Here is a 70,006-nt window from a genome sequence, read left to right as displayed (position 1 = left end):
AGATGGGCTCAAACTTAACATGAAGCATCGGTTCGGAGAGTAGCTAAACTTACTATACTGTTTACGAGATTAAGTTTAGACGTTTACAACCTTTATTTTTATCTACCTTATCGGACGTTATTTGACCGGACATTTTGTGAACGGACATAATTTTGAACGGACATTAAAATGAACGCTCAAAGGCATTCATTTAATATATTTAATTTAACTACCTTGTCGGACTTTAATTTAACGGACATTAGAATGATCGCTAGGGCCTCAAGCGTCCAATTAATGTCCGTTCAAATAAAGTCCGATAAGGTATTCATAACTTTTGGCTTTGTCAGAATGCCATGTTAAACTTTAGATGAATTTTTTTCGAATTTGATAACCTTTTCCGCATTTTCTTTATTTTCTGAGATACCATCAACTCACAGTGATGCAATGCTTATTTTTTCATCGTTTGTCGTTAGCTTAGTACTTAAGTATAATAATGAACCCAGGATAAGACCGTTTATAATACAAACCAATAATGCTCCGAAATTTCTTGGTTACATGAACAAACATTCTTTGAAAGCTTGTTTCGTCCTATTCTCTAGCTTAGTATGATTCTACAGCCATGAAAAGCGTATACACATGTATATATTGCTATAAAATGTGTGTAATATTTTATGCCGAAACCGGCCGAAAGCATTATAAAATATAAACAGGGTATATTGTAAACGCTCTAATACATAATAATATGTTATAAAAAATATGTATTTTTATTAGTTTGCGGTTTTATTTAGTTTTCGAGCAACTACTTATTGCTTTACAGAAACTGTTTTAAAAAAACTGTATTTCAACAGCCCATCACTTCTTTGCTTAATTCATAAAATTAAAATAAAAGGGCAGTGACCCTGCCCATTTTCCCACGGTTTGTCGACTATTGTCAGATATTGTCAAACTTGTCATATCTCGTCATCTCTTGTCATATCTCGTCATCTCTTGTCATATATTGTCACATATTGTCAAATCTTGTCGTAAAATTGACACTCTCGGTTCCTGCCCATAAAACTTCGTCTGTAGGTTTGATTTTGCAATTATTTACACAGAAATGACAAATGGTACACACGGAATAATTATACAATAATACAGCTACAGTACTCGGTATTCTGTAATCACATCATGATAGTGCTGAGTGCAGTAGCAGGTGTTACTTACTCTTGGAACAGATACAATATTATATTACCGCACCGGGTGCCTGGTGCAAAGTGAAGCTCAAAGTTATCGTGTACCTTTAGTTTGGAGAGCAGTTCTAGTTATTGTTTACAAGATTGGATATAATAGTGATATACAGTTTACACTTTTAGAAAGAGCTTTTGCTGGTTCCTTATTTTCGGTATTATCAGAATACCATGCTAAATTTTGAACTAAGCTTTATCAAATTTCGTAACCTTCTCCGCAGCTTTTTCCCATTAAAATTTTATTTCTAGTGACGATTCAGTAGTTATATGGAGCAACAGAATAAACTAGAGTTTGAAGATAAGATGAAGATTAAAGAAGACCGTATTCCACCTGAGTTGATAAAGTCAGAGATCAAGGAGGAGGAACATGATTTTTTTATTAAATCGAATCCTGCTGCTCAGCTTTATTGTCCCATCCAAAAATCACAAATAGTACACCATCAGCTAAGTCATACTGGTGAAAAGCCTTACACATGCTCTAAATGTTCCTACAGTGCAAGTCTAAAACAAAACTTAGTACGCCATCAGCTGAGTCATACCGGTGAAAAACCGTATATTTGCTCTGAATGTTCCTTCAGTGCAAGTCTTAAACAAAACTTAGTACGCCATCAGCGAATTCATACCGGTGAAAAACCTTACAAATGCTCTGGATGTTCTATCAGTTTCAGTCGAAAATCATCCTTGGTTTTTCATCAGAGGACTCATATCGGCCCAAATCTATTTAAATGTTCTGATTGTGCCTACAGTGCAAGCCGAAAGGCACACTTAGTTCGTCATCAGTTGAGTCATACCGGTGAAAAGCCTTATAAATGTTCCTTATGCTCCTACAGTGCAAGTCTAAAACAAAACTTAGTACGCCATCAGCTGAGTCATACCGGTGAAAAACCGTATAAATGCTCTGAATGTTTCTACAGTGCACGCCAAAAAGCGGCTTTGGATTTTCATCAGAGGACTCATTCACACCAGAAGAAGCATGGCATTGAAAACTTCAATCAATTATCTGAGTGTTCTTTTAAAACTAGTCGTAAATCTTTGGTGACTAATCAGCGTAGTGATATTGAAGTATACTCGCTCTCTTTTCATGAGAGCAGCCAGGTTTCAAATGCTCGACCGAATGATAGTGTTAAAGGACCCATTTTTGTTAAGCCTCTACCATTAGTAAAGCCTCTGACCTTAGACGACTACCTTCTTTTCAGTTCAAGCCTACTTTCCAGTTGCTTCTCCAGTTACCAACGAGAACCCGACATGTCCCACTCTGCAGCTCCTTTCACCTTCTCACCTGGTGAGTCTGTCTTCACACCTCCTCCCACTGTCTCACCTACCTACTCTACAACAAATCCTCCCCCTCTCATATTTCCAGTCAGTACAGTGGTTACGGGGATTAAGTAACTAGGGTGTGTTGCTATTAAGATTTATGTAATATCTGATGTTGGGACTGGACGAAGTATCAAGCCCAAATCAAATCATCAAGAATAACTCCAACGTTAAATAATAAAAGGTCTAACATGCTAATAAAGTTGAGTAATACATATTTCATTTCATTTCATCATCGGGGAATATTGTGAAAGATTTATATTTATGTTATAACTTATAACAAGTGAGTATTTTACTTTATTTGTTAATGTATTGGTTTTATTATAATTAAGTTTTCGAGGAACTATTAAACGCTTGAGGTAACCTCTGTCTTATTTGTATCCCAATGACATTCCACCTCCTGAGCTTCACTATTGAACTTTGATTTAAATTTCTTTCAATTTAATTTTTCTTGGAAATTGGATAGACAAATTAGTATTACTCAATCGCACATCACACATGATACAAACGGACTAGTTTCACACTATCACACCTACACTCCTAGCTATTAATATCCTGGTATAATCAGTATCACTTGATCGTCGTCACGGGTCTTACTTTATATCCACATCAATGGACTCATACCGGTGAAAACTGAAAATTGAAAAACCGTATAAATGTTCTGAATGTTCTTATAGTTATATGTAGTACTACTACTAGTAGTAAACCCGCGATGAGGTGGTTTATTACTATAACGGTAAGAGTTACTCTGGTTTTATTGGTGGTCGTTGCTTTATATAAAAGCGGCACCTCGATTCGATCTAAAATATATAGAAGGTCTAATTTGATCACGACCTAATAGGAGAAATTCGGAAGTTAATTCTACTTATAATTTCGACGGTATCATACGTATTTTTTTAATTGAAAAGTAAAGTCCGAAAAATGCGTGTCAAACCTGTGATTGAGTATATACTATATCTATATAGTTACAAACGACTTAGTATGAACGTCGATCGTTAATTAATTTTTATTTTCTGAATTTTTCGGGCAAATTTTGGAATTAGGCCTAAATCAAAAATCGTCTCCCAAAATAATGATAAATGCAATTTTGGATCGATTCCGAAAATTTCATGCAAATATTTTCAAGCTATAAAATTTGGGTTCTAGTTTGTCGGTACGTCGACTGCTATCTCGAAAACCATTTAAAAAAAATTTTATGACATCTCATATGTCATAGCAACCAGCGATCCCTAGACCGATAATCGGGTCCTAGTCGTATGTGATTATATCAAATGTGGTAAATTGTGGTCAATATATTTATATAGCGAACTAAACATCGTTTTATAGCTCAAGATTGTATACAGATACTGTCCATAAACACAACAGCATCATGGTAAAACGTGTTACCTTGGTTTAATTCTCATACAATCTTACTATATATAAAGCGAGACGATATATATATATTTATTTATCCGTGCCATTTTACTGACACCACAGCATCAACTTTAACGCGAATTTCTGCAAAAACTGAAAAAGATATACAACTGAAACTTTTTTGACTGGGTCAAAAGCTTTAATGGCCTCCAAATCAGCATGAAAAAATAAAAAATTGGCCAAGAAATAGGAGTTTTACTTTTAGGGCCCAAAATTTGGTACCCCAAGTGGTGTCAAAAACGCGAATTATAGGTAATATATAAATAGGTAATATATAAATAGGTAATATTGTTTTAAATTTAGTCTTGACACCATTTTAGGGTTAGACGGGTTCCTGCTAGTAATATTAATGCTCGTGCCGTTTACTCAAAGTTATCATCGAACCTTAGTTTGTATAGTGCACTTCTAGTGTCCACTGACTAATTTTCGGCATTATAAGAATACCAATGGTTGACCATGATAAACTGTAGATGGATTTGTTTTGATTTTGGTAACCTTTTCCCTTTAAGTCCAGAACGTAAATCAAATTCTCTCTCTAGTGGAAAGTTGTACATGTACATTTTTATACAATCGTTAGCTTTTCAGTGAAATGGAGCAGCAAAATGTACTGAAATGTAAAAATGAGATGAAGACGGAAAATGATTGTATTCCACCACACACCAGAATTAATTAAGACAGAGATCAAGAAGGAGGATCAAAATGATTTTATTATCAAATCAGAGACGTATTCCTGTTTCTCAGATGCAGTATCTCATCCAAGAATCATCAACGGAAAATCGTTTACATTATGATTCTACGATAGCTGGAGCATGGAGACACAGATCAAGGCCGAACATTTTCGCTTAATGTACAAATAAAACTACAAATGCTGATTCAGAACTTAACCAAACTTTAATTCACGATGTCTGCACTCTGCAGTCCTTCACACATCACAGCTCGGCGAGGCTTGCAGTCAAGCGTGCTAAATCACTTAACTTGCTACTGTCGATCTTCGAGATTTTTTTTAAAAGGGTCTCCGATTGATGAAACCTACCCGACTCGGGTAGGTTTTATGTAATATGTATCTTCGGACGTTGTATGACCCGAGTGCGCGGCTCCCCTGTATCGTAAAAACGATAGTGAAACGACTGTGGGCCGGGGGTTACAACCTAATACAAGCCAATGGCAATACTCAGCTCAATTTATTGCTAAAAACTATTTGCTCTATTAATTAACATTATGATGCCAATTTGTTCCAGCTGCGCTTATACCTCTGTTACTATTTAATTACGTAATGTTGACATAGCCATGTGTATACGTTACGCGTACTGCGTGACGCGCGCTTGTTTCACTATGCTAGTAGAATCCCGTGCCGCCTACGGCGGTCGCGCGCTACTGCAAGCGAGAGGGCTCTGGTTTAATTGATGATGTCAATTCATGGCAGCTCGGCGCGGCACAGTAGCGCATTTCGCCGATCTCGCCGATCTAGCCAGTGAGAAGCCTCATTGAGTGCGCGGCGCGGCACAGTAACGCATCGCGCTACAAGGCTTTGGTTAGAGCAACCCAAAGTTTAAAATGGCTGAATTTATTAAAAGTGTTGTAGTTTGTTTACAAGAAAATTAAAACGTGTCCAGTTGATTGATCATTAACGGGTGATACTCGTAAAATATTTGTTCCATATATACAGGACCGTCGACGAGTCCAACTCGGTGCGCGTCCTGGTAGGTTGTAAACATACAAATCGATCAACATAACTATGGCATATGCCCTGCTTGATTGATTCACCAAACTTTTTTCCTACACTTATTTAGCCCGATTAGCTGAATATAATGTATGAAAGTATAGTATTTGTATGCATGCACAATGAGAAAGTTGTGATAAAATCAAATCAATATTGTTGTTTCTTGAAATTTCTTCTTTCATTGGAATACAGCTCGATGTTCACTCAAAACACCACCAAATGCGATAATATGAGCAATGATAAATCAAACTTTTTGCACAAATTTACCAATTACACTAAAATAAATAAATAAATAAATAAAGTCAATTTTTACAGCACAGCAATATATATCTAAATATCAGATCCTCTGTAATCATAATGTATAAAAAAAGGAGCTTTTCTCTGTGCTGAAGGATGAATCAAGGCAGATCATGGTTCTGTTAGCAGGCCACCCTAGTTATGGACAATACATATATATAAAATAATTAAATTATAATTTTAAAATTGTGTCAAGATTGAACTAAAACATAACTCAGGGTAAGATAGACGTATTCCCTTCGTCAGATTAACTATTTACAATACTAAACTTAAACGAACTCCGGGTAAAATAAACGTAATCCCTTTGTCAAACTTGCTATTTACAATAAGTTAATAAATTAATACGGTTGAAAATTATTTCATATTCAATAACAAAATAGCATCAATATAATTGATACAAATGAGGAGCATACATAGCAGTGAGAATTGCACATAACAGGAGGACTGGAGGTATGGAGCAATAATGATTGACAGTGCACCTTTCCACTGATGTTCCTAATTTCCTGTAATAGCTTAATAGGCATGGAAATACTTTGATTGCAGGGGATAGATTGGATTCACTTATGTACTGAGATAACTTAACCGAAATAACATAACTGCCTAGATACATTGGCTAGTGTTGGGTGGGATCATGAATTTATCGTAAGAGTTATCCCCTTGGTAATTCTCATCAGTTAGCACCATATTCATAAGAGTTTCTTTGTATAACTTAGAAAATTTCTTAACGTCGTCACACTCTCTAAGGGACTACAATTGAGTAAAAAAGAAGAGGCCTGGTATATCAAGATACCTGGTATAGAGAGGCATGGTACATAGAGATTCGACTGTATATAATATATAGAAAAGAGGTTTGACTGTATATATAAAAGTTGGAATGTAGTATAAAATATTACAAAATATGATCATACATTTCAGATATTAGTGAAACAAATTTTTAGTGAAACAAATTTAAAATTTTATCCTTTATTTTACAATCATAATATAATAATATTTATAAGCCTCCGTTTTGAAAGTTTTAAATTTTAATACATTCACATTTCTATTTAAAATTCAATTTTATGTACAAGTCAATAACTGGCCGCCAAAGCCGCGCATTCTTGAAAACAGGATTAACTTGATTATAGTTATACGACTATGTAAATTAAAAACTATCCGTGGTTTTTTCTTTTAAATAAATAAATTATAATTTTACCTAAGTCCAAAGCCAGCTTTGAAAAATTTACTATTAAATCATAATATATCGTCAACTTTAAATATTTACAATGCAACAATTCATTAATCTGTAAACACGCGTACTCCAGCCCCTAAACGCATAAATTGTTATGCGGCGCGGCTCAAGCCGCGCACGCACGTATTATTTTATACGGTTTGCTTTCTAATAAATATCGTGCCAATGTGTACGTCTAAATTGTAAACGTTCATGTTTTGTGTAAAGTGAATCCAATTGGGACTAGTGACAAGGATAAGGACCCAAGTGCCTGTACGGCTTTTTCGGGCCCCTGTGGACCACTACTCTTGAAATCACTCTACAACATTGAACATCTATATCTACTACGTCATTTGGCAATTATTGTCATTAATCTAACTTTCTAATTAATTGCCGAGGGGGAAGAGTAAACGCTTCACATTAAAATTCAATATACAAAATTCAAAACCATCAATACGGTATTAAATATTATGGACAAGTCTATAGATCTATTTCGTAGTCATATATTCACATGATTTGCTTTATATTATATTATCTTAATACTGTAATGAAGTACAGTAGGATTTGTGTTTCGAGAAAGAAAGGTTGCGGTCAAATTATTAACAAAAGTAAAAAAAAGTCCATCAGGGACTCCGTGGAGTCGAAAAAGGTACACGGCTGCTGTCTGGTGCTGCTAGGCATTTATTGATCAAGATGTTTTATTGTATTGATTTATAATGATTCTATTGTTCGTGACTAATCAAGTTCTAAGTGGAGGTATAAAGTGCTGCTCAAGATACTTCGTCATCTCATGTCCAGTATAATGATTAAGATAGTATACAATGCAGTTTTAGTAGTTGACCCATACAGTTAAGTCCGTCATAACTCACAATCGTTAAGTCGTCGGTCAATTGTCAAAGTCGTTGTGTGTTTATTCGTTGAGATAGCAGTAAGATAAGATGTTACGCGCGCGCGCGTTTAATCCCGTCGACGTGAAATGTGACAATGAAAACGCCATAGAATTATTATTTTCGCGCGTTACGTAGAGTTTACCAGTGTGTAATACTAGTTAACACTGGGTGTACACTGAGTGTAAGTGTAAGTTTCATATACAAGCCGTTGAATATTTCCAATTTTGAGTGTATCGTGAGCATGTTTTACAGTGCGATTGCTCGGTAATAGTGTGTTTGTGTATATATATATATATATCATTTGTGGAGTATGGTGTAAGTAATGTTTTTGGTTGGAGTGCAGTGGTTATATGTATGAGAAAAGATATATGGTCATTTTAGTAACTCACATAAATCAGAACTTGAGCTCATTTGTGGCAAAATTAAGCTCACACCAATCAAGTGTATCATGCTTGAATTGCAATTCTCGTAAGGCAATTTTCAATATATTCTTAAACCCGTTTGTCGGAGTATTAAAACTTATCTTACTTGATGTTTGTCGACAGCTGTTCCACATGTAGGATGATTGGTAGATGAATTGTGAGGATGGTTGTGATGTAATGAAATAATCCTCTCGTCGTGGTGACCTGTTAAATGATGAGTACAGTGATAATGGTTCCTCTAACTTATTAATTTTGAATAGTTCTAAGAGACAAGTGTACTTGTACAGATTGTGGACCGTCAACAACCTGTGGGTTTTAAACAAGGGCTTGGAGTGTTCTTTTTGGTAAAAGTCCACCCCCAGTCTTTGCTTATCAACAGGTCGTGTTCGGGCACACGTTTTAAACTTCTCTAGGTAAGCTTCTCTATCCCCAAACAGAATTCTTATACACTTTTTCTGTGTTTTAAAGATAGGTTCAAGTCGGTTATTGCTAATACCACCCCACACAGATATTCCAAATCCTAAATGTGATTCAAATAGAGTATGATATAAATCCTTATAATACTGCTTTGGGACAATGTGTCGTATTCTGCACAGCTTTCCTACTTCGCATTTAAGTTTTGAGTTAAGTGACTGCGTATGTGATTTCCAGTTAAGTTGGTCGTCAATAATAACGCCTAGAAATTTAGCTTCTTGAACTCTTTTAATAACTACATTATTTAAAGTTAGTATGTTCTCGTCATTTTCTACTTCCTCTTTGGCCCGTGAGGGTTTAAAATGAATAAAACAACATTTCTTAATGTTAATATGTAATAAGTTTAGTTTCATATACTTGTACACAAATGATAGAACTTCATTTCCTTTTTCGTATAGTCTTTTGACACATGTGTCTTCTATAAATATGTTAGTGTCGTCGGCAAATAGTATAAACTTTCCTATAATTGATGAGTTACGGATGTCATTAATATAAATAATAAAAAGTAAGGGACCAAGACAGCTCCCCTGCGGCACTCCATAGACTACTGGAAGTTTCTCGGATTCTTCACCTAATACCGAGACATACTGGTATCTGTTCGACAGGTAACTTGCTATAAGGTTATTTGCATTTCCACGGATTCCATAATTTTCTAACTTATGCAGTAACTTTTCATGTGATATTGTATCAAAGGCTTTACTAAGATCAATAAATATTCCAAGAACGTGTTGTTTTTTCTTGAGGCAAGATTCTACGTGGTTCACTGAGTAATTTAGGGCATAACTGGTCGAGTGATTTTTACGGAATCCGTACTGGTTTTCATATAAGGAGTTCTGTGAATGGAAGAAGCTGTATAATCTATTGAATATAATCTTTTCAAATATTTTACCAAACACAGCTAGCGTTGATACAGGTCTATAGTTTTCAAGGAGTTCCTGGTTATCTTTCTTGTAAATGGGACTAATCCTTCCAACTTTAAGGTCATCTGGAAATATGCCATCTTTCATACATTCGTTATACAGTACAGTGAGTAAAGGAGTAACTATTTTAGAGGACTGCTTAATTACATGAATCGGTATGTCACTTGCCTTGCCATTTTTAAGTTCAGATATGATTTTGCTAACCTCGTCTGTTGTGCAGTCATGCATGTAAATGCTGGAAGTGTTTGAAAGCGGTAGATAATCATAGAAACTAGGTATACTGTTTATGTTAATTTGTCCAAGATCATTGTAAGCGGTATTTAGGTCAGAGGCTAATGATACAAAATATTTATTGAATTCGTTTGCTATGATCCTTCTATTTGTTATCTTAACGTTGTCTATGGTGAACAGCGGCTTTATTTCACGCCGCCGTTTACCTCTTATACGATTTATTAGTTCCCAGGTCTTTTTACTATCACCGCTATTTTCAGCAAATTTACCAGAGAAGTATTCTGTTTTCACAGTTTGACGTGTTTTCTTTAGGACTTTTCTGTATTCTTTGTAGATAAGGTAGCGACTACGTTTTAGTGAGCATTCAGGGCACTGGCAAATGCCGCCCTTGTTATCAGTTTCCCCGAGTTTACATTTTCTATTTCTTATCTCAACCCAATTTTCGTACAGTTTATGCTGATTATTAATTGAGCAAATGAGACCGGGAGTTATCCAAGGGTTAACCTGAATAGTTCTCTTAGAGGTTTTCGGGGTCTCTAATTTAAACGATTTTTCGACGCAGTTTTTGTAAGTGTCATGGAATTCAGTAAAGTTATGGATTGTTTTAGTTTTAAGCTCATCTTCAAGATCCACTAGGAAGCCGTTAACATTTGATTGACAGAAGTCGTAATATTGTTTAAAAGAAGTTTTTTCAGAGTTGACTTCAACATTCCAGTTAAATGTGTTAAAAATAGGTGAGTGATGAGTTATTCGTTCTTTTAGGGTGCCTGAAGTAATCACATTCTCAATATCGTTAGTAATAATGTTATCTATGCAGGATGCTTTACAGCCTGGTTTTTCGTGGGTAACAATTGATATTAACGGACAAAATCCTTTACTGAATAATATTTCTTCATATTTTTGAACATTTTTGTTATCTTTATCATGAAGATCGATATTAAAGTCTCCAGCTAGATAACTAAACTTCGGCATGTGATCAAGAAGGTTAGAAAGTTCAACTAGAGCTTGAGAAATACAGCCACTTGGTGGACGATACAAAACACCTACATTAACAGGTTGATCTTCGTTACTTAATGATAAGACAAGTATTTCTAGATGTTCTGTGACTTGTGATATATTCTCAATTACAGTAGCATTTAATTTATCGTCAACATAAAGGGCTACTCCAGTGCCCTTTTGTTTGTTAGGTGCTGTGTCCTGATAGTAACTATTATAACCGTCGAGCTGAAATAGATTGCTTAATTCTTTTCCAGTGTTGGTTTCAGCTAGGGCTATTACGGAGAATTTTGTTTTGTACCTACAGGTTTCAATGGCAAGGTTGTCAAAATTTGATTTATTTCCATCAATATTTTGAAAGAGAATAGATGATTGTTTCTTTACTTGGTTGCAGAGAATATTTGTAAGGTCAGATGCAGTGTATGAGTTACAATCATTTAAAGTATTTGAGATTTTGGTTGTGTATTCGTCTAGGTTGTTGTCGTCGTCGTCATTGTCAGTGAGTAGTTTAAATGGGTTGTATTTAACCTTGTCTAAATGGATACAACGAGTACAGTAAAACTCATTAGATTGGCTATTTGGATTTGATTTGCGATAGCATTTATGGTGCATTATGCAGTCACAGTGAAAACATTCAACTATTGTTTGGCCGATGACTATGTTCTTAGAACAGACAGGACATACCTCCTTAATGAGGGGAGTCATGGTTGGTAACCATCCACGTGACCCTGACTAGCAGCAGCAGGAACAACAGGACCAGTTTCTCTTCCAGCAGTCGCATCCCTGTAGGATCTATCGTCTACCCTTGTGGACCTCCTCTTCCTTTTGTCGATACCACCGTTAATCCTGAGAAGAACAGTGTTACGAATAAATTGACCTAACTTTGCTAGTCCCCTCCAGTTGAGGTGAAGGAAGTCCGGTTTTTGGTATTTGTTGAGGTCGCGAGAGAGAGAGCGGTCAAGGAGACCATCCCTATCACAGAACTCATCAAATCCATCCACATAACTGACACCAAAATTGGACGGGAGCAGCCTACATCGAATCAAACTGTTAAAGTATATAAGCTTTCTATTTAAATCAGCACGTTTAGAAGGAATTGTTGGACAAACATATACATGCACACCCGGATTAATAGATTGAATCTGGGCAATTTTTGAAACTAGATGGTTGTAGATTATATCAATATCGTTTTGGCTTTTTACATCTGTTTGTTTCAGGTCATTAACCCCACACAATATAACACAGTTTCTATAGCCACAGGACACATAAGGATCAATGCTATCGACAGTTGGGGCAAAGAATCGTTTTCCAGGAAGCCATTTGCCGAATGACTTGGCAGGATCAGAACCGAATTTCAGTCCGCCGGTGTTCGAGTCCCCAATGATACATGTAGCGTTTCTATTCAGGGAACTGACTGATCTCAATGTTATACTGTAGCGCAGCCCAGTTATCTCGCCTGCATCGATACGATGGTGGAACAGTGCTTGGCTACGACGAGTCATTACATATAATGATCCTGGGCCACATAGTTGCTTGTGCTCATCAATACCTGTACTAGCATCAGAGAAAGAAACATGACATGCAGTACCAAGAGAGACTGTAAAGATACTTGATTCCGGGTGGATAGAAGGCTCGTTATCAGAGTGTCTAGGCAAGGTGCTGCTTGTGCCGTCAAACCGATTCACCAAACAGCTGTTAACCTGAGGTTGGTCACCTGAACAAAACTCACTGTTGATTCTGTCGATGAGTTTTCTCAAGGGTGGTGGTATTGCCTTTGGTGTCTTGGACGACTTAGATCCAGGATAATCGTACCGTTCCCCATATGATAGGCAGGAGCGTTCGTTTTCAATTTTGAAGTCTGTGCTGCTCAAATCAAATAGGTCAACTAGTTCTTCCGCAGTCTTCTGATCTATAAAATCGTTTTTGAACAGTTCCACAGGTTTCTGCTCATGATGAGGTGGCTGCAAAAGGACAGGTGGTGCTGGAGGACGAGGATGCTGTGCAGGAGGTAGGTTGGGAGGAATGCAAGGACCAGGGTTATGCAATGGCTGTATAGAACTTATAGACTGTTTTAGTTCAGCAATGCCTGCAGCTACAGTGGGCTCATTTGCAGAAAGTGCGGTGAGTTGTTCTGAGATGCTCTTCAGAAACTGCTCAGATGAGTCTGTAGATGGGGATGATTCAGGGGAAGGTCTAGATGCTAAAAGTTTAAGGTCCCTCTGTAGTTCAGCAATGTTGGTATTTATTGATTCTAATGATTTGTCATGGAGCTTTATTTCATTATTTAGGCCATTAAGGGAGTTCTCTTTAAGAAGCAGGTGTTGAAGGTGAACGTCGAACTGGGAGAGAGTGTCAAGGTTCCTAGAGAACTGTTCGAAGTCAAATTTTTCAAGAGCTGAGCCTGCTGAGCTTGCTGATGCCACAAGTGCACTGACAGTTTCAAGATTCTTAACAGCTGTAGATGCTTCAAAATCTGAGTTGGCCTGTTGCAAAGCCCTTGTGTTCCTGCAGCTGTAACAAAATTCGTCTCTCTGTTTCTTCAGTGTTGATACTGGTGCCACGAAGCAGTATGGGCACAGCCATTCTACCATGGAGTTGATAGCTGACCTCGTTATACCTTTCATAGACAGGCAGTCCACATGCCACTCTTGATGACACTTAGAACAGTCAATGAGGTAAACTTTACCGTTAAAAGAGCGTTGACATGGACATTTCTTCTTGTCCCTATGTTTCCTGTTTACCTGATCTTCATTGTCCACTGTAGATTCGGCTAAAATGTTGCGAGACAAGCTATTAGATGTTTTAGGAGTACCTGAAGTCTTCCTAGAATTTGACGCCATTTTCAAATCAAATGTAAGTAATACTGACCAAATAGATCCGACTTGGGGTCGGCTCCCGTTAAGTGTTTTGTTTTGGAGGAGATTAGGACTTCAGAGTTGATGACCCTAGTAAAGTGTAGATGACCCTCAAATTATTTGTTATATAGTAGTGTTGAAAGTTATTAATTACAATATTCTGTCATACGATTGCTCTTACTAATATAATATAATACCTTAATACTAAGAATTTGAATGTAAAACGGGTACAATTGCAGTATATGTTACCGTGCAGAGAAAGATTGGTCTCAACTGAGAAATGTGGAGTTCAAGAAGACCTATTTTACTGGTATTCTCTTGCCAAGAAAAGTATTATTGAGCTGCAACATCCTGTTACTGGTCTTATTCCTGCTCATCCGGGTGCAGACACATGGGTTCGCGATTGCACTTACGCACTTCATTCCTTGTGGGCATTGTCATTAGCTTTTGAAAAGCAGCTCTCTGCGACTAATCGTAGTTTCTACCATGAATTGAAATTTCGAACCATAAAAGGCATGCGAGGTTTGTTACAATCATTGATGAATCAAAAAGATAAGGTCATGAAATTCAATGCCTCTCAATCATATTTGGATTGTTTGCATGCCAAATATGATACTAGCACAGGGCAACCCGTTGTTGGTGACGATGAATGGGGACACTTGCAGCTTGATGCAACATCTTTATATGTGTTGACTTTGGCTCAAATTACCTCATCAGGTTTCGTTATTGTGCAATCTCTTTCAGAGGTTGACTTTATTCAAAGCCTGGTATTGTACATACATTTTGCCTATCAGACCCCTGATTATGGTGTGTATGAGCGTGGTGACAAGAATAACCGTGGTATCAGGGAACTTAGTGCTTGTTCTGTTGGTATGACGAAAGCAGCTCTTTGCGCTATCAGGGGTCTTAACTTGTTTGGTGCACAGGGTGGAGCTCGATCAGTAATTTACGTGCCTCCTGACATGTCAAGACAGTGTAATAGAGTGCTTGAGGCAATCCTTCCTCGTAGTAGTAAAAGTAAAGAGATAGAGAGCTCGCTGTGGAGCATCATATCATATCCAGCCTTTGCCGTTGAAAAAGATATGCTTCTTGCTCAAACTAAAGATTCATTAAAAAGAAGCCTTGAAGGCCATTATGGATACAAACGATTTTTGCTTGATGGCTACAAGACAGCTGTGGAGGACAAGAATAGGCTTCATTATAACCTTGGAGAACTGAGAAACTTTGAGGGTATTGAGTGTGAGTGGCCGATATATTTCATCTATGAGTGGATTGATGAACTGTTCTCAAAAAACATGGAATCAGCAAACAATATAAAACTACATATTGAGAAACTTCAGGTGCCTGATGAGGATGGATATCCATTGGTCCCCGAATTTTACTTTGTCCCAAGTGAGAAGGTTGAAGAAGAAAAATCTTCAAATGGCTCTCAGGTTCGGCTTTGTGGTGGGAAAATCCCCTTTTTATGGGCCCAATCTTTGTTCATTGTTGCAGGGCTCTTGCAAAATGAATTTATCAGTCCTAGCAACATTGATCCACTAAACCGTAGACTGAGCATGTCCAAAAGAAACTCCTCGATTGTGCAGATAGTATTATTATCCGCAAATGAGAAGTGTCAATCCTTTGCAGATGAGCATGACATTCCTTGTTCTCCAGTACATGACTGTGGTGTAAAAATGGTCACCCCACAAGTTGTGGTTCAAATGTGGATTGATCTAGGCATGAAATCAAATGTCAAAACTGATATGACTAATTTACAGAGAGTGAGTTCACTACGTACAAGCGTTGTTTATCAGTTTAAAGATCAGTTCTTTTTATCTCTTCCAGAATACTCTCTTGGTGCTTCATTTTACAACAACTTAGACAATGAAATATTCATCCAGAAAACCATTGCCAGACTTTCATACCTATCATCTCAATGGTGCTTTCCAGGCAGGCCAATATTGATAATTTTCTTAACTCCTGAAAAATGTGCTGACAAATCAACTTCTCGCTTCCTTGATACATTGAAATCTGGCTCTTTCCAAGGTGTGCAAGTTAAACTATGTCACACTCAGACTGCTTTGGCAACATCTTTCAAACAGCTGCTGCCTACTGTCCCAGCTCTAGTACAAAAAGATAATGGAATTTTCATCTTAGGGACCTCTGAGGCAACAAATTTGTCTTTTTCTACCAAAACAAGCTCTCAAGAAACTACTGAAGATTGTGAGATCTATTCTGGTGCCGAGAAATTAATGCAACTGACAGGATCAACAGTATCAGAGAAGTGGAACTGTCTTAACAAGATTTACAAAGAAATGGGACATTTACCTGTTGGTTTGATTCCAGAGGTACAAAAACTTTACAAACTTGCATCTGAAGAGACATGCTGGTATGTATTACGACACTGTTCTGCCTTCTTACACAAAGTACATCCATCCATTAATGAAAGTGTTCTTCATATCTTGGTCACTCAAAGGCAAATTTCATTTGGGGAAGGTACAGATGAGGAAACAATATCACAACCTCTTCCACTTGCTGAGTTTCTTGATGTCATTGTACGACACAGTAAAAAGTGTAATGTCTTATTTTCCATCTACCAAGAATTGCTCAATTATTTGTCTCAACTTGCCCAGAAAAATCCAGCTCTATTCAAAGGCATATTGAGAATAAGAATAGATTTACTTGTGAAACTCATTGCTAAAGAAACATCTGGGGACGAGAAAGTGTTTGACAAAATGTGTGAGCTAAAACCCATTCGATTATATCAGCTAATTTTTAGCCTGCTCAGTGGAGGTATATCGGCAGGTGACGATGAGAAAGAGCTTACCTGGGAAAGAATACGATATATAGATGGGTCCTTAAACAGGCTTCCTAAAAACTTTCATCATAGTTTGTACGCTCTTATGAATGCAACATCTGGAATAGATCTTGGGGGCAACATCCTAAGATCTTTTCCCTTGACAGACGAAATGACTGCCGGTGAACCCCAATTTGCTATCAACATATCCACTTGGCTCGACAAAATCCCACAACCTCAGCTCCGTCAGTTGTATGTTGAAACAATCATGATTTTAGGCTCACTGCAGAAGATGATAAAGAAATTCCCTGATGTTATAGAACTTCATGCTATTTTGTATAAGGCTCATGGTACATTTGTATATGACTGTGTCAACCACAACTCAAGTTCGCTTTTATGTGGAATAAGTCAAGAATTTTATTTGACCCCACCCACTGGACAATATGGAACTTTGAACTATTTGGCCCAAGCTATTGCTCAGTTATATTATTAAATTTTCTGATTATACAATTCCTGATCATAATTGTTTATTTTTTTTGTATTAATTTAATTAGATTTATAATTATACTTTTTATCTTTTCAAAGATAGTACAATTGTACGACTTTAAGGGTTCAGATTCCATCATGGTACATTCATATTGAGTTGCATTGTTGACCAATGCTATTCTGAGTCCATAGTCAGATTTTTGATTTAAATTATAGAATGCTGATTTTTTTCAAAAATGTTTGTTTTTTTTTAATTTTAAGAATTTTTTATCACTGCTGTCATTCCTGAACATGATAAAGATAGTAATAGGTCATTATATTACCAAAAACATATTCAGTGAGCTTTAGTATTTATTTTATTTGCTGCCATTCCCAAAGAAAAAGTTAAAATTGGGCTGGTAATGTATACAAATTTATCAGATGAAGTCATGAAAGTATATTATTTGAAGTGATTAGAAGTGATATCCTATTTTCTTTAAAAATTACCATTAAATGTTTTATAGAAGAATCGTGTTGACATTCCAACCCTCTAGCTATGCCACCCGATGAAGTAGTTGTTATAAAAAGTGAAGATGAGTTTGAAGATGACAGTGGTGATGAGTTTGAAGATGACAGCGATGATGAAATGGAGCTTGCACTACTTGATTCTAACCTCGCTCAAATACAGACTAAAATAGATAACCTGGTCGATCAGAAGGTTTGTGAAATTTTACACTTTAACCATCTAGAAAATGAATTCTGTTAGTTGTGCACGATACGTTCTATAATTGTATTTACTGTAGCAGTTTTCCTCTTTTTAATGATCAAACTTTTCCCACTATCGTCTTCAGCTCTTAATATATGAAGCTATGTCTATGTTAAGGTTATAAAATAAAAGCTTTTAATCTGAAAGGAAACAATCCTGGCAAAGAAGGGTGTGGTGCTGGGCAGAATGAAAGAAAAAAAGTGTCGTCAAACCTCGCGAGAGATCGCTTCTCAACGAGCTAAGACAAACATCATTGCCCCATTGATGGTGGAAAAGCTCAAGAAACTAGCTAACGAGAACTTTGGTATCAAGGATTTCCGTCCTTTACAGCTTGTAAGTTACAAGATAACAATATGTATGATGATGAGCTTAATGAAAATTCAATCTAACCCCTCAACAATTTCTAAAATGTGTTTAGAATACGATTTCGATACCTTTAAACCAGTTCTACTAGGTAGCAGCCAGCAGGTAAACTTAAGTTATAAATTAGCCTTGAATTACCCTAACACCCTAAATTACGCTGCATACCCCCGCAGGAGACTATGTTGATGACACTGCGAGGAGAAGACTGTATCCTGATAATGCCCACCGGAGGGGGGAAGAGTCTGACGTTCCAATTACCAGCTTTAGCAGCTCCAGGGGTCTCTGTTGTGGTTTCTCCTCTCATATCCCTCATGGAGGATCAGGTTGGCACAGCAATATAATATGTTCGAGTTCTCGTTTTTGAGGAGCAATTTTTATAATTTTTCCTATTGATGAGAGAAAGAGTAGAAATTAATAATTATTATAAGTTATCTATCTAGATAACTTAAAATAATTATTAATTTCTACGAAACATAGATAATCTATGTTTCGTCCATGTGTTCGCTTGTTATTAATGAACCTAAATAGTAAATATTGGTAGGTGTCAGGGCTGAAGAAGCAAGGACTTGATGTCGCCATGATAACTGGTTCAACTCCTCAAGATGAACAATCTCTGATCCTCAAAAAAATGTCTGACCCTAACTCCAAACTTAAACTTGTTTACGTTACACCTGAGAAAATATCCAAAGCAAAAAGGTGAATATTTTGACTATCACATTAACACCACATAGTTTATAATCGTCATGAGTATACTAAATGGTTTCTGCACCCTAATTTTCACGATAGGACCCCGGTTCAATATTGAAGTTTTATAAAGTTTGTAAAACCAGACAAAGGTTTACGACAAATGAAGGTTTCAGAGTGCTATGGAGAAAAGCTATGAAGCAGGTCTGCTTGCTAGAATTGTTATAGATGAAGTGCACTGTGTGAGCCAATGGGGACACGACTTCAGACCTGATTATAAGATACTTGGTTAGTGGTTCTTGTTATTCTGCGCTTTATTATATTATGTATTTTTAAGGGTATTTGAAGTGAATAATGCATAGGCCTGCCCAGAATTAACGCTATGTTCAAGTATGATCTGCAATCAGACCACAAAATTGTCAGTACGTTGACGTGTAGATTCTAATAGGGATAGTGTCCTCCCTGTTTCATTTGTTTGAAGGGTCAATATTTTGTTCTATTTTTAGTTTCTGAACATGAATTGACACCCTAGCTATAGTCTTTGTCAAGTTATTGAATCGAAGGTCATGCTGCTTTGCCTTAATAGCAGTAGCTATTTTTAGAGCCTTGTAAACTATTTTTAGAACCTTATATCAGCTTTTATATAGTACGGTATGCTTCCGTCGGTTCGTGACTACTGACTAATATTTGTTATACTTCACACCACCTTTACGCGATTTAAACGTATTCAACACACTTAACACATTTTCTCGCAGGAACTCTAAAGAGACAATATCCCAACACCCCGATTCTTGGTCTGACAGCTACTGCAACAGATAAAGTTCTCGCTGGTACCCTTACCTTGTCTGATCTCTTATCTTAGAATATTTATCATTTCTTATTGTCCTAACCCTTCAACAACGCTTAGACTTCTACTAGAACACTAGCGTACACACTGCTACTAGCCATGTAAATGTAATAGTTGTAATTTTTGTGCAGGTTGTGTAATTTGTGTAGCCGTTAAATTCATTTTATTGGCTCAATGAGTTGCAATGAAATATCACAGTTGTATTACTATCAATAACATTCTTTTATTTCCAGATGTACTGAGTGTACTACATTTGAACCACTGTAAACCTCTGAGAGCTGGGTTTAACAGATCTAACCTTGTGTATGAAGTACAACAGAAAGGAAGCAACCCTCAGGCTGTTGCCGACCAAATTGCTGATATGATTAAAGGTACAATTAAACATTCTAAACATAAATTCAAATAACATTATATTACTTGTCATCTGCCGACTGCCAGCCCTTGGAGCCGCAAATTTAATTCCAGGAAAAAATTACTAAATTAATTAGAACTTGCTTTATTTTGTAATTAACGTCATGATATTGACAGTTTAATTGATCATGTCCTGTCTGTCAGGAAGGTTTGCTGGTCAGAGTGGTCTGATCTACTGCTTCTCAAGAAACGACTGTGAGATAGTGATGAGCAGTCTCGCTAAGTTAAACTTGAAGGTGGATTATTACCATGCTGCTCTGAGGTAGGAATCTGAACAAAACGAAGGGGATTCTTTTTCAAAATGGCGAAAACTGTTGTGATCCCCTGCCCCCCCCCCCCCCCCCCCCCCTCTCCCACTTTAGTATCCTGTAGAGATTATCAATGAGACAATGACGTCAGTAGTGATGTCAGTTATATGATATATCTGTTGATTTAAAATACCGCGTTACGCCGTTACATGCGTCATAAACAAAAATGATGTATGGCCGGCTCTAGGATTTAAACTTTAGGTTCAGTATTGTGGTGGTTAACTTCCATGAACAATAAAGTTATTAGTGATGACAGTCATGACAACAGTAAACAGTCAATGTGTTGATGTAACCATTTTGAGAGTACGCCAAATATAGATACAGGGTGGCCCATGATTAAGTACGAGCTGTACAACGGGACGAGAGGTAGAACGGGACGAGAGATAGAACGGGACGAGAGGTAGAACGGGACGAGAGGGGGTAGAACTCAAATCAATTGCATTACCCGCAAAGTTTTGGGCCACTCTGTAGCGATCAATTGTTGGCCACTAGTATGTAAAAATAACTTTAAACTAATTACAACACTAAAAATCTATTACATTTATTGAGAATTATGTAATGTATCGTGATGGAAATATTTTAAGCGGGCATATCCTGTCCAAACCCAGGATGCACGACGTGAAGAATTTGTTTTAACTTTGTATGAAAAGCATCAATACTGAACGTTAACGAATTAATCTCACAGTGTAGCTGAACGCAAGGTAATACACCACAAGTGGCTACGGAATGAGCTACAGTGTATAGTTGCTACAGTCGCCTTTGGTATGGGAATTGATAAGAAGGACGTGAGGTACTATTCTAAATTTAATCTAGACTGGGCCAGTCCTATTGTCAAGTCAAATTAACCCATAATAGCTTTAATTAAAATACCAAACACGTTTTAATCACAATTTCGCTCTTAAATTCTTTCCTTCGTCCTTGATTTTAAATTTAAATTCTGAACTCCCCAGGTTTATAATCCACCACACTATAAGTAAGAGTATAGAGAACTACTACCAAGAGAGTGGCAGGGCAGGGAGGGATGGTCTAACTGCACATTGTGTACTCTTGTTTACACCATCCGATCTCTTCAAGATAACAACCATGACCTGTCAGGAAATATCTGGTTGGTTGTTTGTAGTTTAGTAGGTCGGGATTCAAAAGATTAAGTAAGCAAGTATTTATTGATTTTACTACACATTACACTGTCATTTACACTGTTATTTAACCAGCGCAATCGGTAAATCAATTGATTATAATATAAGGTAAATAGATTTTTGGTTATCAATTTAAGTTAATTTGGAGGGTGTATAACTCTGGCCCTATGCGTTATCAGCACCTGATAACAGTTTGTAAAAAGTGCTAGAAGTAAATTAGTTTCTAACCACCGATAATTCAGTAAGACAGCATGTGGCATGCTTCATATCCCCAATGAGCTTACGTGTTTGCAGAACGGAGATTGGAAAAACCGATCAATCTAGACGTGCATATTTAAGCAAGTTGATCCTATAATCACTAATCAGCCATATAATTTGACCTGTTCAGGTACTGGTAAAGCGTACGAGATGTTGGGGTACGCAATAAGCACTGAATGCAGACGCGCTGCACTTGCATGTCACTTCGGTGAGGATGTGGGCGCTGCACAGTGCAAGAAAATGTGCGACAACTGCAAGAGTGATGTAGAAATTGTCAAGAAAGATATGACGTTCTATGTTCAGGAGCTTCTTAATGTCCTTGACAAAAAGTGAGTCACTTTTTTTATTTATTGCAATGCGATTACGTTACAGATCAAAATATGTAATTATACATTAACAATTGAATTACATTTGGTGGTGGGTAATGACCGAATGTAATTGGTCGTGAGTCGAAACTTTGTGTTACTATGTATACAAACATTTGCATTCCTAAATAAGAATTGTGTGTTTACACGAATTCCGATGTTCTTATTCTATAGATCTTGATAGATGTAAGATTCTAAGACACTGCTTCTATGAACTTGCACTTTAGATTGTTCTATTTGGGTTTGCAAAAAGATTTGTTATTAATTGGCAAATGTTATCTTTTCTTTGCGACTTAGTAAGATCTTTAGAAATATCTTGGCTCCGTTTTGTATATCGTGAAGATGGTAATATCGAAATATGCATAATGCATCTACACAATTCAGAGACAAAGACTTGACGTTTGCGATGATAATATCAGAATGGAAGAGTAAGCGATCAGCAAAGACAAAGAAAGTAGTAAACACTTACCTTGATAAGATAATAGTCCACTGTTTGCACGAAGGAGTTTTAAAAGAGAAATTCAAAGCTGGTGAGTAACTCCGATCTTTTAGAGATCTTTTAGAGATCTTTTAGAGATCTTTTAGAGATCTTTTAGAGATCTTTTAGAGTTATAAACACATAAATCTCTTGTGTTATAAACACAGTGTACTTTAGTTATTATCCACGTGCCAGATTAATTGCTGAGATGTGTGAAATGAGATTGATCTGAAAGTTCGTTGTTCCCCTCTGTCAGTTTTTAATGTAGAAGATCAAATTGTGTGTTAAAAGATAAACCTTGTAATTTTCTGGGTAGAGCTATTCAGTCCAATACTATCATTACAGTTTAATTAAGCATAGCGATAACTTTTACACTGTTTAGTATGTTATTTTAAAATATTTCCTTGTGTTCAGGAATGTATAAACCGTTCTCGTACTGCGAAGAAGGAATGTACGCTCGTGCTGTGAAGCACGGAACTAAAAAAGTCTACATGAACATTCCTCATTCACATTCCCCTCAGTTCGTAGCTACTTCTGAAACTCAGTCTGTTTTAGGTAAGAATCTTTTATTCTGATTCAAAACCCGATTTACCATTTCATACTGCGCTGCCTATTTTTATCCTCCCAAAATGTGCTAAGGACGGAGGTTTTACTCTACTAGCTTTTTAATATCAAGACGAACTGTCTGCTATGCATTATAATAAGTAATTACGTATAGAAGTGTGCAAATCACAATAATTGTCTCATTATCTGATCACGAGACCTTAAATGTCGTGTCCCCCTTGTATTTCGTCACTACTGATAACTATGTCTCCTGTCGACAAGAATCCTCCCAACTACTTTGGCAGATGTTCTTGGTGTTCATGTAATGTGTTGTTTTGACAGATGTTAAACATCCCGAAATGTCATTGTTGTAGGTACTTCGATACTGAAAACAATAATGCAACTGTCACTGAAGCCTCGCAGTAGTTTAGTTAAACTAAATGGAACATCAGTGCAAGTGTAATCTGAGCACAGCCGTACTTTGCAGAACTGCAGACCTTTCAGCAGTTATTCCGCTTTGTTCTTGTCGTTGTGATCTTGTTTTGTTTTCACTTTTCAATGTAAGAAGGGTTTAGATTATTGGTTTGTTCAACTATGTTGTGTTGCACTCCATACGGTTATAGTTAAATTCTATTGTAAATTGTCAATTGATGATCATTTCGTAATATAATACAATCAATGATATAATTTATTCTTGTTATTCGATCGTTCTAATGTAAATTGTCTCTATTTGCTAATTTGTGGTTTTTTTTTTCAGCGATAGCACCCGAAAACAAGGCTCCTACTCACAAGATATTGACAAAATCCAAAGCTAAATCTACGTCAACAAAGAAACGAAAAGCAATAGTATTTGATAGTGACAGCGACTGAAATCGTTCAAAACACTTTTTAATTTTTTTAATAAAATTATTTAATTTATTACTCATTGTGTTTTATCTAATTTATACTTTTTAACAATGTTGGGAATGTTGACCAGCTGCTAAATATTCTGAATTTTTGCCCCGTTTTTAATCAGCAGTTTGTAACATGAATCAAGTAAGATTTCTTTTTCTACAAGCTCCAACAATACCGCAAGTAATTTGACTTTTTTAGTACATGAGTTGCCATATGTCGAGCAGCAGCCACTAGTGACATTAGTTCCAGTACACAGTGTACAATATTGTACACAGTGTACAATATTGTATTCCCAGTGTGCACTGCTGTAGTTGCTAGCATTATCATGATCTCTTTTGTGGACCAATTAGCAGCGAGATTCGCCACTCGCCGTTCTTATTGTACCATTTTGAAGACATTTCACTGTCAAAATCTTTGTTTTGTTGTTTGACGCTATGATGAAAAGATTTGTGTGCGTTGAATATTTTGAATTATATATCAGGAGTTTTATTCGATATGTTGTAAAATGTTGATGATTTATCTACTGTAACGTGCGTGCTTGTGCTTGCCACCGGACCAAAATTTGTTGATGTATTTTACTTTGGGAAGTCAATTAGTTTTTTGTGAAATCTGTATGAACTTTAAACATTAATTTGAAATTTGAACACATATTCAAATCGTGAACACTGATCTGAAACTAGAAAAATTAGACCATAATTGTTAAAACATAGACATTTTATTTTAATATAATATTGTAGCTTGTATCTTGTGTTTGTAGGATGGACGTGGACCGGCTAAACGCAACAAAGAACGAGATATTGGCGGAGCTCCACAAAGATGTCTTTCTTACTCCCAAAGGAATGATGAAGTTCGTTCAGTTGTTTGTGGTGATATGCGCGTTTGCTATGACAACCAGTGCAAAAGGTGGGTTCACAATTCACATCTTTTCTAGCATTTTCTTTTGCATATTCTCATAATATTTATATTATTCTATGCGACACGTGAACTAGTATTCAAATTATCAATTTCGCTACCCCTCTGAATGGGCTGAAGGAGGATATGTAACATATTATGCAGATTGCTGATGCTACTTTCAATATGTTTAATGATAATAATAACGCTAAAATAAGTTAGATAACACGACCACTGTCCAGGTGAGTCGACTCTCTTGATAAAAGCAGCAGGCAAGCTAAAAAACGATGTAGAAGGAGTCCTCGTTACCAAATACCCCTTCTCGAAATACGACTGGAACCACAACTACGATAACGAAAACGAAAGCAAAGATCACGCTTACAAGGACATGATGTTCAAAGATGGGTTCCAATCTGAATCTCAATTTTATGTGTTCGTGGGTGTGATGTCCTTCCTTTATACCCTTGCAGCTATCATCAGTTATGCTTTCTACAAGAAGTTTGAGAAGATGAGCGACCACTTTGCAATCTATTTCACCAAGGTGGATTTGATCTCGACAGTCGTGCTGACCTTCTTTTGGTTTCTCTCCACGACGCTGTGGAGCGCTGGGTTCAGCGCGCTGCGCAACGACCTCAACCCGCCCTCTGATTACGTCTCGTTGATAGCGCGCATAAGAATAGAGGTAGGCGATGATAAAGTCTGCGAAAACTTCAGTTGTCTCACTACCGACTCCTGGAGTAAGCTATACGGCAGCGTGGTGTTCGGGTATCTCTGTATCTTCCTTTACGGAGTCAACTGTTGGTATTGTTTCAAGGATACAGAATGGCATGCGGAGCCGGAGAAGTTGGTTGGAGGAGTGCTGCAGATCCGGACAGACAGCGCCGGACCTGGACCCGCTGCTGACATGCAGGATGTTAACTTGGAGGTGGGCGGCACTGATAGTGCTACCATTCAACCTGGCGCTATTTAGATTGGAACGTTAGTAAAATAGTATGATCACGTGATGTGCATTAAGTGGACAGCACGTTCAATGCGCGGTGAGCTGCGCGCGGTGAGCTGCGCACGGTAAGCTGCGCACGGTGAGCTGCGCGCGGTGAGCTGCGCGCGGTGAGCTGCGCGCGGTGAGCTGCGCGCGGTGAGCTGCGCACGGTGAGCTACGCGCGGTGAACTGCACGTGGTGAATTGACAAGCTCTGATGTTCAGTTCTGTACAGATTATTTCTCAATCTATTGGTGTGTAATTAAAGTTTATAGTACATTTTGAGATTATGCATTCGTTTGATTTGGTTTGACATGCGATTCATAATTTCTTTATTTTGGATTGTATTGAATCTCAGAAACCTGATCATGATGTTTATGTTATTTTCTAATATACAGTTTGTCAGATATTTGGTCACAGCTTATGATTCTCATAATTCTTATTAATGTGATAACCATTATATATCTATTTATCCTTAGATTTGGCTATTCTTTTGGCAATATTTACGGCCGCCATTTAAAAGGAAAAAATATGATTTTACTCATGGTACTTATTTTTAAATTTATCAGATTTAATCGATATCTCATGACTTATGCCTGCTATCATAATTATCATTGAAATAATATTATCTTAATATAATATTGTATGTTCATACTTCATAGAGAACTTTCCTTTCATAGCACCATCTTTTACGGGAGAAGACTCAAAATTGGAAATGATGATTATTGAAAAAATAACATGTTTTAGAGCATAAATCTAGGGGCTATAATTTGGTGCCATTCATCGTGTGCTAAGTGCTTGTTTATATCCCGATCAAATATTGCGATAAGTTTTGATTGATATAATATTGTATTTCTAGGATTAAATATTTGTGCTTTTTGGAAGTTTGAAAGCTGTTTAGTAGCCAGTTCAGCTTTGCTAACAGCTTTTTTTGCAGTGCTATTTTTGCAATCTTAGATTTGATTAGAAGACATTAGAAACAGTGCGAGAACCTCTAAAGTCTTAGTTCTCAGTTCAGGTTTTCTTAGAAAGTAGGACGTTAAGTTTTACTGCCGCACTATGAACTCGATTACAGATTTCATTCGATATATATAAACTTGTTTCACGTATATTATACAGGTAACATGTATCTGGTATACCCACACTTAAATGTATCGAGTGCACTTGCAATTTGGAGGATCGAGTTTCTGTGAGATTCAGCATTTTAGAGCTTAAATTTGTCTCGATTTGTAAATAAAAGTATTAGAATTGATGCCTCACGCCATTCTGGGATTAAGTGCTCGACCTTATGAATTTTGTACTGCCCTGAATGATAACGTTAAAATATGTTAAAAGTAAAAATATTATGTACTTTAATGAATCTATGATTTGAAAGTTTGAAGTTGAATTTATTCACTGAAATATCGTACCTTGCTGTTTTCTTGCATTACAAAACACCTTCTAAAAACAATGGCTTTCTGAGATTTGCTGGGTTTGCAGTACCAATCGGGGAACAAAAGACAGTCTCTTCCGAAGAATAGATCACGTGATGAAGTTGCAACGTACGTGTTTTATTTGATGCTGTGCAATTATTGAAATTAACAATCTTGTTGATTGCACCAAGCGCGGCGGTACCTTTTACAGTAGAGAGTCACTCCAGGAAACATGGTAATACCTGAACAATTTATGTGCTGCATAGTATAGAAGTGTCACGTTTAACAATGGTTACAGAAAATTCTAAAGACCCATATCCAAAAAATTTTTAATTTCCTACATTCTCAATTTTTTCGTTTTCTGTGGCCCGCTCGCTTCGCTCGCATAAAAAGTCTTTGTATTCGCGCGGTTCAAAGATTTTTCATGGCGGATTCCAGATTCTCAATTTTACTTTTTTAGGGCCCGGAATGCTTTTTAATAGATAATCCTAGGTTACTTTTGGGGGCGAAGCCCCCGAAAATTTTGGAAATTTAAACTAGATTTGGCCTCCTGGAACGAATCTGACAATGGAGAACGATTTTAGCTGCTCTTTCATTTAAATTCCTACTGAAATATTATCGAAAATTCTCAGAGTTGGCTCTCGAATTTCCTACTTTTTGTCAAAAATTTCCTACTTTTAAAAATTTCCTACATTCTTAGAATGCGAGAATGCGGGTTTTTGGATATGGGTCTAAAGAGCTGTGAGATTAAATTGGCCCCAGATATGATAAAATTGGGCCTAGAGAAAATTGGGCCCAGATGAAATAAAGCCCTTGGATCGTAATGCAGTAGCGTATAATGTTCAGTGTTCTTAAAAAGGAGGAATAAAGAAAGTTGCTTTGTTTTCATTCAACATTACAATGAGTTAATACAGGCTAAAGCTATAGTTAATTTCATCACAGAATGTAAGACGCTGATTCAGATACCACCGACAATCACATCACCTCATCTCACCTGTACCTCACACCCTCCATACCTCATCTCACCTGTACTTCACACCCTCTATACCTCATCTCACCTGTACCTCAAACCCTCCATACCTCATCATGCCGGGACACCGTAAGTCCCTGAAACCAGACACCAAGAAACAAACCCAACAAAAAAAGGAAGCCGAGAACCCTGAAACCAACATCAACTCCACGGATATGCCTGAGGATGGAGACGATGCGTTCCTATCTCCGGAGGAATCTAATTGGTCAGATCAGATGGGGTCATGTGACCAGGATGAGTCAGGGTGTGGAGCGTGTACTCAGCTCCTCAAGGGGTCTATCACTACCTTCATGACTAGTGATAAGTTTCTGGAGAAGTACCCGGAGAGGATTGAGGGTAGGTAGTGGAGTTTAGTTTAATCTATGCTTCATAATTATAGGAGTAGCTTTATTTCTTCGCTCGTAACACTAACGTTATTGTGCTGTAATCAGAGATAATTTCAAACGTTGTAGTCTAATCATCTATAAAAACATTAATAACTGATTTAATGATATCCATTTAAACAAAGTTAAATAAAACTTCACGTCACCCTCTCCCTCCCAGGATTCAACCTGTACGACTACCACAATGACGGGTACATAAACAGTGATGACCTGGGGAGTGCCCTCGCTGCAGTGGGTTACATTGTGTCAGAGGGCGAACTAGCTGTAGTGAGCGAGCACCTCAACATAAACCGTGGAACTGACCTTCACTTCAGCACCTTTACTGCTGTTATAGCTCACCAGATAATGGCGTGTAGTGACGCACAGATCATGGATGCGTTCAGGATGTTCGATAAGGAGGGCCGAGGAACTATTGGTACGTATTGGAAATAGATTTAGTGTCTGGAAAGGCAATGATGAATGAATAGAACATCACATTGATTATCCAATATTGTATTGATTATATTTTGTATTATATTCTAAGATCTCGATATAAACTTATGACATGGTGTTTGCTAGCTCACAAGGTACATGGCAACGAACAAGTTAGTAAAGTTAGTTAAGATCCCTGGACTACTCCGCTACAGTGAGGGTCTCAAACTTCAACATAGACTGTGGACTCTGTCCAAAGATCACCGTCTCAACTATCTTATCCTATGTGAGCACAGTCCAGTTTACACGTTTGGGAAGAGACAATCACAAGGTGATCTCTCAATTGAGATAGGAAGACTCCAGGGACTTGGTGCAGAATGTCATACCACGCCGCGCGGTGGACTCACTACATTCCACGGGCCCGGACAGTTGGTGTGCTACCCTATATTGAACCTGAGGAACTTTAAATCAAGTGCTAAATGGTACATTAACCAGCTGGAAGAACTCGTTATCTCCACGTGTGGTGAAATGGGGGTGAGCGCTGCGCGGTGTGAGCACGTGGGGATCTGGGTGGGAGCCAACAAGGTGTGTGCGCTTGGTGTCAATATCCGGACCCGCTGTACCACACACGGGTTAGCACTGAACTGTAGCACGGACCTGGACTGGTTCGAGAGTATAGTGCCGTGTGGTATTGAGGGGAGAGGGGTCACGAGTTTGTCACGTGAGAAGGGGAGGGAGGTGGGGGTGGAGGGAGTTAGTGAGGTTATGGTGAGGGAGTTTCAAACGATCATGGAATGTACCGTCGTCAAGTGAGGGGTTTCAAAGAGATTTTTATAACCTATGTTGCGTTGAAACCATCAGCTTTTTGAATAAATGTTTTTTACATTGCAGTAGAGAGCTAGAGTTCAGACCTTATTTGCATTTTATTATGTTTTTATGTATTATGTTATGCTCAGGGTTGCCGGGGGACCTTAAAAACCTTAAAAAACCTTAAAAACCTTAAAAACGGCAATTTTGGGCAAAAAACCTTAAAAAAGACGTGAAAAACGGGCAAATTTTCGGGTTTTTAAGGTTTTTTAAGGTTCCATACCTAAATTATACCTAGCTTGATGTTAGATCTAAATGGATTTTCCGGATTAGTAAAAATTTTTGAAATTATACCTACCTTGATGTAGATCTGATTGGATTTTCTGAATTTATACTTAGTTCGGTGTAGATCTGATTGGATATTCTGAAATTATACCTAGCTCTGTGTAGACCTGATAAGATTTTCTGAAATTATAACTAGCTCGGTGTAGATCTGATTGGATGTTCTGAAATTATACCTAGCTCGGTGTAGATCTAATTGGGTTTTTCTGAAATTATACCTAGCTTGTTGTAGATCTAATTGGGTTTTTCTGAAATTATACCTAGCTTGTTGTAGATCTAATTGGGTTTTTCTGAAATTATACCTAGCTTGTTGTAGATCTAATTGGGTTTTTCTGAAATTATACCTAGCTTGTTGTAGATCTAATTGGGGTTTTCTGAAATTATACCTAGCTTGTTGTAGATCTAATTGGGGTTTTCTGAAAATATACCTAGCTCGGTGTAGATCTAATTGGGTTTTTCTGAAATTATACCTAGCTTGTTGTAGATCTAATTGGGTTTTTCTGAAATTATACCTAGCTTGTTGTAGATCTAATTGGGTTTTTCTGAAATTATACCTAGCTTGTTGTAGATCTAATTGGGGTTTTCTGAAATTATACCTAGCTTGTTGTAGATCTAATTGGGTTCCTGAAAATATACCTAGCTCGGTGTAGATCTAATTGGGTTTTTCTGAAATTATGCTTAGCTCGGTGTAGATCTAATTGGGTTTTTCTGAAATTATACCTAGCTTGTTGTATATCTAATTGGGTTTTTCTGAAATTATACCTAGCTTGTTGTAGATCTAATTGGGTTTTTCTGAAATTATACCTAGCTTGTTGTAGATCTAATTGGGTTTTTCTGAAATTATACCTAGCTTGTTGTAGATCTAATTGGGTTTTTCTGAAATTATACCTAGCTTGTTGTAGATCTAATTGGGGTTTTCTGAAATTATACCTAGCTTGTTGTAGGTCTAATTGGGTTCCTGAAAATATACCTAGCTCGGTGTAGATCTAATTGGGTTTTTCTGAAATTATACCTAGCTCGGTGTAGATCTAATTGGGTTTTTCTGAAATTATACCTAGCTTGTTGTAGATCTAATTGGGTTTTTCTGAAATTATACCTAGCTTGTTGTAGATCTAATTGGGTTTTTCTGGAATTATACCTAGCTTGTTGTAGATCTAATTGGGGTTTTCTGAAATTATACTTTCCCCCTTTAGATATGATTGCAATTTCTGTATCGGAAAACCTTGAAAAACCTTAAATTTGCACCTTTATTGCATTACGTTTGTCCAAATTTTCGCCCTGTGGACCTTAAAAAACCTTGAATTTAACTGTTTTGGACCTTAAAAATGGGTCAAAAGGGGCCTTAAAAGACGTGAAAAAACCTTAAAAATGACTCTCAAAAATGCCGGCAACCCTGGACTTATGCTGTTGTAAGGATATTTGTGAAATTGTTATGTTACATTTTTTTAAATTCTAAGAATATTTACGTGTCATTATTTGTCTGAACGTATTTTGAATATACTTGAGATTTGCTTCAAAGTTTTTTAAACTTGACCTCATCCAATTTAATTTATAATAACACTTGACCCACTCTTCCCGTCTAACCTCCTTTTCCCCAGATGCAAAGGAGTTAAAGCACATAACAACAGTATTAGGAGTACAAACGGATGAGGAGCAGATAGATGATATGGTTAGAGAGGTTGATGTTGACGGAGACGGGGATATCGACTTCCAAGAGTTCGTTATGATGATCAGAAAATGAGGGATTTTATACCCAATTTTTGGGGTAGGCGATATGTGACTTAAATCTTCTGTAAATTTTGTAACGTTTTATTTGTGATATTTTGGGGTTCGTACCAGTTTAAACACTGGACTTGTAAAATGCGGTACGAGATTTTATTTAGGTTGCTTGCTTACACATTTCATAATTGTTCTATTATATTTCAGTGGAAATTAAGCATGTACGTGACTGAATGATATGTGACTAATTAAAATTGTATGGGGAGCGTTAAAAAATAACTGAGTTGTTTTAGCTAAATTTGCTAATGCTCTAATGTCCCTGTCATGGTTATGTAAGAAATGCTGACAAACATTTTATACCTTACAAGACTTTTTCATAACGTACGAAATGCGACGGTTTTCCCGAAATTTCGCCATATTTTCGGACCGCCAAAATTTCGGTCGTCGTAATAGAATCCGTCGCATTATTTTTAGCTTATTTCAATAATTGTGGCTTCATCGATTCATTTTGTTCTTGAAAAGTTAGTGATATGATGGTGGGACAAATAAACACAATATTCCATGATGAATTTAATGTCAAGTAATACGTTTTAAATTTACAATAAATTACATTTATGTGCTAACATAAACGTCTTATAAGAGACTAAGTCAAGATGAACAATTTAATACCAAACTCAATAAGTGAAACTGAAAGAGTCGAGCCGGACTCCTTAGAGGAAGATGAAGAAATCGATTTATAAGTTTCATTTTGTTTCAACATGATTTTACCGATTTTTAGAAAATTTTGAATTTCCTTTGTGTCAGAAAACAAAATGATGAAAAATACCCTTATTTTCTGTGACGTCCGAAATGTGACGGTTTTTGTTCAATTTCGCCATATTTTCGGACCGCCAAAATTTCGGTCGTCGCAAATTGGTCCGCCACAAAAATGTCTTGTAAGGTATTATTAAATATTGGATGACTTTTGTTTGAGATTTTATTTCGTTATTGTTGTCAGATTTTGAGATTTTGCCTGTGAATATTTTAACTCATGATATTTAACACGACGAATAATTTTATTTTTCATAACGTCATAAACGATCTTTGAATTTGCTTCTTACACCGATCGTTATCTTGCCTTGTTTTTCACTGAATCTCCCTATTTTAGGTGATTGTATCTTGATTAAATGTTACCCAAGTAGTAGTTAAAATAAAAGCTGAACATTTGTTAATAAATGTATAAAAATCAATGAAAGTCTAAATTAAATCCCCATCAAATAACCCTATTATAAGTTCTAACACCCACCCACAACCCAGTAGCTTCAAATCACCATGGTGCTGAACAGAGTAACCTACAGACGTCGTCTGTCCTACAACACTAAATCCAACAAAACCCACCTAACCAAGACACCCGGTGGTAAGCTTGTAGTCCACTACGCCACCAAGAAAACCAACATCAGCAAGTGTGGGGACTGCAAGCAAGGTTTGAGGGGTATCCCTGCTGTACGACCTGTTAAGTTAGCGTCCCTCTCACGACGGGTGAAGACTGTTAACAGAGCTTATGGAGGCAGCAAGTGTGGCAAGTGCGTCAGGAGTAGGATTATCCGAGCTTTTCTCATTGAGGAACAGAAGATTGTCGCTAAAGTCTTGAAAGCTCAGGCCTCTAAGGCATAAGCAGTTGGATGATGATTTTTAGCTGATTTTTATAATATTTGAAAGAAATAGTCGTTGTTTTATTCTAGAGTCTCAAAGTTTTGATTGTAAAAATGAGTGTCCAGGAGGTAGATCTATTATGGTTTCAATGTAACAACTGTAACTGTGTTCAATATGATAATATATAGTCGATAGATGGTACTTATCGCACTGTTACATGTTTGGCATCGTATCCATGTTATTTAATATTACCGTCTTCATTCATTGCACGTTTAAGGTACTCTACATTTAATTTCAAATTCTGAACTCCTGATAAATCGTATGACAATAACACTAATATCTCCTAGGAATGACATATTAGTCCAACCAGCGTGCTACAGCTCACACGACACAGTGGACTACTGTTACACTATGAGCAAGGAGAAGGTTAATAAGAACTGTCCCGGTGTTAAGAGGCTGATGCGTGAAGCAGCAGAGCTGGCTGAACCAACCGAGCATTACTACGCAGCACCTCTCGAGGACAACCTGTTCGAATGGCACTTCACCGTCAGAGGACAAGAAGGGAGCTCGTTTGAGGGGGGTTTGTACCACGGGAGGATTATGTTCCCACCGGAGTACCCCCTGAAACCGCCCAGTGTCATGCTGCTCACTCCTAATGGAAGGTTCGAGATCAACAGGAAGATATGTTTGAGTATGTCAGAGTACCATCCGGAGACCTGGCAACCTAGTTGGAGTATCAGGACTGTATTGTTGGCTATAGTCGGTTTCATGCCCACCCCTGGGAAGGGAGCTATAGGAGCGCTGGACTGGACTGATGCTGAGAGGAAGAAGCTAGCATTGCAATCAGTAAAGTGGTCGTGTAGAGGGTGTGGAGCTGATAACGCAGATGTGTTGTTACCGGTTACTAAACAAAGTGGCGAGTCTTTGAAGAAGGAGGCTGATAAAGCGGCTTCTGAAATGGCGTTTACTGCTGAGAAGAGTAAATCTAAACCGGGAGATCCTCCGGTGGAATCTGCGGCCTCAGTCACCGCTCCTCCTCCTACTACTGAACCAAACTCTAACGCAGCCGTGTCACCTGCTCCTGTTGCTCCTGCTCCTGATGCTCCTGTAGCAACCCCTGAAACAGCTCCTCAGAATGCTAGTTTAACAGAACGACCCCCTCCCACCGGCGGAATATGGACCCTCTTTATCATGTACTTTTTAGTTGGAATAATATCAGCACTGTTCTTGAGACGGGCAGGGAGGACGATTTATCAGGAGTTTTTCAAACCTGATTTAGTGTAGGGAGATTTTGGGAGAATATTAGTTGATAGTTACCGTTACCCTCGGATGATGCAGAATTTTATTTTAACGTTTGGTCACTTTGGATTTAGAATTTGTAAATTATAGCTTCGAAATTTGAATGTTTTTAAGACAGCATGGTATTGGAACTAAATGTAGATAAACTGTATTAGAATCCTCTATTAAAACTTGAACGGCGATGTGAATAAGAGTGTTTGTGTATGACTGTAATCGTGTATAAATATTCTTTTGAAGGGAAATTTACTCATCGATTTTTAAGTACATGCATATTGCATGTGCAATTTCTCGTTACGAATTTTGAATAGTACTTAAATTAGAAAAGGGATAATGTAGATTTTATTCTAGCACTCTACCCTTAATTAACAGAAACTAATTACCGGTGTTAACCAGACAAAGCTATTTAGATAATGATGATTGTATTAATAATGTTTAAATAGTTGAATATAATTTGATTGTTCAAGATAAATTCTTTCACGTTTTTTAATTTTTCAGTGATTTCCATTTCAAAACAAAGTTCAGTTTCTTCATTGCAATTCTAAATTAAAATCCACAAATTTGTACACAATGCCGTACTATCCATTTTATAATTATACTGCGTAGTGCGTACTAGGCGCATAGCGGCATAGTTAGTTATTATTTAAAGTAGATGAAATAATTTATCCTGTTTGTATGGCTCTATCGCATAGCATTATATCTCTAGTAATCTATTAAAGTGGCTTTACTTTGTAATGTATTATATTATTTTAACTTGACTTATATTACTTATATTACTTAAAATAATACTATTTTATTAGGATATATCCAGACAGCGCCTTACCTGGAAATGTTTCTACCAGACTAAATAAGGACAGCAGCTCTAATGTTCGATAAGTTCAGTTCCAACATCCATCTGCCTTTTAGCTAACAACGTCTAATTTAGAAGAAAAAAAAACGTTTTGTCATGAAGTTGGAAGTCGAAGAAGCTTTGCTGGAGTACTCTGATGTGATTCTGTTTTGTGTAGCAGACCAGCAGTTTTACGCCCCTCGTGCCCTGATCACCCACCACAGCTCGTACCTTGCCCAGCGACTAGACGAAGAGAGCGTCATTATGTTCATAGAATTTCACGACATTCCGCACATATTTCAGCTCGGTCTGGATCTGCTGAAGGGTAAGGAAGTGGTGGTAGATCAGGTGAACTATCAAGGTCTGCTGAAGTTTTCTGTTGTGTGTGAAGTAGAAACCTTGTATAAAAAACTTGTGGAGTGGCTGAAAGACGAATTTAAATGGGAGAGGATAAAGTTTGTAAAGCTGCATGAATACTCTCAGTTTATAGTGGCGTTTGATCCACAACGTACCGCAATACGGGAGCTTTGTTGTGACCTGCTTGAAAGCCGTGGATTGTTCATCATAGACAAGGAGTTGGATCATACTTCAGTGTCTGAGTTCGACAACAGCCTCATTGAGCTGTTCGTGGATCCCAGGTTTATTTGGACTACTTTACCCCTTCTCCACAAACTCACCTGTACCAGGTTAAAAGCAGAGTTCATGTTAGGCCTGATCAACAATTGTGAAATACTCTCCACTCTGAGAAACAATAAACTCTTCACTGCCACCTTCCTCCCTCGTCTCGGATGTTTTCTAGTAGAATCCGAGACCAAGCATCTCATTGTTCTCATAAAGATTCAGGAGAAACTTTTAAAAACGGTATCAACAACTCGCTACAGGATTATGCCTTTGTTGACCAGCAATGAGTATTTTGGTGCACCTGAAAAAAGGGCAGCTTGCTTAGCCTTGTCGCCCGATAAGATGCTGAAACTGAAGAGCCGTTTGAATCTTATGGATGTTGTGTATTGCGAGCTGGTTATTGACTGGCTAAAAGCTCGTTTCAACGATCCAAGCAAGAAAGCTCCCTTCATCCAGAAGATCTGGGAGTTGGTAAATTTCCAAAAACTAAGCAGAGGATTTTTGTTCGATCTGAAGGCAACATTTCAGAAATTCTGCCGTGGGGAACAGCTGAATCTAGAGATTCCACCTAAAACCACCCATTATGTGGGTTACGGGTTCTACCTGACAGAACATCAAACATACGCACTGCGGCTGGGACACCCCATATCACTGGAACACCACTGTAACATCTGCGAATGCGAGGAAACCACACCACAAGGGCTGTGTTTCCAACTAAGCGACAACACACCCTGCTACACCCCCACCCTCAACAACTACTCCCCCAACTGTCACTACCACACTCTACCACCTCATTGGTGGTTATCAGAGGATGGCACCGAGATAATATCTCTGATCACTAACTCACTGGATCAGATTAAGACTGTGTTGGCTAGGATTCAGAGGGTTTATGTGTGTTGTATGGGTCCTATGACTAACAATCCTGTTTTTCATCCCAGGCATTCCGTCATGGCTTCTGAAGACGGATGAGGTCAATTATATTAGTAGTGGGATTGTTCGATTCTGTTAAATTCTGTTAATATTAGTATTATGTGAATTGATTTTTTTGTGATATTTGATGGAATAATACTAACGTAGTTTCTGGGAGTTTAAACTTCTTTTAAATTTTTAACATTTTGTTTTTTAACGACTTTATGAATTGACTCACAGATTTAATTTCTTATCTTAACCATATTATATTCAGTGAAAGAGTACCTTTAATTTTGCCTGCCATTTTAATACTTTAATTGTCGCTTTCCTAGCGTAATATAATATATCGATGGTCGAAGTCATTGCGTATTTTAAGTACTTTTTAGATTTTCTAGTATTATAAAATTAGAATTCAACTTCGAATGACATTGTATGTTGATTCACTGTAAAAATATTTTGCAATTTGCTATCAGTTTTTATAAAATACCAACTCAGCTATTTCTAGCATTCAAGGACTACAATATTACAAATTGCAATAGATGCGTTAACGTCAACGTGCAGTTTCCTTTTATTATTCATGATTGAAATTGCAAAATCCCCGTCCCGCACTAAATATAACGTTAGATTGGTACGTTCTTTCAATCAGCCGCAGATATAATATTAATAATGATTATTTCAGTAGCTACAGCATGTAAAGTCGCCAAGTTTACCCTTCCTTCCTAGTTCCTTCTCGCCAACAAACGATACCCTCCATCAACAATCAACATGTCAAGTAAGTTTGGAGTAACCAATAAGAAGACAGGATTTCAAACAACCCAGCTGTTATATTAACACTCGACTTTAGCACCGTTTTAAACGAAACATTTAAAACTGCTACATTTTATCATATACATCAGAATATGTCAGTTGAAAAAGCTAAGTATTATATATTTTGTTTGTCAGTTCGATAGTATTATTTTTGATAACATGCCAGGAGGTTACTGGAAGAAGTTCCTGATAGATGCTGGTATCCCGGTGAAAGCAGCTGATAGTTACACTTCCTCCTTTGTTGATAACCGCATCTCTGAGAGCATGGTTCCTGATCTTAGCAAGGTTCGAATTGTTATTTATTTTGTTGTTGGTTTTATCGCTGTTGAGTGTTGATTTTATATTATTGACTGAAGTTCTCCCTAAATCGATATTTTCGTTGATCAAGAGACAGTTTTAATAAAGCCGTTTGAGGTATTTGAGGTATTTGTTACATTTGCATTTTGAATTGTACTCAATTTTGAGCTCGTTCATCGATGATCTCATTTTTGCGGCTGAAAGCTATGGAAAAAATGATAACGACCGTATCCTTAGTATTGCAAAGGAACCCTTCAAGGCTCCATGAATAACACAAAGCTCCGTGCATGTGCTAAATTCAATGTCACTGTCGGTTTTTAGCGGTTTAAGACTGTTCAGCGATTTCCATTTCAAAACGAAGTTCAGTTTCTTCAGTGAAGTCCATTCCTAAATTACGATCCACAAATCCATACCCAATGCATACATCTCACAATTACATGACAACTTAATTTCGAGCTAACCTTTAAGCATATTTACCTTTTAGTATGACCTCACCATGACACTGGCCTTGACAGTTGACAAATACGTTGTTGGTGCGAGATAACTGCCAACTGTGGGAAGGAATCCTATTAATATGTGATATTTTTAGAGTGTGCTGATAGATCTGGGGATTACAATTATCGGCGATGTAATAGCAATCCTGAAACACGCTATACATGTGACGGAGGAGGCTAGTGCTGAGAGAAAGGAGAGAAACTCAAAGAAACAGAAACCTGAGAAAAGGTGCCATTTTATTCTAGAATATTCACGATAAATACGTAATTATTTCTTCGAAAATTCTAGATTTCACTGATGGGTCAATCCGGCAAAATCTAGACTTTTGACAGCTGACCAAGACAAATTTAGGTAATTCAAGCGGATACCGCTAGTCGCTACCGGTAGGGCGCCGGTCGGGCATCATCCTAATTTCGGTATTGAATAGGTCGTCATATCAGTATCACTCGAAACGAACGTGATACAAGGTTAATTGCACTATGATCTGGTCATGTGTTGGAGATCATATCTTTGTTTGGAGATCAAATCCCAAGTAGTGTGATATGGCAGCGGATAGCATTATATATTTTATAATACTAGAGGGACTATTCTGATGATAATATAACTACCCTGTGGCACCCGACCGGTATCCTCTCCAACTACACAAATTTATGTGTTCATGTATCATAGTAATACATATTTCATCACTCCAGAAGACCCAGTTCTGAGAGGAAAAGTAAAAAAGTTGAGCCAGAAAAGAAAGCAGAGACTATCCCAGCTCCTCTAAAGAAAACTGAAGAAAAACAAGCTGCGAAGATTTAACCAACTGGTTTTGGCATGTGTCGGTCAAATTATAGATTCAAATACAGGACTCGATGATAATTAGCATTACCATGTAGGAACTGATGAGTGTGTCATCTCCAATACCAATAAACCTGTTCGTTATTGAGCTCAGTCTTAAGCTTATAATATAATAAGTACTTATAAAAGCATTGAACATTGATATTATCCACATAAGTTTATGATTCCGAAGAAACAATACTCAATATTCGTGTTTTTGTTTCTAAGTTTGACCTTTCAGATAACGACAACCCTCTTTAGAATTGTCAGAATAATGATCATTGGACTAAAGAGTTAACTCGCAACGACAGCTCCGCATGCGGTTAATTTTCAAAATAATTGTAATATCGTTATACTTTTAGTATTGTAATTGATATTTTGAACTTAAACTTAAATTTACTGTATGTTTCGGTGCTGAAATTGCTGTCAGTTGAAGTGGAAATCCAGTTTGAATTTGTATTCAGGCTTTGTAAAGTAAAAAGAGAGAAGACCATCCTCAAAGTCGGACACAACACAGAGAGAAAACCCACCCAACCCCCTACAAGTGAGAACGTATAATTTGAACTATCTGATTTTGTAACCTACCATTTTATCCTCATGCTGGTTTGTTGGCAGTGTTGTCGGTCAAAATTGAAAGATCTCAAATAACAAGAGACGCGATGATTCTGCATTACCATTTAGGGAATGATGACAGTGTGTCATAATACCCAATCAAGCAACCCTTGTTCGTTATTTTGAGGCTCAGCTCTTCTTATAGCTTTATAGATATAATAAGTTCTTACTAAAAGCAGTCTGAACATTGACTACTACATCCACAAATTTATGATATCTGAGAAACAAGTACTTAATTCTAGATTTTGCTTTCTAGTTTGACCCTCTCTCAGAAACAGACAAACCCCCAAGAAAAGTCAGAATAACTGATCAGATAATGACTAAAGAGAGAACTTCAGACGAACCAGCTCCGCAACAGGTTAATTTTCAAAATGATATGTACATGATCGTATTATTTTAGTGAACAAATATTTTGAACTTAAACTTAAAATTTAGCTGGTATGGTTTCACGGTGCTGAAATTGCTGTCAGATGAAAGTGGAAATCAGTTTGAATTTGATCAGGCTATTGTAATAGTATCAAGGTATATAATTATCATCTTGCTTTACTTCTAACTGTTGTTATTGTACAGGAAGTGAAGCGATCGAAAGTAAAGAAAGAAGTACAGTCAACGCGAACTGTATCAGTTCCAACCAAACCAGAACACAAATCCAGGAGAACCGTCTCCAGTACCCCTCCAAAAGTTGATAAAACTCAAGTCAGAAAAGCAAGCACGCATGTAAAACAACGCGTGACACCCATCGTAAAACACGTGCACTTGGCCCAGACTGTGAAACACGTGACTACATCAGTGAAACATCACGTGACTCCAGCTACTGTGAAACACGTGACTATTATGGAGGATAGAGAACAAAGGGTGAGACCGGTGGTTCAGAAAGCTCACCTTGTAAAGCGACATCACGAGGAACTGGAATCTGAGGTATTGTAACCAAGTAAAAACGTTACCAAACGATGGAATAACAGACTGTACAGTCGGTCAATCACAAAATAACAACTTGTTCATAATATCTTAAGATTTATTGTAATTCCAGTCACCTGAACACTTCAACAAACTAAAATCTTTCCATCTCCAGGACTCTGACTCATCAAGTGGACAGCACTCCCCCGTATCACGTCGTGTGTTTGGTGGTGCTGCGCGCAACACGGAGGTGGTGTCACGCGACGTGGCAGAGCTGCCGTCACGTGGGCGAATACCACGTGACTCATCCGAGTCAGAGGGTGATAGGTCTCCTGTTTTCGTTAGGAGACCTCCTGCGGACTCCTACTCCTCTATACAGGTAGCTAATGATAGACCGTCGATTAATTAGTCAATTAATGAACTAATCACATAGACTTCTCCTGCTAAATAAAATGTTGTTATATGGTCTTCCATTTTCTAATTCGCTTTTTATTCCCAGTCTTCAAATGAACCAGTGATGACGCGACGGTTACCAGAAGAGCCGTGCACCATAACACGACTTTTACCGGAGGATCCCCGCGCGATCTCGCGTAACGTCTCTGGCATTACTCGCAATGTGTCTGGAAACGTTACGCGCACGGTGCAAACAGTGCGCTGTGTCTCGCCTGATTCTACTACTGATACTCCTCCTCCTAAACCGTACGTTACGATCCTTAGAGAGAAAATTTCAGAGTTCTAGCAGATAATAATATATGACTTAAACTTGGACTTCTTTACTTGCTACAATCTGTAATAAACCGCTTTAAGCCATTAGACCCTACCAATGATGTTACAATCTGTACTGTAGTTGGTTGGTTTTTTAGCACCCACATTACCTCTCACTGTGGTGTAAAGTGTGTCTCTCCTACAGGAAGCAAACTACCACTATTATCCTCAACACCAAAGGGAAATGTAGTGTCAGACCTGTATCTCCTCCGGTAGACATGAAGGTTTGTCTTCAAGGAGCAGTTGTTGATAATTCTGTTATTTTGTGCTTGCTTGTCTAGAGTACGTGATAATCGGAATGCGTGATAAATTGAAAACGTGATAAATTGAAAACGTGATCAAAGTAGACTAATAGTTATAGAAATAATAGATGTGCACTTTTGTGAAGATGTGCTATTTATAGTGTATCTTACGTCTGTTAAGTTAGTAATGTTACTTAAAAATATATTTATCAAGATGTGTTATTTCTCAGCTTGTGTTATCTCTCAGCTTGTGTTATCTCTCAGCTTGAGTTATCTCTCAGCTTGTGTTATCTCTCAGCTTGTGTTATCTCTCAGCTTGAGTTATCTCTCAGCTTGTGTTATCTCTCAGCTTGTGTTATCTCTCAGCTTGTGTTATCTCTCAGCTTGTGTTATCTCTCAGCTTGTGTTATCTCTCAGCTTGTGTTATCTCTCAGCTTGAGTTATCTCTCAGCTTGTGTTATTTCTCAGCTTGTGTTATCTCTCAGCTTGTGTTATCTCTCAGCTTGTGTTATCTCTCAGCTTGTGTTATCTCTCAGCTTGAGTTATCTCTCAGCTTGTGTTATCTCTCAGCTTTTGTTATCTCTCAGCTTAAGTTATCTCTCAGCTTGTGTTATCTCTCAGCTTGTGTTATCTCTCAGCTTGTGTTATCTCTCAGCTTGTGTTATCTCTCAGCTTGTGTTATCTCTCAGCTTGTGTTATCTCTTAGCTTGTGTTATCTCTCAGCTTGTGTTATCTCTCAGCTTGAGTTATCTCTCAGCTTGTGTTATCTCTCAGCTTGTGTTATCTAACAGGTAGATAGGAAGCGGAAGGTACTACCCCGTAACGATGGTAAAACCACCCTAACTAGAGTGGTACAGAGACATCTAGACGCCAGTTCTCCCCGACATTCTCCCAAACGTAACAAGAATAGTTCCCCTAAAATGGCTGATCACCAAGATACGGGCGGTTTGAAGTCTGAGAAATATAACTCTTTCAGAAGGTGGGTTTTTGAAATTATCTAGTGAGCTAGTGGAGTGTGTATGGCTTGGAGAGTTGGCTCCTTGCATTTACTTGTTTATCCCATGAACATTAGAAAATAAAACTGTTAGAATGGACACTTTATTATTCACCAAGCAGACAATTTTGTTGTGTCACTAAATGCTTACCCTAAATTTCACAGCGATGCCGAAATATCTGAGCTACTCAGCAACAATAAGTTCAGGAGCGAGGATGATTCGTTCGACATTGTCCAAGAAAAGGTGTGTACAGTTAACTTTTACTTCTTTTCGTGGGCTAAATTAACCATTCACCATTGGCATTTGGCCAATTAATTTACCGACCGTTTAATCTATCCATGTGTTACGTGCCTCTTATTTTCACCAATCATATTGTGCGGATTGCGCGCGCCTCAACTACCAGCAGACATTTGCCAAAATGTTAGATGCTTTACCGCGCACGTCACGATAATACGCGCGCGCATTCTAGATCAGAACTAAAATCTGCAACGTACGTCGCGTCCCCAAATCTATAGATTCATCCAGTCATTGGCCTTGCTTCCATGCAGCAGTGTATTGATGGATAGTGAAAGTTATGAACCATACTATAGTGAATATTATTGGGTATTCGGTACTCATGCCTTATGGGGGGGGGGGGGGGGGGGGGGGGGGGGGCACAGTGGTCCGCGAAGGGGGGTCAGGCTATAATAGACCCCTTCTAGGTCATTTTGTTGTCTCAGGATATGTTTCCTGGAGTATTTTCGCCCAAAAAGACGTTTAAAAGCACTTAGAAGACCTCAAAATATACCAGAAGGGCTGAAAATGAGAAATCAAAAAATTTATTTTTTCCAAAAATACCCTGAAAATTTTAGAATTTGGCCGCTAAATTTGTTTAAAAGGCCTGACTCAAAATTCTACTCCACAACTTAAAGTCCTCAGGCAATTCTACGTTGATTCTGAAAATTTCATTAAAAAATATTGAAACCCTATTGAGTTATATATTATTTTGAGCGACATCAGTTTCGCGAATGTCGCGAACTGAGATATGGGCAATTTTGTTCATTTTTTGCCATTATTTGAACACAGAATCCACAGTTAGGTAGATATTGAGCTGATATTCATAGAGAATGTGCAGTATAGGCTTACCTAACATATAACATTTGTCTCATCCAAAAATATTGATAATTGGTCAAATTATGGGCTAAAATCTATAAAAATCTATCAAAATTGGCGCGTATGCCCAAATACGGTCATATAGTATTTTGCTCATAACTCAGCCAATTTTTATCAAATTATGATAAAACTTTATATTTGTGTTCAGGAGACTAGAAGCTACAAGTAAAGCACCCCAAAGCATGGTTTTGAGCTTGTTAAGGTGATTTTGCATAATTGGGATAATTGGGACCAAATATGGGCGTGGCTGATTTAAAAAAAAGTCCCAGCTTGTCCCAGGTTGAATTTTTTATGGCTAGTTAGATAATTATCTGAACTTTAGGATGCCATAGGTGGTTTAGGTGCACTCGAGCGCACTACCTAACATTTTTTTATTTTAAAACCAAAATTTTAGTTAAAAAGTGGGTCTAAAATTTGAGGGCAAATGAAAAATCAACCAAAATAGATATCAACATGAATTTTTTTTCATTAGACAGGTATTCAACACGTACAACAGCAACAACAAGAGTAAGTGAATGCAAATATAGACTGCTTTATGAATATCCAGTCAGATGTAGGCCAATTTTTACTGCCAATTGCTTGAATTTCGGACTGTGTAAAAAAATCGTTGATATTATCGTACATCATTTCCACATTTTGAAAGATTTTTAATTATCGTCTTCAGCATATGTACCGGCTGATAATTTATGATAAATAACAAATAAATAAACAGAATTTCATGATACTCGATTTTGGTTCAATTATAGCCTGGTGGACCACTGTGGGGGGGGGGGGGTGTCATGTCCCCCCCCCCCCTTATGTCATATTGCTTTCAGAAACTAGCCCAGATCAGAAGAAAAGTGAGGTCTCGTAGCTTTTCAGATGGTGAGTGCGGTTATCAGGAATTATTAGCAGGAGCATTTTCAGCAATTACTTGTTGACAGACGTTGCAAAGTTACCTTAGATTAGGGATCATTCACATATTACGTCAGCACCTAGGGAGATGGAGTGTTGTTGAAAATGGGGAAATGCTGACGGAAATGTAACTGAGTGTAAACTTGCTGACTGAGGGGAGCTTAAAATCCTGCTGATGTCATATTTAACGGTCTGTTACGTAATTGTTGGAATATGTTTTAATATTCTTTATGTTCGCCAGGACGGACCAAGACCTCGTTGAGCAGCAGATTAGGATCAGCAAGAGGCTCTGATCTCCGTAAATCTCTTCCGACCAAATTTGGAGGTGTTGCTGCCAGAGTTTTTAGCGAAAACAGGTAAACTTCTAAATTTTATGCGGAGAATGCAAAACGATCATGCCAATAGCTTCTATAAAATAGAAAAACCCTTACAAAAGAACGTTGTGAACTTGCTCGTGAGGAAGCCCGTGTAGAAACAGGTTAATTTGTTATGCAGTTTTGACTACAGCTTGAACCAATTACACTGATAATAAACACAATTTTTCAGGTTATCTTCGGCCCGCGGTAACAGAGCTTCTCTGCGAAAAACCTCCGGACGAATCTCAGAGAGAATTAGCTCAGGACGAACTTCTGGTTCATTAAGATCTCAGGATAAAGAGTAAGTTGTTGAAATTTATTGTCTCAGCCTTATAACCTGGTTTATGCCTTTCGACCACTATTGTTCTCACACATGTCTATTTTCAGACGGTCAGTATTTAATCGGTTGGGGGACTAACTTCGGAGTACAACGAAGTGACGAAGACGCCGAGACGGACCTTGTAGATAAATTTATGTACTATTCAGTGTAAAAGACTCCTGTTGTGATATCTCAAGATGAACATTAATATTCATTATCACCAGTGACATGTAGACTTGGATAATTGTAACAGTCGGGACATCATTTTGTAATATCGATCGAAGATTTTCAGCTTCGCCTAATATTTTGTGCTGTATGCTTCTCTGCAAATTTCAATTTGATGAGATATTATCCTATTTTAATTGGGTAGCAGTTTCTCCATGACGTTCAACTGATAGAGTTTTAATTGAAAGTTATAACTTATTTTTAATGGGCTGGACAGACATTTTATTTGAACGAGTATAACATAATTAAGTTGCTGTTATGATAATTATTGAGAGCTTTAAAATGTTCGTTTTATTTATTGATTCAGGAGGAGATCATTGTCATTTGGCTGTGCTATTTATGAATTTCCCAGATAAAAAGCTTCGGGCGATGATCTCCCTCTCATCTTTGCAACCAAAGTAGACGATAAATTGGTTAAAATAAGTTAAGTCTGATCAGAATCACTATAAAAATCGTTCTTAAATACAATAAGTTAACGCAGCACTTAGCAAAACTGTTAAAAAGTCGCCTCAACAAAGTTGGAATAAAAGGCTGTCCGTGTCAGCTTCATGTTACTGACAAACATCTCCAATTTCGGGCGGTTTCTTCAATTAAAATATGCATAATAGGGTTATCCGTGTTAATCCGCTCGATAATAAATAAATGAGGGGAGCGAATTAAACACTACTTCCATTCTATTAGAAATGGATAACGGTATTAGATGTAGATCTAAAAAACAATGCAATCGAAGTGTAACCACCCATTTTTGATGTTATACAGTAAAATCGAAGCCAACGGACAGCTTAACCACATAAAACTTTCACATAAAAAACCGGTTGTGAAAAGTATTTAGTTTACGGGCAACAATCGGTCAGCAATCTGCATCCATCCACAAATAAAATCGCTTCAGCTAACCGGCCAAAATGAACCGGTAAAGCTTCCGCCTTCCATACCTAAAGTGCACAGTAGCAAGTCGTTACTTCCTTGTAGTCATTGTGATGATTATTCGGTGGCTGTTACATCACATTGTTGAAAATGTTTTCCCAAGAAATCGAATAAAACGATATATAAAACCCTAGTGATAACAAAGCCAATAAAAAACCGTTACAATAACTTAAAAAGTTAGATTTAAATAGGATCAGAGTTAAATAAATTATGTAAAAAGACTGAACCCCCGTCAATTTTAAAATATGTCAGTAGGGTTCTTTTTTCAAGCGTGTCGACTTTGCGAATTCTTCGGATGCCTTCGCTACCATGTGACCTGCAAGACAAATAATGATCAGAAAATCCAGTTCAGTGGGACGACCACGTGTTGATGGACGTGTAGAAAAAGCAATCGCGCGCATTCATAAATCAGAAAATTGAGCTTTTTTATGAGACTTTGGCTTCGCGCGTTCCAAAAGCCAAAGTTACCGCGTTCAATTCATTGTGACCGACGACTGAATAGGGGCCTCACCTGATGGCGTCTTGAAATGACAAAGATTTAATTCCTTATTCCGATGCGTCAGCTTTACTTCAGGTATTTTGACAATCCGCTGCCGTGTCGGGAATACAATTTCTCCCTTCTTAAGCTGCAAGAAGATATCAAAGTGAGTGTTGAGTAGATTATAGAAAAGCAAATATTCAATTTGTCAACAAAAAATTGATCTCGTCAGGAAGCATAGGTAAATTACCAAAATCGTTATTTCTTTTGAATTACGTAATTTTATAAATGACATTCACCTGTTTGATGAACTTATATGGGCGCTTTGTAGCAGCATGTTTGAGATTACCAATCTTATCGATATCTCTCAACGCAGTGGCTCTCTGAGCTTCCAGAGATACGTACGTGTTCAGCAACATCTGGTACCTAACACAATTACCGCTGGTTAGTGGTTATCTAACATTTTAACTGGATACGAAAAGTAGTTCAATTATTTTAAAGCGGGCGTGAAACGTTTATCAGTGGAGTGTAGCTGCATGTTGAAAAAGTGAAATATTACGTTGTAGTTACACTTAACACGCACGCACCATGGGAGAGAAAGAGAATCAACGTCTAGAATATGTAAAGGTATTTAACAGAATCCTAACGTTTTCCAACAAAATGCCCGGTGCTATGTACGCAGACGGAATGATAATAAGAAATGATAATTCAACTTTTAAAAGTGCATACAAAGTATGCCAAGCTACAAAGTAAATCGTAACAATCATTAGTACAGATTAACACTGGTAAAGTGGTAATACTTACGTTTCAGACGCCTTTAGAATTTCAGGATCAGACTCAAAAAGGGGCTTCTCAACACTACAATAAAGGTGTTTCTGATATAACATATCAATTACACTATTACCGTCTTTCTCTTTCCTCCGACATTTCCCGTCTTTCAACCTAGTGAAATCATACGATATCACGTCATCGGATGAAAAAATCGCGCAAGAATTTTGGGAATTTGAAACATGATTACCATAATTGTGAGATAAAACTAAACGAGGAGAGAAAATGAGAGGCTTACGTTAGTCGGTTGGGACGGTACGGTGGTAGCTCGATCTTAGCTTTAGGAACGGGACAAGACCATTGCTTGGCAGGGGTATCACATACCGCACTGAGGAAAATAGTTTAGATTCTCTCGAGAATTGAGATAATATATTCCATGATGAGATTAATCTCTGACGAATTTTACCCGAAAACGAAAGTGTATAGCTTCGTTTCGAAGACAACAGTACGTAGGCAAATAAATCATGCTAAACACAACGTCATGTTATCAAATTCGGTTCGTACACCGAATTTAACCGCATTGTAAGATTGTGAGAGAAAGGAATGTTGCCTACCGTTTGGAGGTGAGATCAGGAGACGTTTTGACGTTTTGATTGACGTAGAAAGACCTTGAGGGTAGTTTGGGGGAATGAGAATTAGCATTGAGTTTCAGTTGCTGGTTCAGGACCATTTGACTGCCGTGACTCGTGTCCGCCTCCGGATTCTGAAAACGTGACTGTTAAATTGTTACAATATAAATCTGGGTATTTTGACGCAACTGTTGGTTGTAAAGTTTGTAAAGTTTTGGTGGTGGTACGATAGTAACTATTCAATAAAATCTCTCAGAACAAACTATTTTAGTGTCTTCTACATACAGTACCCTCGATTTGCCAGGTACTTATTCGATTTGCCGGGCATTAGTTTCTTATTTGGATTTGTGCGTAATTTGATGATCTTACCTCTGATGATCTGACCTCAATTGTACAATTTTCCCTGTTAAAGTGGCTCGGTTTAATCGAGGATTTACGTAAGAAAAATTTCTACAACCTCAAGATAAACCAAACATATCATACCGGGTTGTTCTTGTATCTGTTCGCCACATCGTACACCGGTTTAACCTCCGTAACCAACTCCTCTCCATCAAAAGAGGGTCTGTCACAGGGTCCGTACCTCACTCCGAACATCCTGGGCCCTCTTTCCATGGACCCGATCACTGCTCCTTGCTTCAACTTACTCACCGACTCTTTTCTGGGGCACGTCAGAGTTCAGATAAGCTCTTACTTTCTTAAACAAGCAACCATTTGTTGTCACGGGGAAAGTATTGGCACTTGATTAATTAGAATTAAAGTTAGCAGATTCTAAATTACAATTACCTGAAAATAACTCACCAGGGGCTAGTTACAAGATTTATGACAGTGCACTTATCAACTGAGATCTAGATTTAACTTTAAATTAAATAAGATTTTTAAAAACATTAACTTACTTCTCCACTTCAATGATTTCCTTCTCCCGGTTCTTGATCAGGATATCAGCCTGCTCGTAGTACTTCTTTAGGACGTTTTTGTTGGGTTTCACGGTAACTGTCTCGGTCACCTCCTTCTCCTTAACATTTTCTGGCGCCACTTTCGCAATCTAAACAATATATCAGATTAAGTTTTAAACAATTTGCATTCTTGTAGATGAGCATACCTCTGAGGATTATATGTTACTGATAAGATAAGAGAGGATTATATGTTACTGATAAGATAAGAGAAACTTTGGCAGTCAAAAATGTTCAATGTCACACCGAAAGAAAAACATATAATTGATTTTATCAAGACAAGCATACAGAAATTCTCACATTCGGACTTACAGGAATAACCCTGCAAACTTGAGACCCTGTCTTGCGATGAGCTTTAGGTGAAGAAGACACCGAAGACTCGCTGATCTTCCGTTTGGTTACATTCCCTGCAGCAGCAGCACTCTGTGGACCACTCCCTGGTAAACTCTTACTCGGCACAATGTTAACATCACGTGACCCAGCACTCCCTGAACCACTTGCTGTGTGGCGCCTTAAGTTGGTTTTACCCGAGCTTCCTGGCACTGATTTACTTGGCACAATGTTGCTGGGGTACCGGTAACTTTTACCAGAGCTAGAGTGAACAACTACATCACTCTCCACCACGTGGGTTGTCTCCACAACACCACCAGACCCTCCAACATCTCCAATCTTTACAGGAACACCGGGTATAGGCACCGCTCCAGCACCGCTCAGCGCTTGTGAGACGCTGGTCAAACCAACTTGAGCTGGAGCACCGGGCTGAGACGGGATTTGTGAGCTATTGGAACTGCAGGTGTCACTGCTACTGCTAGGTCCGGGACTAAAGGACGAGTGGAGGGGGCTAGGATCTGTGGAGTAGCTGGATAGGGAGTAGGCTGGTGATGGGGCCACCTGAAGGAATGTGTTTATTAGATGACACACTTAGATAAACAACTGTTTAATGGTTACTTTTAATGATTACTTTTTGTAGTATGCCATAAATTTCATTATCATTGCTCCTAAAACAATGTTTCTTCTAAACAACTTCCAAATCAGTACTTTGACTGTGGGTTTTGACCATTGATTATATGAATTACCAATCTATTAAACAATTAACAGTACATTTATTTGATTTAGTATGGCACTGTCACTCTCTCATGACACGAGCGTAATGTTACAAGGGTAATTTCATCACTATCAGCTTCATTGAAAAATAGGGTTTTGACCACGAGGAATTTGGTCAGTAACCATACTAACCAAACTACAAAATGGTTAGTAATGGTGAGTAATCAAACTACATCCATATTCTGTCGTTACAAACCTGCTTGCTCTCCTCAATGGTTACAAAGTCGTTGTTGCTAGGAAAGTTCAGGAACTCCTCAACATTGAATATCTCCGTGTCATCAGGCAGGTCGTGTGGACTAGAACCCGAGCTGCCAGGACCAGGTAGACTCACACTGTTCGATACTCGCAGTTTCAAACGTAGTCCTTCTCTTTCTTGCTGTGGTTTCATACACGGGTTACAGATGGAAATTTAAGGAAAACTGAGTAAGTCAGTAGACAAGAACACAACATAGGGACGTGGACTATACAACTGAACGGTCTAAAAAGATCTATTATCAGAGACTAAATCAGAGTCTTTACGTAGAGAACAGCATGATCAGAGCTTGCAGTGCTAATACAAAAGATACAATCTCACAGTACAACTGGTACGAGAACATTGTAAGTGTTGTGATATGCGACACTTGGCACGTTATCACAGGAGTCACTGAAGTTATATATCAAATGTTGATAAGCCTAAATACCTTAAGGTTGGAGTCAGGAACTATTTCATACGACTGTCCGGTAAGATCATCGTAGTCAGGCAGCGTGGGTGAAAGGGGAAATCCGAGGAAATCGTTGGTAAATTCGTCATAATCGCTGAAAGTACAATTTAATTGTTTGAATTTTGCAGTTTTTCCGAGAAACATTTTTCGCAGAAAAAAGGTGAAATTACTGTGAAATTTTGTTAGGTAATTTTATTTTATTGATAAGAAGAGAAATGCCATGACTCATTCCATGACAAACGGAAGACAATTATGGCATGAACGAATACAACAGCCTTTATGTACCGTTTTTGTCATAGTGAACATCATTAATCATACATATTTAGTCATGAGAACTGTACCGAATAGTGATCATTATTATAATAATATAATATATGTATAGTAAAGTACAGCTTTGAATATATCATGACTTGTACATTATGTATAATAATTGTACATTTGCAGTGATCAAATACAACTGAAAGACTTACTTGAATTGTTTGCTTTCATCAAAGAAAGCATCGTGGAGTGAGTTAGAGGAATTTATATCGTCAGATGTAAATCCCAGTGCCTCAGTCTGAGGCAGTAAAAACGTCATATCTTTTCCATTGCTACCCTCTGTTGAAATATTCTTTAGGATACTTACTTTTGATAATTTCATTGTTGATACATTAAGAACGACAAATTTTGTCTACCATAAATTTAGTCAAAATTGTTGTAAACCAGATTTATTGAGACTAAAGTTTCGGCGACTAATTTAAAAGCAGACCAAAATTTCAGTAGAGCATATATGACATGACTATTATTGAGCTTTAATATAAAAGCAATTATATTGATTATAATTGTTTATAATTAATATAAGACATCACTGTTCGTACTGCTGAACTACTTTGACTATTAGACGTGTAATCCACTGCTTTTATGCTTTCACATTCTCTTACTTCCTTTTCCCATCAGGCAGTACTTGCATCTAGTTTAACTCATTGAAGTAATTGTGTGAAACGACCCCTTCTAGAATTTAGCCTTAAAAACCGCTGCTATATGTTATAATAAAATAAATTAAATGGAATGGAGAATGGTCTCGAAAAGACGAAAAATTTGACTAAAATTGTTGCAGGCTAAAAATTTGTGACTAAATTGATTGGCCTTAAGGGGGCCGGGGGGGGGGGGGGGGTCTTCATCAAAATTCTCTCGAAATTGATTTTATAGTTGTTTCTGATAGAGGGGTGTGATATCTATCAGCTGCTTTTGGTCCCGTGGAAAAATATTTTTGAGATAGGCCTTAGAAGATTTTTTATTCAATTTTGAAAATCTTGGACCTGGAAAAATCGTAAAAAAATGAGGTCCAAGATTTTCAAAATTGAATAAAAAATCTTCTAAGGCCTATCTCAAGATTCGGCTCGACAGATATCTTCTAAATGATCCATAGAACCTATCCTGAAAGTTTCAGGGTGATTGCTCAAAAAATGTAGGAGAAGATAGATTTTTAGACTCGATTTTCAGGGCGCGCGATTGAAAATCGCTCGCGCAATACAATTACACATAAGCGCTGACCTTTGACTGGCGATAATTTTGGGAACAATATTTTTCCATGGGACCAAAAGCAGCTGATAGATATCACTCCCCTCTATCAGAAACAACTATAAAATCAATTTCGAGAGAATTTTGATGAAGACCCCCCCCCCCCCCGGCCCCCTTAAGGTACAGCAGTCTGCAACTGTTAAAATTGTTGGGTAGTGCAGTAGAGGGACAAAAATATGACCTTTTTTGTACTCTGTAGGAGCTACCCAACTGAAAGACTGTAAGTAGCAGGAACAGTTTTGTTATATTATTATTATATTATACATATCTTTGGGTGATATAATATAATGATGCAGAAACGTGCGAGCACGATTTATATTTTTACTAATTCTATTAGGTTTAAACAGTTCTGTCCATAGTACTTTCCAGCTAGAAAGTAAAACTTTTAAAACTAGATTCCGTTAGATGCTTGTAAAAGAGAAGTGTACATGTATTCTTACACGATTTCAATAGAACAAAATCAATATTCCAATAACATTAGAGTGTGTAAAGTAAGGTCTGTCAGAAACTTTACATCTGCATTTTAATGATTGGAACCTCAAACCTTTTCTTTAATGCCCTGCCTGCCAGCCACAGAAGGAGACATCTCCAGAGTAATAGGTATGCATGCTCACTCACCAGAAACTCCTGTCATTGGTTTGAAAAATTCAAGGGGAATCAGGTAGTATCTTTAAATGTAGTTTTGATGGTTCCTGACACTTGAAAGTTGAACTCCTTCTTGACAATCCAGTCTTTGGCAGGTGCTCACCAAGGTAACATAATAACTAATGACAGCCATCACACTATAAGTTTGTCAGCAATATAATCTGATGAATGAAAGAAAACAAGAGCATGCAAAGCCATCATAGCAAATGAAAACTGTGTGGAAGAATCTCTTGTGTGATGCAATTTGTTTGAAGGTAGCTTCTTACTGGGTAACTTCTATACTAGGCTTTACGAATCTTTCTCCTGCACCACCCATCTCTACAGAACAGCATCACAAGATCTCTTACTGGAAGAGATTAACAGGGTACACCTTGATAATGTTGTTCAGACATGCTAGCTGCTGCCTTCAGAATTTAATCACTCATATCTGTGATCACAACATAATGGTTCAACACAAACCTCAACCCTTCTTGATGTCAGTGTCAAGTCCCATGCCAAAAAAAAACAGACTGGGAAGTTATTCTTCAACAAATCCCTGCACACTGCACAAAAGGAACTCCATTATCGGGGGGGTGTCATGTCCGTCTATGTCCGCCTATGTCCTGTCCTTTTTGGATTCTATGAGACAACGGACGTGTTTTTTGGGACATTGGCGGACACGGACGGACATTGACGGACTCGGACGGACATTGGCGGACTCGGACGGACATTGGCGGACCCGGACGGACATTGGCGGACTTGGATGGACATTGGTGGACATTAGCGGACATTGGTGGACATTAGCGGACAAACATTTTGAGGACTGAAGAGTACTGAAGAGTACTGAAGAGTACTGAGGAGGATGGCTGAGAAGGATGGCTGAGGAGGATGGCTGAGGAGGATGACTGAGGAGGATGACTGAGGAGGATGACTGAGAGGGAGGAGAAGGATCAGGAAGACCCAGGAGGAGGAGGAGGAGGAGGACCCAGAAGGAGGACCTAGGAGGAGGAGGAGGAGAACTGAGGAGGATGACTGAGGAGGAGGAGGACTCAGGAGGAGGACTGAGGAGGACTGAGAAGGAGGAGGACTGAGGAGGATGGCTGAGGAGGATGGCTGAGGAGGATGACTGAGAGGGAGGAGGAGGAGGAAGAGGAGGAAGAGGACTGATGAGGAGGAGGAGAAGGACTGAGGAGGAGAAGGAGGACCCAGGAGGAGGAGGAGGACTGGGGAGGAGGAGAACTGTTGAGGACTGATGAGGAGGACTGAGGACGAGGAGGAGGAGTAGGAGGAGGACTGAGGAGGGGAGGAGGAAGAGGACTGGGGAGGATCAGGAAGACCCAGGAGGACCCAGGAGGAGGAGGAGGAGGAGGAGGACACAGGAGGAGGAGGAGGACTGAGGAGGAGGACTGACGATGACTGAGAAGGAGGAGGACTGAGGAGTACTGAGGAGGATGGCTGAGGAGGATGGCTGGGGAGGATGGCTGAGGAGGATGACTGAGGAGGATGACTGAGAGGGAGGAGGAGGAGGACTCAGGAGGAGGACTCAGAAGGAAGAGGAGGACTCAGGAGGAGGACTTAGGAGAAATGAGAAGGAGGACTGAGGAGAACTGAGGAGGATGACTCAGGAGGAGGACTCAAGAGGAGGAGGAGAAGGAGGGGGACTGGGAGAGGACTGGGGAGGAGGAGGACTGATGAGAAGGATGAGGAGGAGGACCCAGGAGGAGGAGGACTGAGGAGAAGGATGAGGAGGAGGACTGAGGACTGAGGAGGAAGAGGAGGAGGATGAAGAGGAGGAGGAGGACCCAGGAGGAGGAGGAGGACTGGGGAGGAGGAGGACTGTTGAGGACTGATGAGGAGGACTGAGGACGAGGAGCAGGAGTAGGAGGAGGACTGAGGAGGGGAGGAGGAAGAGGACTGAGGAAGATCAGGAAGACCCAGGCACAGTGTGCCCAGAGGCTGCAAAAAGTATTTTGGGTGATATTTGAATTGAAATTTCTATTTTTGCAGGCAAAATTCGATGTTTTTATCATTTTTGAAGGACAAAATTTCGTTCGCATGGTACCAAAGTGCAGAATCAACTTCCAGATCGCAGTTTTGGGAACTATTAACTAAGTTATTTGTTATGCCTGATACCTTACATTGACAGAAAAAACATAATGGGGAACCAGAATTTGTCATCTGACACCTTCCCATGGCCCTAAGTACCCCCAGCCTCCCTCAAAAAATTTTACTGCCAAAATATGGGGATATCACTATTTTACCCTTAACTAATCTTGGGGGCAGTTTAAGAGTCTCCACATGTGTTTTAAAGTAACCTTTAGGTATGGTTATGCCTAAGAATGATTATTTGGGAACTATTTTCAGCTACTGCCCTAAAATTTTGGTAATTTTATTGAAATTAGGGTCCTTTAAAGTTAAAAAAGGGCTAAATGTACCATTTTTAGACCTTAAATTGCAAAAATAATGATTTCTGAACTGTTTGAGAGCATCAAGATTGCTTTTTAAGTGTTTTTGGTCATTGTAAGGTCCGGAAACACTTGTTGAGGTGATTTAAAGGCTTTAAAAAAGAAAATATCAGCAATTTGGGGCTAAATTACCCTATTTTGTAACCGCGTAACTCAATTTAGCTCAAAATAACATTGTTTTTGTCCCAGAAAATTCGAATTTTGATCAAAAGCCATGTATGGAGATATCGAATGAAAGCTCTTGATAACCTCTTTCCATTTAAAACACAAAGAAGTAGTTTATAATTGATATAAGTGATAAAATGGTCTAAAAATGGAATCAAAAAGTCCTAAAATTCACAAAATTTCTGTCTAATCTTAAACCTTTGATGGCCCATAAAAAAATCATGCCACAATATCACACTGTAAATTTTTCTGAGATTACTCTAAATGTCCTATACTTACAGATAGCGTAAATTATGGATGCTCACCAAAGTGAATTTGTCACTTATTTTTGTAATTTGTTCAAAAATATGGGAAAAAACGGCAAAAAAATGTAATTTTACACAAAAAATCAGGTTAAATCAATATATGAGGTCAAAAATCCTTCTAATCATCTTGAAAACCCCTTTAAACGATTTCTCATGCAATTTTAGGTTGGATAGGGTGGTTTTAAATTGAAAATAGGCTGGTTGAAGAAAAATACTGACTTTTTGCAGAAAATTGGGCTCGCGGGCACACTGTGCCAGGGGGAGGAGGAGGAAGAGTAGGAGGAAGCATCTAAATGTTATTTCCATTTTTGTCCGTTTTTGTCCATTTTTGTCCGTTTTTGTCCGCTCTATTTTTTGTCCGTTTTGAAAATATAGGGTACCGAACGGACAAAAAACATGATCCCCCTATAACAGCAAAAATTGAACATTTTATTTAGCAATTTAGGTGTCCATTAATGTCCGCCTATGTCCGCCTATGTCCGTCTATGTCCGCCTATGTCCGTCTATGTCCGCCTATGTCCGCCTATGTCCGCCTATGTCCTGTCCTTTTTGGATTCTATGAGACAAGCGGACATAGACGGACGTGACACCCCCCCCATTATCACTTCCTTTCTGCTTCATAACCAAAATCATCAAATGCTAATTGCTAGGGCTCAACAACTTCATCAACAGAATTGTAAACAGTATCTAAAATTTCCAATCCCACTACTACAAATCTATCAGAACCAGGTCCACCTGTTGCAGCGATCCAAACAAATAGCTGCTACAATTGTGATTCAAATACTGCTAATCTAATTTGTAAATTGATGTTGTTTACAGTACACATGACACTATAATAGTTAAGGAGGTGGGTACTCTTCCATACAGCCGGGCCGTCGAATGGATCTCCTCAATTTAACAATGCTGGCAGATTGGCGAATATGTGGTGATCTTATCAAAGCTTTCAAAGTTATTAGCGGTTTGGCCGATTATGGATTGGTTTGCTCGGAATGAGCAAATCCGGTCTTAATCTGGTATCAAATAGTAGATACAGTAAAAGTAGTACGAAGATAAAGAATCTCTATATTTCTTTTCTTCCGGAGAGAGTTAGACCATATTGGAACAAACTTCCGACATCAAGAGCTCAGAGACAGTTTTTAGTCTTAAAAGTTAAATTAGAAGGATTTATGAAAGATTTCTAAAAAGTTTGTAGTGTAAAGTTTTTTGTGTAGTGACATGTAGTTTTGTTACGCGTTGATTATTGAGCTCTCTTATCTCATCTCTTATTGCTACAATTTAACGACCTTAGCTGCTAGTTTGTGTCTGGTGCTATACAATTCTGAGTACATTATGGCAAATGTGGACTTTGACTCTACCATGTGGTCAGTGAATATTTGGGCATGTTTGCTGATGCTGCTAATGCAAATGATCTTGGTTTTTGGGTTGAGGAAGTGATGAAGACAATAGACTGTGATGAAGATAATCATATTGCATTAGACAAGTTCAAGAAACGATACAAGGACGTTTTAGTAAAGCACCTTCGATGCGTTTCAGGGTATTGTTGTATATACGTATGTGAGGAACTCTTTCTAAAAGCGACAACAATGGAGGAAATAAAAAATGGCATGATTAATGCTCAGAAATCAGTAATTCAGTTGCAAGGGGAACTCTTGGACATTAAGAAAAAAAGAGCTAGATTCAAAATAAAAAGGGGTTCAAATGATTCTTTTCATGTTTCTAATATCCCATCTTGATACAGGTATCTTAATCATAGTTACACTTTTACTACATCAGTTGCTTGAAACAAGATTACAGAGGATCTCCTCATATCATTCCGAACAAACAATAAGTCAAACCATTGGTTACTTTGAAAACATCTATTATATGGTCACCGTGTATTTGCTGTTCTGCCAGCATTATCAAATTAAGGATTTTCAGTCTGCGGCTGTATGAAAGAGTATCAATCTTATTGCTCAGGCGTGTAAACCACCCCTGGACGCTCTACAGCTTCAGGGCAATCTCCCAACTTCCATGAGCCGCAACCAGATTCCACAGTTTTCCTTCTATTAGCTTCTTTTGACACGCCACTTGCTAAAGTGATCACACATGCTTTTTGCATTTTCCATGTCATTCTGAGATATTCTCGACGGACATCATATTAATGAACCTTGTCATACGTTGTATGACCCGCCGCGCACGCTCCCCCTGTATCGTCAGGACGACCGTGGGGGTCGCAACGTGATACAAAATGAACCGACATGAGAAAATTCATAGCAGCTAACATATTTTTAAAACATATAGGATGAAGAAATGAGGTAAGAGCACAGCACATCAAATAATTCTCGCCAACCACAGATTGCCTAAGCGTATAGTAGTATAGTAGCGATACTTGTATTAAACTAGTAGGGCGCTACTTGACCATTGTTAATGATCTGGCCCGGCGCGCGCTACTTCGTAGCACTTGCCATCGGGCCATAACATTTCGAGAAGAAAGCGGCGCGCGCTACTTCGAAGAAATTTAGACGAGTAACATCCGTCAAGGGCGCTACAAGCAGTGAAGGATTAGAAAAACAAAAAAATGTTGTACTCATTACTCAACACCATTAACTATACACCATACTGCATACATTCCAAAACATGAAAATAATCGCAGTTTTAATTTGTTGGAAGATGGTGGGTAATATTGTTTGCATCATCATTTTTTATTACCAATTACACAAAAAATAAGTGAAACGAACGCGCCGCGCGCGCGGAGAGAATATTGCCAAGCTTACTAGTTACTAATATATAAGTGCAAAAATGTAAAATTGTAGTGCGAGCGTGATGCCGTGATGCACTACTTGCTACTTTATTGGGCCGAAGCGCATCAAATAATGTTTATTCATTATTGCAAAATCGGCGTTACTAGATGCTAGACGGACGAGCTTATATCCATATGCATGCTCGGCCGCGCTCTTTTCGAACGTTTATATTTGATATTGTGCAATTATAAGCGATCACCGTCCATCGAGCGAAAAGTTATAACAAGTTAGGTAAAATTGGCGCTCGATGAACCACTGAGCTTCGCCGAGCTGTGAACGATTAAAATCTTACTCATGCATCATGATTGTACAAATACTAATATGTATGATGTGTCAAAACGTTTTGTATCCTTGTATCCTTGTATCCATGACAGATTAACATAATTAACTGGCAAAATAACAGTTATAATAAAATATCCAGCCGCAGCGCCATGCCAATTGTTTATTTTTTGCCCATCTAATACTAATGTCAATGAGACATGAAAATCACAATGCTGGCAAGCATTACCGTCGCCCTTATATTCACAATACTATTTACCCCCTATACTATTATATCCCCTTTATTGTTTTCCAGGCATTAAGACTTTTTCGAAAGTAATTCAGCAGGTACATTTAAGTTCAAAACATTCTGATTCAATGTTAAAGATGACAGGAATAAGAAATAGTTATATGGAGGTTTTTAAGAAATTTGCGCAAAATACGCGCCAGCATGTTATACGAAATTAGGTTAAAAACCCAAAATCGCCATATTCAGGTGCCTTAAAAACCATGTTAAAATTGAGTTAGAGATCTGAAACTTTGCAGGGCGTCCTGACCTTGTCCAAGTCGACAGTGTTGTGACCTCCCTTCGTCGTATTTTACACATATTTGGACGTTGGCAATTTATTCCTTCGATAATTTTAAAGTTTTAACATTTTTATATTAAATTCTTTTTTAATTTAGTTCTAAAACGATTAAGCTTGATTTCTGTGAAAATTTAATGTACTTTCGTAAAATAATTTTGATGTGGCAGCGATTTGAAAAGGAAATTAGTTAAAAATAATACAAAAAAATCGGACATTTTTTGAGATTAAAACATGAATAACTTGGGCTGTGTTGACAGTAGAAAAATTTATTAACCTCTATCCGACAGCTTTAAAATTTTTCTACGCGCCGCGCAAATCCACGCGCGCATTTTAGCGTGTCAAAATCGTTTAAAACTAGAATTAGTTGATGAAGGAGCATAATGCAGATCATACGTTGTACGTGTGGCTTGAACATTATGATTTCGCGCCATTTCTTGTTTCTGCACTCGCTTTGAACTTTCATGGCTTTAACAGCAGTTATCGACTGACGACTTTGCTGTATTACATAGTGTACTTGGTACATAATTGATCAACGATAATAGGAGGAACCCCTGCAAGCTTTAAAGGGCTCGTGTTACTTTAACATCACTTTTGAATTTCACGAAAGCAGATAAAAGGTAGGTTTTCGTTGAATCAAAGTAAGCTAATATCAATTAGAACGAGTATAATTGTGTTACTTTAATACATCGCTTGGTACTGTATTTTATAGTTAACTAACGACATTCTCGCTTTAGGTTATTTTATATAAAACACTTTTATCATTGTTGATTGTGACTTGTCCAATCATTGCACTAGTTTATTACAAAGATTATCAAAATCTTGCGGTAAAATTATTATACAAGCACCCATAAATGACAAAAGTCATTTAATTTCAACATTCCTCATTGCTTTTGTGATTTCCTGCAGCTCTTACTACTGGGCAGCTCTTACTACTGGGCAGGTCGCCCCGTGGTGGTTCATGGAGGCGTCTCAAAAAAAACTGACTGAACTATAATCTAAATATGATAAGTGCTTATTAACCTCTCTGCTTTAATTCAAACCTTTTATAGAATCTACATATGAACTTACAATGTTTTGCAGTTTTAGTGACGTTGCAGAAACTCCGGAATACTGTGGATTGGGAGGAGGAGAAAGTGATAATTCTGTTATATGGCCTGTTTCTAGGACACGATAAACTTCCTAATAAGGTATTTTTTTCAGGATACGATAAACTTCTTAATAAGGTATGATCTGTAGCTAGGACACGATTAACTTCCTAATACAGTATGTGTAGATGATAACCTCCCTTCCTCTTCTAGATCAGATGGCTAAGTTACGGTGCAAAGACGGGTAGCTTGAGACTACCCGTTGTTACCTATAATCTAACTCACTCTTTCCACATACGCGGCTAACCTGTTCCCGATCAATATTCAGGTAGTGGAGAACTTAGAGTTAGATTATTTATTCCGCTTTTTGATTTTCCCCAGTCTTCATGCTAGATTCCCGTTCATTTTAGAGCCTCATTTAATCAGTCGGCCTTACTAAAGAACCTCTCACCCTAATAAGAACACGTAACTTGAAGTCTGATCGACTACATAGCTTTCGCTACAGCACTAACACGTGCATTTACAGAGGAGCAAAAGTTTGCGGAGGCATCCTAGAACGGTACATATTTTAACATATCATGCACAGGTGCCATTCTGTTTGTTTGGTTCACAGCTATTTCCTACTCCTAGACTCCGTGTTCGGACTTTTGATTTCTGTACCAGTTTATCGTTAACTTAGAGTTAGATTATTTATTCCGCGTTTTGATTTTCCCCACTCTCCATGCTAGATTCCCGTTCATTTTAGAGCCTCATTTAATCAGTCGGCCTTACTAAAGAACCTCTCACCCTCTTAAGAACACGTAACTTTAAGTCTGATCAACTACATAGCTTTCGCTACAGCACTAACACGTGCATTTACAGAGGAGCAAAAGTTTGCGGAGGCATCCTAGAACGGTACATATTTTAATATATCATGCACGGGTGCCATTCTGTTTGTTAGGTTCACAGCTATTTCGTACTCCTAGACTCCGTGTTCGGACTTTTGATTTCTGTACCAGTTTATCATTAAGTTAGAGTTAGATTATTTATTCCGCTTTTTGATTTTCCCCACTCTCCATGCTATTATTGCTAGATTCCCGTTCATTTTAGAGCCTCATTTAATCAGTCGGCCTTACTAAAGAACCTCTCACTCTAATAAGAACACGTAACTTGAAGTCTGATCGACTACATAGCTTTCGCTACAGCACTAACACGTGCATTTACAGAGGAGCAAAAGTTTGCGGAGGCATCCTAGAACGGTACATATTTTAACATATCATGCACGGGTGCCATTCTGTTTGTTTGGTTCACAGCTATTTCCTACTCCTAGACTCCGTGTTCGGACTTTTGATTTCTGTACCAGTTTATCGTTAACTTAGAGTTAGATTATTATTCCGCGTTTTGATTTTCCCCACTCTCCATGCTATTATTGCTAGATTCCTGTTCATTTCAGAGCCTCATTTAATCAGTCGGCCTTACTAAAGAACCTCTCACCCTAATAAGAACACGTAACTTGAAGTCTGATCGACTACATAGCTTTCGCTACAGCACTAACACGTGCATTTACAGAGGAGCAAAAGTTTGCGGAGGCATCCTAGAACGGTACATATTTTAACATATCATGCACGGGTGCCATTCTGTTTGTTTGGTTCACAGCTATTTCCTACTCCTAGACTCCGTGTTCGGACTTTTGATTTCTGTACCAGTTTATCGTTAACTTAGAGTTAGATTATTTATTCCGCTTTTTGATTTTCCCCACTCTCCATGCTATTATTGCTAGATTCCTGTTCATTTCAGAGCCTCATTTAATCAGTCGGCCTTACTAAAGAACCTCTCACCCTAATAAGAACACGTAACTTGAAGTCTGATCGACTACATAGCTTTCGCTACAGCACTAACACGTGCATTTACAGAGGAGCAAAAGTTTGCGGAGGCATCCTAGAACGGTACATATTTTAACATATCATGCACGGGTGCCATTCTGTTTGTTTGGTTCACAGCTATTTCGTACTCCTAGACTTGATTTCTGTACCAGTTTATCGTTAACTTAGAGTTAGATTATTATTCCGCGTTTTGATTTTCCCCACTCTCCATGCTATTATTGCTAGATTCCTGTTCATTTCAGAGCCTCATTTAATCAGTCGGCCTTACTAAAGAACCTCTCACCCTAATAAGAACACGTAACTTTAAGTCTGATCGACTACATAGCTTTCGCTACAGCACTAACACGTGCATTTACAGAGGAGCAAAAGTTTGCGGAGGCATCCTAGAACGGTACATATTTTAATATATCATGCACGGGTGCCATTCTGTTTGTTTGGTTCACAGCTATTTCCTACTCCTAGACTCCGTGTTCGGACTTTTGATTTCTGTACCAGTTTATCGTTAACTTAGAGTTAGATTATTATTCCGCGTTTTGATTTTCCCCACTCTCCATGCTATTATTGCTAGATTCCTGTTCATTTCAGAGCCTCATTTAATCAGTCGGCCTTACTAAAGAACCTCTCACCCTAATAAGAACACGTAACTTTAAGTCTGATCGACTACATAGCTTTCGCTACAGCACTAACACGTGCATTTACAGAGGAGCAAAAGTTTGCGGAGGCATCCTAGAACGGTACATATTTTAATATATCATGCACGGGTGCCATTCTGTTTGTTAGGTTCACAGCTATTTCCTACTCCTAGACTCCGTGTTCGGACTTTTGATTTCTGTACCAGTTTATCATTAAGTTAGAGTTAGATTATTTATTCCGCTTTTTGATTTTCCCCACTCTCCATGCTATTATTGCTAGATTCCCGTTCATTTTAGAGCCTCATTTAATCAGTCGGCCTTACTAAAGAACCTCTCACTCTAATAAGAACACGTAACTTGAAGTCTGATCGACTACATAGCTTTCGCTACAGCACTAACACGTGCATTTACAGAGGAGCAAAAGTTTGCGGAGGCATCCTAGAACGGTACATATTTTAACATATCATGCACGGGTGCCATTCTGTTTGTTTGGTTCACAGCTATTTCCTACTCCTAGACTCCGTGTTCGGACTTTTGATTTCTGTACCAGTTTATCGTTAACTTAGAGTTAGATTATTTATTCCGCTTTTTGATTTTCCCCACTCTCCATGCTATTATTGCTAGATTCCTGTTCATTTCAGAGCCTCATTTAATCAGTCGGCCTTACTAAAGAACCTCTCACCCTAATAAGAACACGTAACTTGAAGTCTGATCGACTACATAGCTTTCGCTACAGCACTAACACGTGCATTTACAGAGGAGCAAAAGTTTGCGGAGGCATCCTAGAACGGTACATATTTTAATATATCATGCACGGGTGCCATTCTGTTTGTTTGGTTCACAGCTATTTCCTACTCCTAGACTCCGTGTTCGGACTTTTGATTTCTGTACCAGTTTATCGTTAACTTAGAGTTAGATTATTATTCCGCGTTTTGATTTTCCCCACTCTCCATGCTATTATTGCTAGATTCCTGTTCATTTCAGAGCCTCATTTAATCAGTCGGCCTTACTAAAGAACCTCTCACCCTCTTAAGAACACGTAACTTTAAGTCTGATCAACTACATAGCTTTCGCATACCGTTTCGTATCACGTATTTATCATCTCTCCTTCTTCAGAGACAGGCTTTCTTTCAGCATGGTTACCCAGAGACTTGATGGTATCAGGGTTCTCGATGTTCTGAGTAATGAATTTAGTTTTTCCCTTCATTCATTCTAAGTCCCACTGTGGCAGCAACCCTTTCTATCTCTTGCATCAGCGTCTCTGTCTCCTTTTCAGTATCTGCTATCAGAGCAATGTCATCCACAAAACCAGTGACCGATATCTTCTCCACCTTGACTCTCCTACTCCTATAAGGCTTAATGGTAAATCCTATTTCAGGGTGCTTGCTTAAGGCTTGTCTCATGCAATAGTCTAGGGCTATTATAATGAACAGGTACGGTATGGTGCTAACATCTGCAAGATCTTAAGGAGAGAGTGGCGTGACACACCCTCTGTAATCAATAAAATTTTGCGAAACTTTCAGAAATACTAAGTTTGACCCAGATTTAAAGGTCGCTAGACTGAATGTAATATTTCAGTTAACAACTCTACCTCGATTCGATGCAGTGCACAGTGGGAAAGGTTGAAGTTGACGTTCAAGCAGTCACCCTGCCGAACAAGAAATCTTTCAGGCCAAGAGGCTAGGTGACTAGAAACTCAATCACTATATCCGTGAAACTTGTCGGGAGCACTGTTATGTGAGTTATTTTACCTTCTAAATTCCAATGAGCATGAAAATTACCCAGGTTCATGGAATGCACGAAAATGAACAAAAATTAATATTCTCCTAAAACTAAAAGTGCTCAGAACGGTTTAAAACTGGCCGGAAAGCGTTTAGATTGGTCCTAGGACCACTCAAACCAAATTTGGGAATCACTGCATGTCTACAACCGATGTAACCAATGTTCCAAAATGTTCCAATTTTGTCCCAATAACTCGTTCACCAGCCTACCTCCGTTCACCAGCATGCGCTGTGACCATCATGGTCACGGCGCAAGATGCGCGCATTTTAAAATTGCGGGAACACATTTTAATTGCCATTGTACATTATAGTACATATAAGTGGACAGTGGAGTGTGTGGTCTGATACTTGATAGTAGACAGAGGTTATATTTGAAACATTCCCGGTGCCTTCAACTGTTCTTTACTGTGCATGCACTGACTATTTGATTGCTTAAACGAATAGGCGAGCCTTCAAAAACATTAGTTTCAATGTTTTCATAGTTTTATGATGCAAATATAATTTTTCCATTTACATAACTGATAATACCCCCAATATCTTTTCAGTTGTGGAGGTCGGACCGAAACTGTAATCAGACACTAAACATTGACGAGGACCAATTACTCTACTCCTTCAATGATTAATAAAGATCGCTGATTGCTTTTACTAATGTATAATGTTAAAATGAAAGAGAAACTATCGAGACGAAAGAGAAAAAGGCACTCATTTATTTATAGTTTTATGTCTTAACAATGATATTCGAAAGCTAATTTCAAAAACTGGCTCTGAATCCTTGCTAAATGATTTGGGAAGGTGTAAGGGCTTAATATGCCTGTAGACATCATTTTCAGTGGGTTTTATGAAGTTTATGATTAGAGTATATTTTGGGACTGAAATAAGCGCAAGACCTTCGACGTTTCTATTCCTACTGTTTTTTTAATTTAGCAAATATACAAACAAATTGTATACTGTCGTAAAGATAAAATATTTAGTTATCGGATAGAGACTTGAAAATTAAGTATTACAATAACCAAGCTAAAATATTCAATGTTAAACTCAAAAATTTTCACGCGTCTATGAAGAAATATTTAGTTCTGCGCGTAGTTTTTTGGTCACATCTACGGCAAATTTTCGCCAATTTTGTTCATAGTTTCAAAATGTTATTTAGTAGACAAATTACTTTCGGACTACATCCATATTGTTTATTTAAGTCTAAAAGAAACAACATTTATTTGACTTCAAAATTGTTCAATCTGAATACGAGCTAATTACGACGAAGGGAGGTCACAACACTGCGCGCAGGAGTGTTTCAGGAGTATCGGGAAGTGGGTTTTCTGGAACCCCTGTTTTACAACAGATTGTCGTGAAGATATATATAGACGCTTTTTGCAGTCAATTGTAGCCTACATTTAAGTGTCCGTAGATTCAAAAGTATAAAAGATACAGTCATTTCGAACCACAGGTTTTAAAGATAATCGTTTATACTTTAGTTTACTTTATATTGAAAAATAATTTATCATCATCATCATCACTTGATGACGTCATCAATTTAAGTGTTTTTTAAACTTGATTTTTGACAAAACAACAACTTTTCAAATCGATTTTACACCATTAAAGAGTAATTTTATTCAAAATCTGAGGACATTTTCACCTTAGATAATTGTTCAAGCATTCTAAAAATCTACCGGAAAAGTTTCCTACCTTACTCCTTCATAAAGATATTTGCTATTGAAGTTAGTGCTTTTTTGAAGAATAATTTTATAAAAACACAAAAGTTGTGAATTAGTATTCTCTGGTGTTGGGCTATCCCTTGGGTTGTGGAGCTCAATTTTGCTTCTTAAAGGTGTAAATTGTGTTATAGGCTAGTTTTAAAGTTAAAAATCGAAAAGTTGCACACGTGGGGACACGCCCAAATTGATTTAAAATAGCTAAAATCACTAAAAATTTTGATTTTCACGATTTTTATCAACTTTGGAGTCCCGTTGTGATCCAAGTTCTTTTTGAAATCTTTTGAAACTTTGCATGCTTATCAAACTATATATTAAATACCACTACGCAAAAATTTACGGTGATTCAATATTGTATGCGCACGTAACGTCCGCTCAAAGTTTGCACGTGCGAAAGGTGAGAATTTTGCTCATTCGTGATTTCGAATATATTCTGCTTTCCACGATATTTAAATGGCATTATATATGAATTTAATGCCAACTTGAATGAGTAAAAAGTGCCATATTCAGTCGGTTATCGACAGATATACCTAACTAAACACAAGGAAACGTTTTCAAAGGCAGAATTTCGAAATCGTCGAAATTACCTCCTTGTTAATGAAGTTTCGACTAGCTGTGTAAATTATCCTGACATTATAATCAAAAAGAGATGATATTTGACCAAAACCCATAATCATGGGTAGAGTGTACCGCTGCCAGTGTCTCTCTTTTCCAAACAAAAGGAAATGATATTAATTTGAGGAACAGTCCGCTAATGCAAATTGATACCGAGAATGAAATCGGTCGCTCGCTTTTTCCATTCGATCACGGCTCACGAATTGTAATAAAGCTGATTGATTTGAAAAAGCGAGCCACCGATTTCATTCTCGGTATCAATTTGTATTAGCGGACTGTTCCTCAAATTAATATCATTTCCTTTTGTTTGGAAAAGAGAGATACTGGCAGCGGTACACTCTACCCATGATTATGGGTTTTGGTCAAATTTACTTAAATATTTTAGTTTGTTATCGATGAATTCGATGTTTTGACTTTTGCAGAAGGTTTGTTATAATAATATGCAGAACTTGGCACAATTCAATGTAATGAAACAGGTCAGTAACTATATGGAGTCTAACAAGTTACATATAAATGCAGGGAAAAATTGTTATATGCATTTTCAGCCAGGTTTGTCAAGAGCAACACAGACCTGTGCCAGAACACGGCCCTTTAACAGGAATCTAACGATTTTAATAGATGGCAAAAAGCTAGAAAAAGTTCAATGTACAAAGTTTCTTGGGGTGATAATAGACGAACAGCTAAGCTGGGAACCACATCTTAATCATTTATCTTTAAAGCTGAACTCCAGTATTGTATCGATTAAGAGAATTTGCAAATTCATTCCCAAATCTGAATATTTGAAACTATACAATGCTCTTTTTATGTCACATCTTAGCTATTGTATAAGTTGCTGGGGTGGGATCCCTAAACATAAGCTGAATAAAATCTTTGCAATTCAAAAACGATGTATAAGACTGCTATTTGGTAACATTCCCAATTTTGATCATAAAGAATACTATTTAACCTGTGCACGTTCAAGAACTTATAACGAACATATGGCTAGCAAGAACTACTGTCTTGAACACACTAAACCGCTATTCACTGAGCAGAAAATTATGAACCTGGAGAATCTGCACATGTACCATACATTTATGGAACTATTCAAAATTCTTAAATTTGATGTCCCCCAGTCAATTAAAGATCTTTTCAAGTTCTGTCCTAGAAATGAAAAACTTCGTCTGATTGTCCCATTACTGAGGTTAGATATCTCCCAACAGATTTTTTTTTACACCTCTACGAAAATTTGGAATGACCTCAGCCCCTATGTATTCGAAATTTGTGATGCTAATGAAGATGGGATAATAATCCCGGGTTCTTCCAAGAATTCAGACTTGTCAGCCTCGTCAGGTATTATTGAATCTAACCTTAAAAAGCACTTGCTATCCCTCCAAAATCGAGATGACCCTAATACATGGTAACTACTTTATATTATATCTCAAATTCTAAATCCGGTACGGCTCTGCACACATGATATCTCTCTCTGCCATGAAACATGGCTAACCTTTTAAACTATAACTTAAAACCTAAACCTAAACTAAAACTCAACTGGGCTCTCCTATGTCACCAAACTAAACCAATAAGTAATTTTATATTATTATATTTTACCAAAACCCATATTCATGGGTAGAGTGGACCGCTGCCAGTGTCTCTCTTTCCCAAACAAAAGGAA

At 37.9% G+C, this 70,006-nt stretch overlaps 10 protein-coding genes and 1 long non-coding RNA gene across 12 annotated transcripts; 10 read left to right on the top strand and 1 right to left on the bottom strand.

Moving 5' to 3' along the window:
• The first annotated feature begins 14,181 nt into the window (after positions 1-14,181).
• Positions 14,182-17,543, top strand: LOC134818354 (probable phosphorylase b kinase regulatory subunit alpha). Its single transcript, XM_063827866.1, has one exon. The coding sequence runs from the start codon at positions 14,187-14,189 to the stop codon at positions 17,214-17,216; it is 3,030 nt and encodes a 1,009-aa protein (XP_063683936.1). The 5' UTR covers positions 14,182-14,186; the 3' UTR covers positions 17,217-17,543.
• Positions 17,544-17,744: 201 nt separating this feature from the next.
• Positions 17,745-24,996, top strand: LOC134817812 (ATP-dependent DNA helicase Q1-like). Its single transcript, XM_063827147.1, has 14 exons — positions 17,745-17,906; positions 18,102-18,287; positions 18,491-18,640; positions 18,859-19,013; positions 19,171-19,289; positions 19,757-19,831; positions 20,082-20,219; positions 20,404-20,521; positions 21,253-21,357; positions 21,518-21,672; positions 22,092-22,290; positions 22,711-22,856; positions 23,219-23,359; positions 24,105-24,996. The coding sequence occupies exons 1-14, from the start codon at positions 17,745-17,747 to the stop codon at positions 24,215-24,217; spliced, it is 1,962 nt and encodes a 653-aa protein (XP_063683217.1). The 3' UTR covers positions 24,218-24,996.
• Position 24,997: 1 nt separating this feature from the next.
• Positions 24,998-27,519, top strand: LOC134817813 (synaptophysin-like protein 2). The gene is made up of 2 exons (XM_063827148.1): positions 24,998-25,144; positions 25,375-27,519. The coding sequence occupies exons 1-2, from the start codon at positions 25,000-25,002 to the stop codon at positions 26,100-26,102; spliced, it is 873 nt and encodes a 290-aa protein (XP_063683218.1). The 5' UTR covers positions 24,998-24,999; the 3' UTR covers positions 26,103-27,519.
• Positions 27,520-28,468: 949 nt separating this feature from the next.
• LOC134817938 (uncharacterized) lies at positions 28,469-32,567 on the top strand. The gene is made up of 3 exons (XM_063827312.1): positions 28,469-28,888; positions 29,096-29,350; positions 32,094-32,567. Exons 1-3 carry the CDS (start codon positions 28,609-28,611, stop codon positions 32,234-32,236), a joined length of 678 nt encoding a protein of 225 aa, XP_063683382.1. The 5' UTR covers positions 28,469-28,608; the 3' UTR covers positions 32,237-32,567.
• On the top strand, positions 29,498-30,159 carry LOC134818025 (putative lipoyltransferase 2, mitochondrial). The gene has a single exon (XM_063827435.1). The coding sequence runs from the start codon at positions 29,506-29,508 to the stop codon at positions 30,157-30,159; it is 654 nt and encodes a 217-aa protein (XP_063683505.1). The 5' UTR covers positions 29,498-29,505.
• Positions 32,568-33,525: 958 nt separating the features above from the next.
• LOC134818753 (large ribosomal subunit protein eL34-like) lies at positions 33,526-33,867 on the top strand. Its single transcript, XM_063828399.1, has one exon. The coding sequence runs from the start codon at positions 33,526-33,528 to the stop codon at positions 33,865-33,867; it is 342 nt and encodes a 113-aa protein (XP_063684469.1).
• A 330-nt stretch (positions 33,868-34,197) lies between these two features.
• On the top strand, positions 34,198-35,652 carry LOC134817790 (ubiquitin-conjugating enzyme E2 J1-like). Its single transcript, XM_063827116.1, has one exon. The coding sequence runs from the start codon at positions 34,258-34,260 to the stop codon at positions 35,128-35,130; it is 873 nt and encodes a 290-aa protein (XP_063683186.1). The 5' UTR covers positions 34,198-34,257; the 3' UTR covers positions 35,131-35,652.
• A 2,524-nt stretch (positions 35,653-38,176) lies between these two features.
• Positions 38,177-39,901, top strand: LOC134818752 (uncharacterized protein C19orf47 homolog). Its single transcript, XM_063828398.1, has 4 exons — positions 38,177-38,273; positions 38,475-38,593; positions 39,195-39,328; positions 39,793-39,901. The coding sequence occupies exons 1-4, from the start codon at positions 38,267-38,269 to the stop codon at positions 39,899-39,901; spliced, it is 369 nt and encodes a 122-aa protein (XP_063684468.1). The 5' UTR covers positions 38,177-38,266.
• A 500-nt stretch (positions 39,902-40,401) lies between these two features.
• LOC134817789 (uncharacterized) lies at positions 40,402-46,653 on the top strand. The gene is made up of 12 exons (XM_063827115.1): positions 40,402-40,463; positions 40,804-40,889; positions 41,102-41,449; positions 41,604-41,807; positions 41,928-42,127; positions 42,339-42,417; positions 43,227-43,414; positions 43,595-43,673; positions 45,398-45,446; positions 45,718-45,832; positions 46,023-46,133; positions 46,220-46,653. The coding sequence occupies exons 2-12, from the start codon at positions 40,848-40,850 to the stop codon at positions 46,248-46,250; spliced, it is 1,446 nt and encodes a 481-aa protein (XP_063683185.1). The 5' UTR covers positions 40,402-40,463; positions 40,804-40,847; the 3' UTR covers positions 46,251-46,653.
• A 133-nt stretch (positions 46,654-46,786) lies between these two features.
• On the bottom strand, positions 46,787-52,523 carry LOC134817754 (uncharacterized). Of its 2 annotated transcripts, none has more exons than XM_063827050.1 (12): positions 52,401-52,523; positions 51,910-52,024; positions 51,426-51,605; positions 50,438-51,016; positions 50,069-50,217; positions 49,659-49,833; positions 49,161-49,309; positions 48,845-48,934; positions 48,583-48,720; positions 48,078-48,204; positions 47,812-47,926; positions 46,787-47,616 (listed from the first exon to the last, which is right to left on the bottom strand). In XM_063827050.1, the coding sequence occupies exons 1-12, from the start codon at positions 52,505-52,507 to the stop codon at positions 47,549-47,551; spliced, it is 1,992 nt and encodes a 663-aa protein (XP_063683120.1). In that variant the 5' UTR covers positions 52,508-52,523; the 3' UTR covers positions 46,787-47,548. The 2 variants fall into 2 exon arrangements, with proteins under 2 accessions (XP_063683120.1, XP_063683119.1); XM_063827049.1 differs by having other exon boundaries at positions 46,788-47,616; positions 50,426-51,016.
• An 8,381-nt stretch (positions 52,524-60,904) lies between these two features.
• On the top strand, positions 60,905-67,205 carry LOC134818615 (uncharacterized). Its single transcript, XR_010160685.1, has 4 exons — positions 60,905-61,291; positions 61,755-61,861; positions 65,832-65,990; positions 66,580-67,205. It is a non-coding gene; the product is annotated as an uncharacterized LOC134818615 (long non-coding RNA).
• The last annotated feature ends 2,801 nt before the right edge of the window (positions 67,206-70,006 follow it).

The sequence above is a fragment of the Bolinopsis microptera genome, chromosome 7 (genome assembly GCF_026151205.1).
Source record: "Bolinopsis microptera isolate Bmic1 chromosome 7, MBARI_Bmic_1.0, whole genome shotgun sequence".
Taxonomy (NCBI): Eukaryota; Metazoa; Ctenophora; class Tentaculata; order Lobata; family Bolinopsidae; genus Bolinopsis; species Bolinopsis microptera.
Note: the sequence above shows the minus strand (reverse complement) of the source record. Positions and strands in the feature narration are given on the sequence as shown.

Coding starts and splice junctions, on each gene's coding strand:
- LOC134818354 (XM_063827866.1), top strand. CDS start 14,187: ATGTTACCGTGCAGAGAAAGATTGGTCTCAACTGAGAAATGTGGAGTT.
- LOC134818025 (XM_063827435.1), top strand. CDS start 29,506: ATGGCAACGAACAAGTTAGTAAAGTTAGTTAAGATCCCTGGACTACTC.
- LOC134817790 (XM_063827116.1), top strand. CDS start 34,258: ATGAGCAAGGAGAAGGTTAATAAGAACTGTCCCGGTGTTAAGAGGCTG.
- LOC134817754 (XM_063827049.1), bottom strand. CDS start 52,507: ATGACGTTTTTACTGCCTCAGACTGAGGCACTGGGATTTACATCTGAC. Junction 49,310..49,658: donor ACAGATACAAGAACAACCCG/GTATGATATGTT, acceptor TCACGTTTTCAG/AATCCGGAGGCGGACACGAG. Junction 48,205..48,582: donor ATTCTAAAGGCGTCTGAAAC/GTAAGTATTACC, acceptor TAATTGTGTTAG/GTACCAGATGTTGCTGAACA.
- LOC134818753 (XM_063828399.1), top strand. CDS start 33,526: ATGGTGCTGAACAGAGTAACCTACAGACGTCGTCTGTCCTACAACACT.
- LOC134817813 (XM_063827148.1), top strand. CDS start 25,000: ATGGACGTGGACCGGCTAAACGCAACAAAGAACGAGATATTGGCGGAG. Junction 25,145..25,374: donor TATGACAACCAGTGCAAAAG/GTGGGTTCACAA, acceptor ACCACTGTCCAG/GTGAGTCGACTCTCTTGATA.
- LOC134817789 (XM_063827115.1), top strand. CDS start 40,848: ATGACTAAAGAGAGAACTTCAGACGAACCAGCTCCGCAACAG. Junction 41,450..41,603: donor ACGAGGAACTGGAATCTGAG/GTATTGTAACCA, acceptor TTCCATCTCCAG/GACTCTGACTCATCAAGTGG. Junction 45,447..45,717: donor GTCTCGTAGCTTTTCAGATG/GTGAGTGCGGTT, acceptor TATGTTCGCCAG/GACGGACCAAGACCTCGTTG.
- LOC134818752 (XM_063828398.1), top strand. Junction 38,594..39,194: donor TGGTTCCTGATCTTAGCAAG/GTTCGAATTGTT, acceptor TGATATTTTTAG/AGTGTGCTGATAGATCTGGG. Junction 39,329..39,792: donor AAACAGAAACCTGAGAAAAG/GTGCCATTTTAT, acceptor TCATCACTCCAG/AAGACCCAGTTCTGAGAGGA.
- LOC134817812 (XM_063827147.1), top strand. CDS start 17,745: ATGCCACCCGATGAAGTAGTTGTTATAAAAAGTGAAGATGAGTTTGAA. Junction 17,907..18,101: donor ATAACCTGGTCGATCAGAAG/GTTTGTGAAATT, acceptor TTAATCTGAAAG/GAAACAATCCTGGCAAAGAA. Junction 19,014..19,170: donor AAAATATCCAAAGCAAAAAG/GTGAATATTTTG, acceptor CGACAAATGAAG/GTTTCAGAGTGCTATGGAGA.
- LOC134817938 (XM_063827312.1), top strand. CDS start 28,609: ATGCCGGGACACCGTAAGTCCCTGAAACCAGACACCAAGAAACAAACC. Junction 28,889..29,095: donor GTACCCGGAGAGGATTGAGG/GTAGGTAGTGGA, acceptor TCTCCCTCCCAG/GATTCAACCTGTACGACTAC. Junction 29,351..32,093: donor GGAGGGCCGAGGAACTATTG/GTACGTATTGGA, acceptor CCTTTTCCCCAG/ATGCAAAGGAGTTAAAGCAC.